The sequence below is a fragment of the Manis pentadactyla genome, chromosome 7 (assembly GCF_030020395.1).
Source record: "Manis pentadactyla isolate mManPen7 chromosome 7, mManPen7.hap1, whole genome shotgun sequence".
In the NCBI taxonomy this organism is placed as follows: Eukaryota; Metazoa; Chordata; class Mammalia; order Pholidota; family Manidae; genus Manis; species Manis pentadactyla.
The window spans coordinates 91,611,227-91,672,174 of record NC_080025.1 but is presented as its reverse complement, the minus strand read 5'-3'; the positions used below and the strand labels follow the sequence as shown (position 1 = coordinate 91,672,174).

General features: G+C 34.9%; 1 long non-coding RNA gene across 1 annotated transcript; it reads left to right on the top strand.

Annotated features, from left to right (window-relative positions):
* The first annotated feature begins 1,930 nt into the window (after positions 1 to 1,930).
* On the top strand, positions 1,931 to 31,855 carry LOC118917069 (uncharacterized). Its single transcript, XR_005026656.2, has 4 exons — positions 1,931 to 2,012; positions 26,463 to 26,535; positions 29,639 to 29,727; positions 31,172 to 31,855. It is a non-coding gene; the product is annotated as an uncharacterized LOC118917069 (long non-coding RNA).
* Positions 31,856 to 60,948: the final 29,093 nt, after the last annotated feature.

Below are 60,948 nucleotides of genomic sequence, written 5' to 3'. Positions count from 1 at the left end.
CAAACACAATGACATCAGTTGGACACCACACAAACCAGTAGCTCCAGGTAGTTCAGAACATCAACATTAAATTGTACCCATTCCTTTTGAGACATTATATCTTCTTAAGACTGTTTTTATAAGCTGCTGTTATAAAATACAAGGACTGTGGAAAATGTGCAATAGGAAATGAAGGTAGTGGTTTCCAATCCAGTTCCAAGGTTTGAGAAGTTGTAAATGCCCAGCAAATGTGTACATCCCATTAAGAATGAAATAAATAAGTTTTTTAAATGTGTTATATTTTTGAGCAACTACTAAGTTGTTAGGACAAACATATGTAAGTTTGGACGTATCTCCTTAATAAATAGAATTGTTAGGTATTTCTTTTAGCCTGCAATGCCATGAAAAAGGACACTAAGAGCACTGTGACTGGGGAAGTTTGAGAATCTTTGACATCATCGTTAAACCCTTCATTTAACAGACAAGAAACCTCAGACCCAGAGAGGTAAAGTAGCATGCTCATCATAGCCTAGAATTCAGGCCTTATGTCTTCTATTAGAGCAAAAAAACCTATATATCATTTTTGACTTGGTTTGATCAATTTCTTGAAAATAATCAGTTTATACATTACTTGCTTTGACTCTAACACTAAAGAACAGGTATAAATACCCAAGTTCTATTTCTAAATGGTTAATTTTTCTTTTCCTTGTTTGGATATTCTACAATAATGTCATAGGGAAGAAACCAAAAAAGTGATTAATAGGTGTTGAAGAAATTTAGAAATAACATTTAGGCTAGTGTTTATCTTAATACTGACAAGGATTACAATAAAGTAGGAATAATTTGTCATTTGTCAAATTTATGTTTGTTTACTTAGGGATAATGCTTTGTAGTAAGATTTTTAATACAAGAAAGACCATTATTTTAAAAAATATTTATGTGCATTAGGTTTAGATTTTGATTTTTGCTTTCTGGAACTTTTACTCTTACAAATGTGAAATATGATAATAGGAAAGGTTATGAAGAAGCTTTATGTTTCACAGGCTAAGATTCATATCTGATTTTTTAAAAACATTTTATTAAATAACATGTATTATAAATATTTTTTGTTTAAAGTCATTTAGCTTCACAGATAAATATATTTGGGACTTACCTAACAATACATATTTTATGCATTCTAAATAATGATATAGAAGAAACTGAAATGAAGATCAAGTGTATTAATATTAAATAAGTTTTAAAAAAATGATGTTAATAAGAGAACTTATAGAAATGTAAATTATTGTGTCATCTGACCTGAAACCTATAATATAGATTGAAACTTTAAAAGACTTGCACATTCATATGCATATTAGAAAGCAAAAACAATTGTTCTTTCTTGAAAATGTTTAACTTGAATTTAATCAATCTGTAGACAGTTGTTCTCAACTTTGTTGTATATTTTAATGACCTGGGGGCTTTTAAAAATATTGATGGCTACGGTCCTTTCCCAGAGATTTTGATTTAGTTGATTTAGGTTATGGTCAGGACATCAGGATTTTTAGATATCAAGTTATATTGTTGTTATGTAGGAGAAGATCCTTATTTTCAGGAAATAAATGCTGCAACAATTAAGTGTGAAATATCCTAGTGTCTGCAGTTAGCAAAACACACACATATGTATATCTATATATACATAAACAATTGTGAGAGGTATACACGTATTTGTTATTTTTTTAACTTTTCCATGTTAAACATTTTTACAATAAAAAGAGAAAAAAAAAAGAGGAAAACAAACTGCCATTTACCCTCACATTTAGAATTCAGAGACAGAATGATTATTTGAAGCCTGGTAACTGTTTCAGTGAGAGGTAAGGCCAGGGCTGATACCAGCCAGCTCCTACATAAGATAAAGCTTTAGAATTTGCTCTAACCTTTGCTATTTCAGGAAACAGATGGAAGATAAGTGAAAGAAGACTCAAATGAAATTTCTCCACTTCTGCAGTTTGAGAACAAACATAGAAGCCCAAATCCCTATTTTGCAGCATCTGCAGGTAGAAGAATATATGTGTAGTTTGTTGTATATATTTAAAGAATTTAACTGGATTATGCTAACCATAAATTATTCATTTTGCTCTATTCACCATTCAGTTACATATGCTAAAATGCTAGTAGTTTCTAATACCTTACAAATGTTTTTCACTTGTTCTTATACCATAAATTTGAAATTTCTTCTTTATCCACTTTCTTGCATGTATTCCCTAACTTGTGTAAGACTTTATAATGCATTAATAGTTGCATATATATCAAAATATGTATCTGTAAGTCTTATATGCTAAAATTATAGCTTTTTTAAAAACCCTTTTGGGAAACATGTTAACTTGCATCCCAAGGTAAGTCTTTCGTATATTAATGCCATGCAAAACAAATACAATAAGCAAGGATCTTGGGTCCCTCCTCAGTCAAATTCTATATCAAGCATTGGCAAAATCTGCCATTACCTGACTGGTAAGTTGCTAATGATAAAGGAGATCTGGTTACATAATTAATCAGCTAAGGGTGGAGTGTCTTATGTAACTACAGGTTCTCCACCCTTCCCTCCTAAGGCGGGGTGGAAGAATTTCCCTTACAAAGCTTTAAACTTTTAATAAAGCTGCTTTCCTGCCTGAACATAGATTGACTTCCCATATGCCTTTACAGAGACAATTGAGTCCTGATGGAAATGGGTTGGAAGGATTCAGTTTATTCCGTTTTGGGACAGAACTCATAGTCTTTCAATCCCTGTTTTGGGTTGTATCCATTCAGGTTATTTGAGTCTAAATAATCACATGAAGTAAATGTGTTTCTGAAAAAATAAGCATAGAAATCAAATAATTACATTGGAGTATATTAGTACTTAAAGGAATAATAAGTAGGTTGGTTTATAATGTAAACAAATCCTTATCTAAATTCTTCAGAAGCCAGTTTTCAAATATTTATTAGATACTGTATTTTTCCATATATACTTATTTAAACTAAGATTTTGTGAGTGCTCAGATTTTTGAATGACAACTTTATGCATCATTCTTTGAAGCAAATCACCAGCACCAAAAAAGAAAAAGTCTGCATACACCTATGTAAATAAGAACACTAATCTGAGTCCTGCTAGAGTGCTTTGACTATATATAGAAAATATATGGAAAACATAAAATACAAAGTTGAGCTCCTTTTAGTTATTGTTGATCAGTTCAGAGTTAAATGTTTACTTCAGCAAGAACTGAATTTTTTGTATGTAGTAACGTGGATTTAATCCCTTCTTTTAATTTTAACATAGTATTGCTGGTATCTACATAAACATGTATCTATATATGTACTTATATTGTTTTAATGTTAGAAAAGGAATTTCCGCACTTAGATCATTAAATGTGCATATACAAATACGTTCTGAAAATTACTTTAAAAAGTATTTGGAATGAAAGTGATTATTTACTTGATATTAATGAGATATTACTGATGCATTAAAAAGTCTTAATTTATCCATATATTTTGTTTTCATATTCCATATTTTTTATTTTAATATTGAAGTACAAACTTAGGAAGATTTCTCTAGGAGAACTTTGGTTCTTCTATTTTTCTTTTATGTATGATTAAAATTCAAGAGACTGTGACATTCCAAACTTTCCTTTTTAATGTTTTTCTTATGTGGTTAGCAGAAAACACAGATTAAAATAAAGATAAGGTATAGATATTGCCATGTGGGCAGGTTTAAAAAAAAAACAGCAGGAAAAAAGCTGCTAGTGTAATCTCTAATAATGTCCTTTCCACCATTTTACTAAGAAGGTTTGCATTCTGACATTAAATGGATTAAGTCGCAAGCCTGCTGAGAAAAATACTCAAAGGTATTAAACCCTTGCAATGTTGGTTTAACTGTAAGTACTGTAAAATAAGATTAAGTCTGAGTTTGGAAAAAGAACTAGATTTGACATAAGACAAAAAGGTAACAATATTCACAGATGCCTGAATTAATGCTTCAGTGAAAAATATAATTAGCACAAGATTTGAAAATATGTCTCCTTTGGCAAATGTCTTCAGAGAGTAATCAGTGCTGTAGCCTGATGTAGTGGAAAGAGCACGGGGCAAGTGGTCAAAATCTTTGAATTCAAGTTTGTTGCTCTAGCACTTGCTAGTTCTGTGACCTTGGGTAAGAAATTTCTAGCATCTTTGAATTGTAATATGGTGGATATTGCCAGTTGGCAACCATTCTCCACTTCATAGCAGGCACTTTTGTCCTGTAGAGGCTGGAAGGCTACAAACTGCATTTCCCAGATTCCTGTGCAATTAAATTTGAAGATGCAAATGAGGTTCAGCCAATGAGATGCACTCATTGAGATCTGGAAGACAGATGTCAAGCAGAGGTCATCTTCCTGCTGCTTTCATTGTTTTCTGTTAATATGCAAAATTGTGAAAATATGATTTTTATGTTATAGGTCACAGCATCTACATTCTAGCTTCATGGGTTTTGAGAGACTATTGTGGGGGTGGTAGTGATGGTTTCCAATCCCTTACTTATACCTGCACTGGTGTGTTCTTCAATAAATTCTGTAGTGACTTCTGGATTCCTCCCCTTTCTGACTGAAGCAGAAGTACAGTTCCCCTAACAGGCCAGTTCTGCAGTGCTGTGGGAACATTCCTGGATGACCACCATAGAGCCTCTGTCTTTAGCCTTTCCAATTATTTTGTAACCATTTATTTCCCTGTATTAAATTTATGTCTTCTTAAAGTACCCAGAGCTTATTCTGTTTCCTGTACTGAACCCTAGTTGATAAACGCATGTGCAAATTTCCTTCGTACCTCACAGGGTCATTGAGAAGACAAAACTGCCAAGTATATTTAATATCATTTCCTCTTTTTTGAAAGATGGGTATTCATGATATGACAAGTAGCCAACAAAACTGCCTCATGGTATTTTCCCATCATTAATTTTACTCAGATAATATTGTTCTAAACATATTTTATGAAGTATTGGTTCTGTTGAGCAAAGAACACAGAAAAAGCAATTGCATATTCAATCAGCGTCTAGATAATAGAAATCTCTAGTTCTGAAGAATGTTCATCAGTTTGAATGATACCTGTCTTAAACTGAAATGAGTAGTTTTCACTTCAATTTTACATTTTCCTTTTATTGTTACATTTTTTTTTATTATGGTAATAATTAGAAGCACTCTGCTAATTCTATAAGTGGAAATGAAATGACAGACATAACTCCTGACTTTGCTTCATTGCTCTCTGGTTTCAGCCTGGGTCCTGATTCTTCATTTCTGTTTATGTCTTGTTTGTGCCCTTTAGACATGTAATGAGTCTTTTATTTTGCCTCCCCTAAAAAGATTCATTCCATAAGCTTTTTTTTCTTGAGACTTTCTTGCTGTGTACATATAAAATATATAGAGATAGATGTATGTGTGTATTTATATATATATGTATGTGTATATATACTTTTTTCTTCAGTTTTGGTCTCCCAGGGCTTAAATTCACTTAGACTTCAGTTATGATAAATATCCTCTAGTTCTCCTCAATAGGAGAATTCAAAAAATAAGAGGATTATACTGAGTACTCATTTCTTTCTTATATAATTTTAAACATTGGACAGAATAAACTACATTGAATTTTTAATGCTTTGTGGATACAAGCTTATATATCCCACATATAGAAAATTTCACCAGTTAACACTATTTTCATGATTTCATCTTTCATTTCTTTGCCAATTCTAACCTTAATTAGTTCCTAATTTTAACCTTAATTAGTCCCTAATTTTCAAATTCACCTTCAATTTCTCCATTCCACCTTAAATACTACTGCAAGCTTTGTTCAGAAAACACTTTGTTCTGAATACACATACCACTTCCATCAACTAACTTAATGTTACTTTCTTATCTAACTGTTATCTTCCCAATTCCCTATTTTAAGAAGGAGGACACAGTGAGCCTTGATGCATGCCCTCCACTTCAAACTAATTTTCTTATGTCTTTTTAAATATGTCAAATTCATTCTTCTCTTAATCATCAGGTTTAGGTGGAAAACCTATTCTGCATTTACTCAAATTGAACACATCAATCTCATAAAGTATTTGTTGTGCCACGTGTTCTTCACATTGTCTCGTGTTGTATCTTGTACTATTTATGATCTCTTTTCATTAATAAGTCATATTTCCCATATTATTGAAGAATGTGCTAGAGGAATGTTAAGCATTTAATCAGTGTGTTTGAGTTGAATTTATATACTTAACAATATAACCTGAACATAAAGTTGAAGTTAAACATCCTAAAAATGACATTTATGTTTTGCTTTTTTAATTGTTGGTTTAGTCACTTCCAAGTTTTCTCAGCTACAGTGTCACTTCTTTCAGAGGTCAATAACCAGTTTGGTATATTATTTGTAACTCAAGATGATGTGGTATGTTAGTTTATATGCTGCAGCCAGATCGTTTCATCAGTTGTACAGTATAATATTCATTTGATAGGCATGAGGGATTCATTCATTCAACAAATGAAGCGTGAACAGGAAACACTAGGGAGAGTGATGGGTTTGAGGACTGTGATAAGCACAAGGTACTCTGTCTGAAAGTACATAAAAAGATCCTCTGGCCTCAGGGGTTCTGAAGTGATAAGTTAACCCCTGAAGAGTAGGTATTACTCCAGCAAACAAGACGAAGTTAGAGAAACTGGGGCAAGGTCTGAAGGCAGTGAAAGAAAGTCTTACTTGACATATGATAAGCTTAAGATTAAATTGTATAATTTAATTTTCCTTCTGGTGTTTTTTTGTTCTGATTCTTATTTTATATGATTCTAGCTCATATCTTAAAATCTAAAAAATTACCTTAAGCCAAAAGAACATGCTGAGAATAATATATTTTTCAAGTACTATTTCATAAACAATTATTACTCCTAAAATGTTTACAAGGAGAAAATTCTTTTCCTTCCATTTTAGGTAGTTTTCCTGAGAGCTTGAACAGAAGGCAAGCTCTCAGGTGAAGAGGGTGTGAGCAGTAGGATAGAGTAATGCAAGGAGCTAAGCAGGAGTGTGTTTGCAGCTGGAGTCTAGCTTCTGCCTGGTCCTATGGGTGATTCTGAAGCATGGATTGCATCACAGAATTGGTCGCACTTTGAGACAAAAAGACTGACTGGTATTAGGGAAGCAGTAGAGAAGATAACCTCCTGGGTGTGGTATGTGGTAGCTTCAGTGGAGCAGAGGGAAATTTTAAGGGGACACAGTGAGCCTTGACAGCAACACTCCGAGCATCCACGAGATGGATGCAGCTAGCTGCAGCAACTGATAAAAGACATCTGGGTGGGAACTAACAGGACCCTCTAAACCTGATTTGTTACATTTTAGGGATTTTGAGTTACAACAACAACAAAACCTTATTTAAAATGTCTAGTATACTTTCATGTATCATGAAACTCAATTGGTTTTGTTGATTTTTAGAAAAGTAATTTAGTGACTAAACAAATTATATGCCATATATTTAGTCTAAGATGTATCTACATGACACTATGAATTCAGTCTTGGTGAGATTAGAGTCATTTCTTCTCAGGTTTATGATATACTAGAAACCTGCCAACATGGATATGAGCCATTATTGGTAAAGAATAGTTGCATTGCAACGAACCGTTCTGTAGTTGTTTTATAGACAAAGCCTCAGTTTATTTCCTTCATCTTTTCTTCCTATGATTTTTCTTTGCTTTTCATATTCTATTTTTCCCTATCATTTCTCTCTCTCTCTCTCTCTCTCCTTTTTCTCTCTCCCTTTCTTCTTTCCTTCCTTCTTTCTTTTTTTCCTGGTGTGATGGGCCTGTCACAGGATAACCAAAGCTAAACCTGGAATGGAGAAGAAACGAATTGTTGCAGGAAATTGGACGGGCTTTCATTTAATTTTTTGCTTCATTTTTCATTCATTTGATACTCTGTGAATTATTTCATGATTGTAGTCCTCTCCGAATATTCATCTTTGGCATCCACTTCCAACATACTCCCCAATAAATTAAATAACATTTATTTTTTTCTTTATCACTAAACTTTGATGAATTTATAGAATGGCCTTTGAAATGACTTTCTTGAGAAAGAGGTTCCATGGAGATTACACAGTTTAGGGAGCAGGATTTCCCAAAACTGTTGTGCTTAGCTAAGGTACTTACTGTTATTGTATGGGGTCAACTTGTCATCAAAACAAAATTAATATTGCATTCTCCTTTAGTCAACAACACATTAAACATTTAGTACAGCATGCATATCTTTCAGGAATACAGAACCATAAGCAATTGGTTGCATATACTTTTTAAGACATGCATTGACTTTTACATTGTGCTGTTACTGTTTAATATTAAATGCTCACCACTACATATTGCACCCATGAAAATATTATAGGCTGGCATAATTTAGCTCTAACAATTTTCAATTTATTTGCTATAGGTAGTGGCTCCATTGTTGATGATATGAAATGCTGATGTAATTATTATGTAATCTTTAAATACCTGTTGTGTGATATAGCAACCAAAATATTAGTTATAATGGTAATTTGGTCATTGTTTTACTCAATTGTTGGATGGGGTGCTGTGTCCTTCCCTAGGCCAATGATCTGTCTTTGTTATTGTGGTGATACTTTTAAAAAGCACAAACAGTTTGGTGCACTCACATTATACAAACTACACGAGTCAGGAAAATGTGGATAAAGAGGTCCACTGTCTTCCTTTTAATTCATTAGCTCTATAACAGGTATTTTGATTTTTAAAAATTCAACACATTTGCTTTCACTTGCTATACAGATCCTTTAAATTGCAAAAATTTTCAATTTTCAAAAGTGAATCAAAACTATCTTTTCTACTCCATTCTTTTTTTAAAAATGAAAGTTTGTGTTTATTGAATATGGACCCTGTACAATTTATGTACTTCCATTTAGTTACAAACAACCCTATGAAACAGGTGTTTAAAAAAATGAAAATTTTCTCATGCCATAAAATTTTCACCATGTTAAAGTGTACAATTGAGTGGTTTTTAATGTATTCACAAGGTTATGAAACCATCATCACTATCTAATCCAGAACATTTCATCACCCCAAAAAGAAAACCCATACTCATTAGCAGTCACTCTCCATTCTTCCTCCTGCCAGCTCAAAACTAATCTACTTTATGCGTCTAGGATTTATCTATTCTGGGCATTTCATATAAATGAAATCATACAATATATAACCTTTAGATTAGCTTCCTTCATTGAGCATAATGTTTTAAAGGTTTATCTATGCTATAACATATATCAGTATTTCACTCCTTTTTAAGGCTGAATAACATACTATTGGGTTGATATACTATGTTTTGTCTATCCATTCATCAGTCGATGAACAATTGGGTTATTTCCATTTTTTGGCTATTATGAATAATGCTCCTATGAACTTTCATATGTAAGTCTTTGTGTAGACATATGTTTTCATTACTGGGTAAAATTCCAGAAGTAAATATGGTAACTCTATGTTTAACTTTTCGAGGAACAGCCAAATTGTTTTCCAAGAAGCTGTACCACTTTACGTTCCCACCAGCAATGTATGAGTGTTCCAATTTTGCCACGTGCATCCAACACTTGTTATCGTTATTATAACCACTTAGTAGGTATGAAGTGATATTTCACTGTGGTTTTGATTTTCATTTCGCTAATGTTGAACATCTTTTTGTGTGTTTATTGGCCATTTGTATGTATTCTTTGGAGAAATGTCTATTTAAAGCCCTTGTCATTTTTTTTTTGGTTATCTTACTGTTGTGTTGTAGGAATTCTTTATATATTCTGACTACTAGACTGTTACATGATTTGCAAATATTCTCTTCCATCTTGTGGGTCATCTTGTCATTTCCTTGATAATATCCTTTGGTGCACAAAAGTTCTGAATTTTGAGGAAGTCCAATTAGTCTATTTTTCCTTTTGTTTCTTGAGCTTTTGGTATCATATCTAAGAAACCATTGCCAAACCCAATGTCATAAAGATTTTTTCCAATACGTTAAGAATTTTGTAGTTTTGATTATTACATTTAAGTATTTTATCCATTTTGAGTTAATTTTTGTGCATGATATGAGGTAAGGGTCCAACTTCATCCTTTTACATCTGGATATCCAGGTGTCCCAACTTTGTTGAAGAGATTATTTTTCTCTGATTGAATTCTGTTGACATCCTCCTTCCAATATTAATCAGTGTTATCTTCTTTTCAAACAGACTCTCACAGACTTTCTTATATAATTTCTGAGCCTTCTTTCATTTTCTATTTTGACATTTCTTAAATCTCACTTCTTTCACAAAACTATTCTTACTAAGTAAGTAAGTTAGGAAATATCACTGTACTCATATTCCCTTATAACAATCAGTTTTCCTTCAGATATGTGTCAGCTTGTCAAAGAGTAAGGCAAACTTCCAGAAAATAATGTAGCAAGTATAAATTTTAAAAAAATTTTAATCTATATATTCAGTGTAGTGTTTACATACTATTTTTAAATTACATATGTATATAGGGGAGATGGCCATATCAAAGGTATATTCTGTTGAGGTTTACTCAATATAAAGATGTTCAACCTCAAAGGCAGATCAAAATTAACTACAATTCACTATACATTTATTGAATACCTGCCATTGTTCTATCATCACTGATGCTAGAAAAACTAACGTAACTCCTGTCCTCAAGAGGTTTATCTAGGAATGGAGAAAGATCAGTAAACATACATTCAAGCCCTATGATAGTGGCGTAAGTGTTATAGGAGAACAGGGAGCAACTAATTTTGCCTCAGGAAGCTACTTAAAAGGTGATACTCATTGAATAGATCTTGAAAAATAAATTATTCTTAGAAGAGGGACGAGCAAATAATTTTCCAGTTTACTGGATGACATATACAGGTGAAGAAGTGTGAGAGGAGAACATGATATATTGAGAAAAGGATTAGTAGTTTGTTATAACTAGATGCTAGACTGTAGCTGGGGAATATGCTGGCAACTGAGGACTAAGAGGTAGGTTGAGGTCAAGTTATAAAGTAGCTGAAGAGTATGGGCTTGATCTTTCAGGCCACTGGAAATCACAGAGTATTTTTTAGTAGGAGATAATCCAGTGCATATCACAGTTATTGCAGTGGCCTACTTCCAAACCAAAGTTCTGTTATAGTCTAAGAGAGACAGTATAACACAACAGTTAAAAAAAAAAAATTGGGCCCTAGAGACATAAATGCCGGTTCAAACTGAGTCTTCCCAACTATATAGTAATGTGATTTTCAGTAGGTTATATAATCCCTCTGAGGTTCCATTACTTATCTGTAAACCTGTCAGATTTGTTATAATTAAATGAGATAATACAGGTAAAATCTTTAGCATATTTCCTGGAACATATTACGTATTCAGTAAATGACAGTCACATGAAAATTCCTTTGAAGGCTGTCTTGTCTTTCCAGTAACAAATGCAGTGAGTAGGTCCTCAATCAATATTTTATAATGACATAATGAGTTTAAGGGGCCAGTCCAGTAGCATTTGGAACCATAGATCTAGAGCTTAAGAGTGAGTTTGAATATGGTAGCTATTGGCTACAAATAAGGATACCAAACAAATATGAATAGGAATTAAGCTCTGACCATTCATTGTAGAGCTTCAACAGAGAGGACAGAAAATAAAAAGAGAATGTTACTCGGGAAGGAATATTGAGAGGAAAGCAACTTTTAATGTGGATTTCCATGGTTTAGGAACATTTGTAAAAACTATGAAAACCCTGCACCCTTTTCCAAGGAGAATATTCATGAATATAGAATATTTTATATGCAGTTTTAGGGGTTCATGGACACCACAAATTCATCCCAAGAATCCTTGATTTAAGAAGTGAGGAAATAATAAAGAATGAAAATGAAAATGAGACTTTGAAGGAGGAAATAAGGGAAAAAATCAATACTGAAATATATACAAACTGAGACTGTGTCTGTGGTGAATATTTAAGAACCTAGGATCTTTGCTGGTGATGTGGAACAGGAAATCAAGAACTATGATTATTCAGTGTTTGGATGGAGATCCTATTTATCCATAACCAAGTTCAAACCAAATGTCTGGCAACCTTAAACCGGGGAAGGAAAAGCCTCTTACCCTGTTGACAACTTTATAGTCAAATATTTTATGGATTTCCTTCAAGAACATTAGTCAAACTACTGAGAGTAGATATGAGGCAAAGTATATTGTATCCATATTGTTTTTCAAATGTATGTTTTTCATCACCATAAAAATGGCAAGCCCATAGAATACCCAGAGAACATTGTTTTCCAATTCTTAAGTTTATGTGAAAATCATATTTAGACATAGTGATTTATATCACTATGGTTGTAGAAAAATCTTCCTAAATGCATATATATCTTTCTTTCTAATTTAAAAGTGTTTTCCGTGTTTTATAGCCTCAATCTCTTTCTCTCTTTTTAAAAGAAATGGAAAGCAAGGATAAAGGGTCCTTAGAGTTATATTTCTAACTAGTTCTTATTGTGGAGTGAGGTTGATTCTTATTGATTGAATTCTGTCATGTCTTTGAGCCAGAATGCTTTAGTAAGTAACCAGTTTAACCCATTGTGGGAATTATTCATCTTAACTGGTAGTGAAGTCATTGTGGGTCTAAGATTAGACCTGATTTTTGTTCTTTTATGCACAACTAAAAGTAACTAGGCTAGGAATCTGGGTTGGAGGCAAAGGGATAGGCTAGAGGCAGGTATATGTTTTCTGTGTATTTCAATAATCATTCAATCATTTATTAAGAATGTACTGTATCCTAGGAAATATGTTAGGTGTTAAGAAAACAACTGTGAACATGACAGTTTCTCTTTCTTTAAAAGCTCACTCTTAATCTAGTTGAGGAGTCAACAAATAAATAATCCTAATTCACACAGGAGAATGACTTTAGCATCCCTGGGACTGGGGGGATGAGATAGCATCATGGAAATCACAAAGAAAAGGTGACACCTGAGAAAAAATTTGGAAGATGCAACATGAATTTACCTGAAAGGTAGGAAAGGGGAAGAGAATTCCAAGTAAATGGAACAGCATGTTCAAGGCAGGGTGAACATAAAAAGCATGGTGTGTTCCTTGAAATACAAGCAGTTCAGTGTTGTTTTCGTGCAAAAACTAGGAAAGAGAATGGGTCCTGCATCTTATGGACAAATTCCCATTAATTTGCAGCTTGGCACTTGATAGCCAGGGTTAGTTAATGAAATTTCTGAAGCTATATCCTTGTCTACGTGAAAGTCTACTGTGATGAATTTGTAGTATTTGTCTTGGGCTTGTGGTATAGAAGGGGCAGTCTTGGTTTTTAAAAAAATCTACTTATCCTGGGGAAATCATTGCCAAGTGAAAGGAAAAATAGGCTGGGAGCAAAGCATAAAGGGCCTTACACAAAGGGCAAAACTTTGTGTCTGTGTGGTCCATAGGTTTTCTTTTTAAATAAGATTATTTTTTTAGAGAAGTTTTAATTTCACAGTTCCATAGATTTTCACTAAGTACTCATTAATGAATGTGATGTTGCACAAACTATATTTGAAAAAATAACTAGTAGCAGTTTGGAAATGAACAGGTCAAGGTAAGACTAGGTAAGAGGTTATTATAATACAAAAATGAAAGCCTGAACTAAAGGCATAAGAAAGGAGAGATCAGAATTTATTTTAAAAGTATTTAGTACATAATATAAATAGTATTTGACACGACTGATATGGAGGGAGAAGTTTTCTAGGATCACTACCATGATTCCTTTTTGGTGAGTGAGTGGATAGTGATGCCATTACTAAGATAGGGAATTAGGAGTGTATGGGGGCAGGGGTGGTAGGGGGTGAATTTGGTATTGGATATACTAAGTATAAATTCCAGACTGGACATGAAAATAAAGACGTCTGATAGGCAACTGAAAAACGATTCTGAAAGCTAAGAAAAGAGGGATATGCCAGAGATATATAGTAGGTGCCATTAGCGTATAGCTGATAGCTAATTGCATTTTGGATAATGGATGTACTGAAGAAGCCAAGGTCACCCAGACAAGGACTGTAGAATGGCTTTACCTTGCATTGATAACAACAGATTACTGCTTTGTTTCCAACTTTGTAGAACCAGAAAATTTGTTATTGCTTGACAGTTTTTCAAATCCTCAGTAATAAATAATCCATAGAAATAGTATAATTGTATCTTCAAGGAGTATTTTTCCCTGTTTAAAGTCTCCACTATAAATATATTTTTTTAATTGCACAGTGAGCACTAAATTCTAGGAAAGGGCTTAAAACATAAAACAATAACGAAAACCGGTGGTTTTCAGAACTTCTTTAGACAAAGTATAACAGGAAAATGGAGCTGTTGTGGCTGAATTAAGGTTGTGACTGCCCACTGTGGCTACCAATTGTTCTTCTTGGAATATCTGGGTCTCAACAGAACATATTTTGGAAACAGTGGCCAATATTTTTTTCTCCCTTCAGATCAGTGCCCTACTGTCAAGAACACCATTTGCATTACTGAAGTGCTTACATCTTCACACATCCGTGTTTCCTCTTCTGGAGGTGCTCTGGAATTGGTTTGGACCAACTTGTAAGAAAAGATAGTGCATCTCTTTCCAACTCCATGTTAGTTAAGTCATGTTGATAACTTGAAATTAGCCAAGGTGGATGTATTTATACCACAGAAATCAGCAAGCACTACAAACTAGAAAGCCCCTCCCCCCAAGATCTTTTAAATAATTATAAACACATTTCTCTCTTTCTCTTCTCCCCACTCCACAATTCTAGAAAATATAGGACAAACTGGCAAATTAGTATCTCTGTACCCCCGATTGACCTCATGAAGCCTGTGCCTTATCCCAGTGCAAACTGGTCTTACTGACACAAGGCAATAAGTTCTGGCTAACTTTAACTTGTCTTTAACATCCCTTTGGAAGTACTAATTTGAGAGTCATTGCTCCCAACAATGAAAGTAAGGTAATACTCATATTTCTTTTTTTCCTTTGTGAAGTGGAAAGCTCAGAGCTAAGGTTTACATCTTGTTTTACACACTTCATTGTGTGGAATCTCCTGATATAACATCTTTCCTCTCCCCTGTGTTTTCCATAAATACTTCAAGTTAGCATATCTGTTTAGAAGAAAAACTATCTCATATCTATGAAACTGATTGTATATGCATTAATCAGTCAATCATTTGTTTTCTCAATTTGATGGAAATACACTCCCAAAGTTTCCCCAACAGTTAGAGGCTTTCCATAAAGCACACATTCAGAGGCAACTAGTAACAATATACAGGGCAAACAGAATTCTATACATCTCTATTAGTATCATTTGGACTCTCAGATCCAAAATGAGAATATAAGAAAGTGAAAGATTACACAGTTAAAATACAAAATTGTGAATTCTGAATTTGTAGAAAATGAATTGGTTACTGTGTGTCTTCTAAAAAAATACATTTTAAGAAACCATTTGCCAGTGCTAGTTACTATACCCCAAACCAACAGATGACTCACATAACCTGAACAAATAAAACTGATGACAGATATATCTATTTAAGACTATGGATTGTGACTCCCTGACAGCTAGAGAATGATTTACTGCAACAGTTACTAAATACAGTAGCTCCCTTTTCCATATCAACATTATTAGAATTGGCAATAACTGTGCCCATTGTGAAGCATGAACTCAGGAAACTAGCAATGTCATGTCTCAAAGCTAGATTTGTAAAGGGTGCCCCAATGATGTTAGACAGAATAAATGTCAACCTGAAAATTCACCTGTGTGACAATTAACTCTGAAACTTTCCAAGCCTTTTTAAATAGATCTGTAAATTTGCAGTAGATACTGATCTGAAGGGAGGAAAAAAATAGAATACAAGAAAATTAAATCTCTTCAGCCTTAATGAATATTCAATTCAACAATTTTGAGGGGAGTGCCTAACATTTGCTAGACAGCATGTTAAAAGGTTCAGGGTTTACAAGATGAGCAGGACATTCAGATAATAGGTAGACCTTCCATGGGAGGAATAAGAAAAAATAATAAGGAAAAAAATAAGCAAAAACACTGCAATGCTGGCATTTTATCATGGTTTCTCACTCTACATCTGTCATGATGTTGCTGCCCTTCACGCAGACCTAAGGCTCATACCAGTGGGTCTTCTCTCGCCTTCAACTCTCCTCTCTTAAAGCTATTGTTACGTAAGCACCTGTTAAAGCACAGGTGCTAAATCATGGTATGTTTTCCTATTTTTGGAAGTAGAATTAGAAGGCTACATACTTAACAAGACTTAAAAGGCGGATCTCCATGGTAACTAGTTCAGGTGTGCTTTAGGAAACCATTAATTATTCTCTGGCTTTCTGCTGTGGGATATTGGTCAACACTAATGTACTGTTGACCAATCAAAATTCAAGAACTGAAATTCAAGAACGCTAGGTACCCAAGTTAGATTTATCATGCTCCTTGATTTATCACCACTTACAGCACTGTCCATGTGATTTAGCTAGTAGAAAGCAGTAGTAGTCATTCCTATGACAGATTAATGGTGTCATATAAATGGCACAATCCCAGTAGGTCTGTACACTGTCTTCTACATATATGAATTCTTCTACTCTCTTCTACACTTCTACAGAGTGTAACCAACTGTTCCTTTTGCCTGGGACTGTCCTGTCAGCACTGAAAGTCCTGTGTCAGGTAAACTCCGTCTCTGGCAAAACAGGAAAACTGGTAACTCTAAATCATACCCTAAATGGCCTCAAATTGTTCAGTTTTTTAAACTTAGCCAGAGCCCGTAGCTAATATTTAGTCACTAGTATTATTGGGTTCTCAATATGTTCCAAATTCTGTTCTAACCATGTGAGCAAGATACTATTATCTCCACTTTTCTAATAAAGAAATTAGGCGAGGATTTAAGTAACCAGCCCAGGTCTCACAACCAAGATAGATTCCAATGCCCACATCCTTAAGTACTTTGCACTAAGGTCTAGACACAAATAGTGCATCAGTGTATTCTTTAATGTGCCTACTTTTCTTCACCAAAAAACAAATAAACACATATGCAGTGAATTATGTTGTTAGACTGAAATAGAATAGTGCATTCCTAATGCTAACAGAGAATTTAGCATAAGTAACATTCTAAAGAATCTGACCATATTTTGGCTATTATTGGCATAATACAGCCCATTTTTAAATTGCAATAAATAGAGATTTTGTCAGTTACCTCATAAAGCAAGGAAGGAGGTTTTTAGAAATGCAAGATCCTTTTTTAAGATTTAAGATTAATTTTTGCTCTGCCCATTTTAGGATCTGGGGCTATAGGAGGAAGAATAATATTCCCATGATATTGGGACTATTTTAACTTTATAGCTTGAATTTTGTTTGCCTTTACTCTGATTATCTGAGACAGTTTGTCATCCTGTACTGCTTCACGGGATGATTCGTTCAATGCACATCTCTCTTGATGAGACTGTAAGCTCCCTCAGGGCAAGGATCCTATTTGTTGTGTTCAGTCTTTTTTATAATCAATAACACAGGTCCTAGTTTAAAGTGGGCACCCAATAAATGTTGGTTAAACAAAAGAATGCTTGAGGAATTTAACAAGTGGACAAACATTTAGAAGTTTTATAAGCATTGAGTCAGAAGTGAAAAATATCATTGCTGAAAATTAAGAAAAAAAAGAATTTTAAGTTGTAGAAATGAAAATGAACAGAGTAAAATGGTAATGTAACCTCAAATTAATATTATTTTGTTATTGCCATTAACATTTATTGGGTGCTATGCAGCAAACCATTGTATGGAGTGCTTTTTAAGAAATTTAATCCTCTTAACAAATCTACAGAGCAGCTATTATTATTGGCCACAATGTTACATATGAGGAAATTGGCCCATGAAAGGTTAAGCAACTTTATTATGCTCTCACTGCCAACAGGTAGTAGAACTGAGATGGTAATATTATTACCACATGCTTGCACAAACTCTGCACTTCCCTTATCATGATACTCCCCAAACTTATTTGTGATTGCTTATTTAGTATCTGCTTTCTCCACCCTGTGAAAGCAGTCTGTGTCTGTCATATTTAACATTTTATTCTCAGAGCGAAAGTACCTTGCATCCAGTAGCAGTAGTTCAATAATGTTTGTCAAGTAAATGAGTCCAGAAGTTGAAGAACTAATAAACTTATGAAACAGCAGGTCTTAAAAGTTATAGAGAAAAATAATAGATTACTAACATTCTTCAGGGTTCACCATATAGACTCCTATTCCCTGAGATGGTTACCCACACTTGGCTTTTAAAAGAGATTACTGCTATGAAGTCCACGAAATGACACATAACATTTGGCACGGAAGCTAAGCTCTCTAAGCAGAGCAGCCAAGTGCTATGTTGTTGGAAATTGTACTGTGTGAAGGGAAGTAACGCTTTGGCAGAATCTAGAAATGACAACCAGAGATTATGAATTAATAGTTCTTACAAGGGAAGATGATCTCGGCATCAGGACATTATCAAATAAATTATCATTGTCATAGATGTTTTTCTCCATTCTTTATTCCTCATGGAGTTGCTCCCTACCCAAATAAGAACTAAGGATAGGTTGGTTTCTGCTGTACTGATCCCATCCCTTTGTAAAAGAGAAGTTGGGTGTATGGTGCTTAGAGTGAAGCCAGGTTAAAGGCAGGTGAGAACTAGCAGTTCTACTAAGTGCAACTGCTTAATATATTCAGGAATACTTAATATACTTAACAGGGAACACTGATACTGGGGCTTTCTTGTACAGTCCATATATATGTAGATTATTCTGGAAGAGGAATAACCAGAGGATAATGGCAGATGGATGAGTGGATTTGGATCATGACAGAAGGCATGAAAATTAAGGCATTCACTAAGAAAACAGAACATATAATCAAAGAATTTCATAATTCTGCAAATGTTTTAAAAGGAGGAGCCAAAATAACTATATGCTTGAAGTATAAAAAATAAGAAATTTGTAGTTTTATTTTTTAAAAGTAATATATTAGAAAGGGGCACAATTTAGTGAGAGGGATGGTAAGTTTAGTTTTAGATATGTTACTAGAGATTTCAGAAAAGAACAGCTGGAATCAGAAGATTACAATGTTCATTAGCAACTAGGGCTGGAGACTAAGTTTCGGGGATGAGCAATATGGACATGATCACTGAGGCCATCAACATGGCAAATTTGTCAAGAGAGAAGAGCTGGCAAACCAGTGAGCCTCAGGAATACCCACAAAAAATGGACAGAAGGATGAAATGTAATTGGAGGGGTGGTCAGGAAGTTCGCTCTTCAGGATTACAGATTTCAAAGTGATGAAAGTTTCAAGAAGAGCAGCAGTCTAATTTGTTTAACGTGACAAAGAATCAAGACTTTATTTAAGACATTTGAATTCATCTAGAAGGAAAGTCCCTAATATTCAGAATACTGGTTTATGGAAAGTGGCCAAAAAGTAAATTAAGGGGTGGGAGGTAAAGGGAGGTGGTAAGTATATACTACTCGTTTGAGAACTTTGGTCTAAAAGGAAGGAAAGAAGTATAATGGTGGGAAATGTTAGGGGCATTAGGTTAACAAAATAAAAGAGCACTGATATAATAAAGAAGAATCTAATCTTCCTGAATTCTAAGCTACTCCCTCACAGTAAATTATGAGCTTTGGGAGGCTCATTAACTCTACCAGGGCAGGAGGGTATTCTTCATGCACTGCAGTTGCAGTGCCTGACAAAGCATGGCGGTTATTATTCATAGCTTTAGGAAAAGCACTTCCTGTCACATGGGAGAGACTCCCTAGGAAATAGAGACACCATTTTAGAAACAGAAACAGCAGTGTCTGCTTTTCTAGAAGAAAGATATATTTAAAGATAACTGTCAAATCCTTTAGCAAAAAGTTAATCCACAATAGATTTTAAACCACCACACCATTCCTATGTCATCTTTATGTCTCAGTTTCTTCATCTAAAATAAGGTGTTTGGAGTTAATCTATAAGGAAACTTAGTTTTCAAAATCTTTTTTCTCTAATTCATTTCCTTCTCAGACACCATCACCTGTAAAGCAAGTGAATCCATAATGAAAAATGCAGTGATGTACTTAAGAATAAACAGAGGAAGCTTATTTCTTTTTCTCCTTGCCATTTCTCTTCATTTTGCCCCTTTGGTTTTTAAAAATCCATCTTAAAAACCTCATGCATCATGGATCTCATGAATGCTAAAAGGCATGCAAATTTCTACAAAGCAGTCATTCACCTTTATATATTCTACCTATCATGTAGCTCCTACATTCTTATAAATATTATCAGCCATAATATCAGAAAAGTAATAATAATAAAGCTTAACCATCACAATGTTAATTTCTTTAACCTAATTAAACTTTGACAACAGAATGTATATTAATAAAATAGATTTTCTCATCTGTAGGCTTTTGAGTTTCTGAGTTACTTGGAAGAGTGCAAGAATTCTACTATGCTATATTGGGCAAACTTTTAAGGATGCATATTGTACATGTTGGAGCCTACAATATAGAGTTGTTACTCTGGGGAGGAGAAATCACAGGGCAAAATACCTTTGAAACTGAAATCAGTCAGAGAGAGAAATTAAGATTAAAACCCATTTATTGCCTACAAGCATTTGTCCCACTTCTCTCTCTCTCTCTTCTGCTCCAGCAAAAGAGAGTGAATACTCCCCCAGCCTCGCTGGTCCTGATAAATCCTAGCTCGCCCATGTAATTACCCTCTGATATGGAGATGGACTACTTCTCTCCACCCCTTGGAAACACCTGTTGATATGGAGATGCACTAAAGCCAGGTAAAAGATTCTGGAAATATTGCAGTTTTACCCACAGGAGTTTTTCAATTCAATTCAGCACATATTTGTGGAAGGCCTATTATTGTGAAATTTTGGAGATATCAAAATGGAGTCAAGGTAATTACCTACAGTAGATCTATATCTAATGACAGAGGGGAATGGCCATATTAGTAATGACTTTCACCCAGATCCTAATTTACAACTTAAAATGTGCTTTCACCATCATTCTCATTTGACCTTGGAAGCTGCCTTGTGAGGTAAGCATGCATCTTAGTTTCTTATTTTACAGAAGACAAAATCAAGGAAAAGAGAGGGAAAGTGACTTGCGCCAAGTCAAAATCAGTGAATAAAGAACTAAAAGTTGAACCTTCCCATTCAAAATATCAAACTCTTTCTACTGTATACAGAAGCAGCAGGATGCAAGAAATGCTTGGATTCTTCAGTTGGATTAGATGTATTGAGGGTGAAGATGAGGGAAGGTGTTTACTTGGAGGAGATAATACTAGAAAGCAAGGTAGAAGCCATTCATTAGAGGAGTTTAAACCTCAACCATAAGAGGTTAAGTGTTATTATTTATGGATTAGGAGCTAATTGACAGATTCTGAGTAGAGGAAAGACAAGGTCGGATCTGTGTTTTAGGAAAAGAGACCGAGGGGAGTACATAATCTGCCGAGGAGGAGAGAATGGGAGTGAGGGTTAGCACTCTCCCGACCTCACCCAGGAGCGAGACAAAGACAGATGTGACCAGCCCAAGGCCACAGGCATGGGGAGGAAGGGAATGATTTCTAGATGTGGTTTCTCTAACAGGAAGCATGCCAGCTTTGGGCTTTCAGGGATGTTATCAGGTCTAGATTCTTAGTACCCTCTGCCCAGTCTCTAAAGGAATATTTAATCTTTCAAAAAATTTACTGTACAAGGTAGGGGACTTATAGATTTATTTGTGTTAACTAGAATCTACCTGATGGTTTTAAGTAATTTGGTCAGCAAGTTTTAGTAATACTGCCCTAATTTTTTTCTTCCTTACAATCTTCCTAAGCTCTCTCTATACCAGATGAGGGTATGAAATCAGCTTGTTGGTTTGCTCTCTTTAATTTCAGTCTCATCACCACTCACTGGTTCCTTCAGAACAGAAGTAATATTTGAGAATCCACATCCATTTGATGATCTCTATCCGTATCAGTACCACATCCCAGATATAATTTAGTCCCATTCTAGGCTTTGTAATAAGGATGCACACTGCACTAGGCATATTAATCCTAGTGTGTCTCCAACACTATAACCAATATCTATCTATACCTTGCTAGATTGTAGACATTGAAATAAATTTAGATTTTCCTAAAGTACTGAATTAGAATTGCTTAATCCTCCATTGATTGAATGTAGGAAACTAGCCTTCCAACCCTGATACCCCACTTCCAAATATTCCTCTAACTCCTAAGGATGAATTTATATATGCTAAAAACAGATTCTTTATCTTCTCCCATTCTGGCCTCTTTGACAGTGAAATTGTCCATCAGTGGTCAGAGCTGTTCTCAGCTGAGGACCATCACAGCTACAATGGGTTTTGGATGCTCTTCTTCCTTTGGCTTTCTGTCCAGATGGCCAGATAGGCCCTTTTCTGATTCTCTACAGCTGAGACTAGACTGGAATGTTAAACAAGAAAGACCAGGGAGATCAGAAAGAAAAATGCGTAATTTACAACTGTTGTTTCTAAACAAAGTCATGCTGAGATATCTGTCAGGGACAGACTCCCCCAGACACAGCTCACCCTGGCTTCTGGGCAGGCCTCAGTTGAGTGTTACCAGTAAGGGGGCAAATCTGAACTGATAGATGTTGAGAACAGGAACTGGGCCAGAGAGGGTAAACTCTTTCAAGAAGATTGTCTTTCCCCATATGACTTATAGAGAATCAAAGGGTCTCCTACTTTTCTCTCGTATGCCAAAGTATGCCTCACCCTAACAGTTTTCTCAGTAACTTTAGAAAACTTTGTCAGTGAAAGCCCAGACCGAGACCAACAACTAAGCAGAAGTGTTTCAAAATGAAAGGGAATTGAGGGGGAGTTTTCTCCTTTCTTGGTTCCAGAGAATGTGGCCCATGGGAATTGTATCATTCATAAACTTCTATTGTTCAGCTTTGATTTGGCGGGAGAGTGGTGGTGTACTAGTTTTCTATTGCTGCTGTATCAAATTACCATAACCTCAATGGCTTAAACAATACAAATTTATCTTACAGTTTCACTGGGCTGAAAATCAAGGGGTCAACAGGGCTGCATTGCCTTTGGAGGCTCTAGTGAAGGATCTTTCTCCTTGTCTTCCTTGCCTTCAAGAGGCTGCACACAATACCTTTTGGCCCCCATCCTCCATCATTAAAGACCACAGCCAGGAAAGATTATCTAAGGACTGTAATTAGATTGGGCCCACATAAATAATCCAAAATAATCTCCCTCTTCAAAGTCAGCTGAGATGTGACTCTAATTACATCTGCAACCTTACTTTCCTTCTGCCATGTAACATAACCGAACCACAGGTTCCAGGAAGTAGGACATGAACATCTCAGGGGAGCCATTGTTCCATCTGCTTAGGTTGATTTAAAGACAAGTGCTTGTCAAAATATTTCATGAGAAGTATATGGGATTCATAATGTATTTGCCATCTGATTTTAAAACCTTTTAAAGATTGGGGCCTAAAGGAATGGCATGGGAAATACTAACATGCAGTTTTTGAAACTTTAATCTTGTTATGGTCATCACTAGCAGATTTATTCAAGCTAAACTGATATTCCCAAATATACTGCTCCAAAGTTAAATAATGTCTTGCAATTAATCTTGATTTCACTATAAAACAAAAAAGTCTGATAGAAGTCACATTTGTATGATAACTCATAGCTATGGTCATATCTGCTGGCTGATACAATAGGAGAATATTGTAAAAATCAGTGACAAATTCCTAGAAGCCATTAAGAAATATTTAAGAAAAAGAAAGAGGAAAAGAGCTGGATAGAAGTATGAGAGGTGCATATTTTACAATGACTTTCCTGTAAGTCCCTTGAGGTCAGTAATCACTCAGCATATTTTTACTGAAGCTACTTAGGCAGGCATCTGAGTACATGCTGGAAATACAAATAGGACAGGCAGAAAGTAAAGACATGAAGTTTCCTGATGAACAGTAGTTGATGTAAGTGATAATAAAAAATTGCATTAGTGGGAAGGTTTAGCAGAGGAAATGACTAGTCAAGATTTTGTGGGTTTAAGTATATATTTGTATTTCTACAGAACAATATTATACCTACATCCTCTTTCTAATGATATATAACTTTATGCCAAGGCTGGTTTATCAATCATTAGGATTGAAATGTCTAGACTAGACTGATTTCTCAAGGTTCTTGGCAGAATGACTCACTTGGGTATGAAACCACATGCATACAAAACAATCACACTTGGGAGCCCAAAGTGATAGTCTGGCATTTCTCAACCTTTACAATATTAGAAGTGAGTAGCCACAGAATGGCAAGTTGCTATACATGGTAATCTGATAAAACAGTCACAAAAGATGTGCAGAAATTAAAATGAGTTTATGTCTGTACCTTCTAATTCAAACATCCTTTCCCACTGATATGACTGGTACTTGTGGTCAAAACAGTGTCTGCCACTTTTTAACTGATTAAATCACACAGTTGCATTCTCGGTTCACTTACTCTGAAGCTTGCAGTGTGCAACCTCAAATTTAAATTTTTTCCTTTGCAAAAAATGTTTCTATAGTTCAAGTGTTTAAGAACAACTAGAACTACCAGCTCTACTAAAAGGAATTCAGAAGATATGAAACATACCTTACTATAAACATTCATGGAGGCTGTCTCACACTCAAAAACTCAATAGGTAAATATAATCAAGCACCATCAGGAAAATAAAAGGCATCCTCTTTTAAGTTTGCAGGTAACACCAAGAAGTATTCTCTGAAGAGGTAGGGTATGAATTGTAAATGGTGGAACCAGCCTTTTGAAAGGTAAATATTTGGATTAAAATCACCATTGTGAACTGAAGGGTCATAAAGAACATAAACACAACGGAGCTCAAAGGGGCATTTCAATGCTAGCACATTGGGTTTGAAACTTTCACAAACTAAATTAGGTTTTACCTTTAAGATGCAGAAATTAATATGAACAACTTAAATAAAAGTAAACAGTGTTTCTGGAACATCAGAAAACTAGGGACTATAACATTTATCTAGAAAGGAAAAATAGAAACATGGCAAAAATAAAAAGAGGGCATTTTAGGGCAGCTAAAATACTGTGATATTGTAATGATAATGTGTGTCATTGGACACTTGTCCAAAAGCAGAGAATGAACTTTGCCAAGAGTGAACCCTAAGGTAAGCTATAGACTTTGGGTGATTATGATGTGTCAATGTAGGCTTATCCTTGGTAAAAAAATGTATGATTCTGGTGAGTGATATTGATAATGGGGGGCTACACATGTGAAGGGACATGAGGTATATGGGAAATCTCTGGACCTCTTAATTTTTTTATAAACCTAAGACTGCTCTACAAATATAAAGTCTTAAGGAAAAAAATAAAGGGCAGAAATAAATGTTCAGAAATTAAACAAACCAATCTTTCTCTTAAGGAAAATTTCATGGAGCCCGAAAGTATAATCTAGATATTTTGCTGTTAGAGAAAGAATAATGTTACATAAGATTAATATAATGGATGTGATATTTGGAGAATTGTAATCTGCCTATGTGTTAGTATTTTCTTGTGAATAGCTGTTCCCTTAGACAGGCTGGGGAACAGGACATCAGGAGAGTTGCAGTACGAGGCAAAGAAAAAGAAGGCTATTTCCAAGGCAACGTGCAGACAGAAAATAGTCTTGAAAGCCTGACTTTGAGAGGATGAGAGGATTTTCAAAATGCCTTCATTTCTCCCTTTAAAATTTCTAAAAGCCAGTCTAGCAAGACTGATCACAGTTTCGTGAAAAAAACTTTTTAGTCAGAAGAAAAGAGGAAGAAGGAAAATCTTATGCTTTGGGACCCAAAGTGTTAATGGGAAGAGAAAAGAAGCCAGAGACACAGTTATGTCTAGATCTCACCTTTCCAGGCTGAAGTTCTAATGGGGAAAGGTGTGTGACATGGGATGAGATGTCTCAAAAGGCTCTCATATCAATCTGAGCCCAGCACAGCAGACAAACATGGTGACAGAGAGTGATTAAGCAGAAAGACCTGAGTTTGGCTTCCTCCAACATCTGCTTCCTGTGTGTGGTGGACAGGATAGACAAGCGCCCGTGGGCCCTCAGGACAGGAGGAAGTTAGCTGTGAGTTAGGCTGGGGCTGCACCAGGAAGCTCAGAAGTCAAGTCTCTGTAACTGTGTAGTCAAGTGCCTCAGGAAGGTACGGTGGGTCTGAGGCATCAGGAAGATGGTGGTGTCCTGACCAAGTCTGAGGTGTGCAGACCCTGAGTTCCAGCAGCTCACACTTCCACAGCGGATACCTGGATACCTGCTCAAATGCTCCAGGAATTCTTCCATTGCCACCAAGGCACAGATCAGGCCAGCCACTTCACAGCAGGGGCCAGAGAGGTTCCAGAGGCAAACCCTTCCCACAGCGTCTCACAATGTCAAATACACTGCACACTCCAAAACTGCAAAAAGCATTTAGGAAAAAGGCAATTTAGTTTTTTCTATGGGACTAAATTTTTTGTTTTTCTTCCTACCTTGTAGGTGTGTATCATGAAAATGATCTGATTGTTGCAGAGGAATGAAGAGGCTATATTTTCTTTTCGAACCTGAGGATGTGAGAAAATTTGCAACTCCATTGTATACATCTTGTCATTTATTTATTCTTCAGGGTTTTGTAAACTTTTTCTGGACACCCAGATTATCTTTGCCCATTTTCCAAAAAAGAGTCTCCTTCCTTGGCTCCCATGGCCCTGACTTCCTCTGTCTTTTCCTATTTCCAGCATACCTTGTTTTGCATCTCTTTATCCATAGATCTTTAAACCTAGCCACTTCCCAAGGCTCAATTTTTGGCACCATATATTGAGTCATTCTACTTGATGTTTTGTTTCACGGCAAATAGTGTGATAAACAGCATGGAAGAAACTATTTTGTAGATTATGACCAATTTATTCTATTGTCTATAATTTTGCATGGGTAGGTTCACCATTGTCCTTGAATGAGGTCATGTGTGTATGGTTGGTCTATATTGACCATATCAATCTTTCAAGGACAGTGACTCTTGTCAACAGGATATTGCACATACTTTATATACCTTAGGTATTTGTTAGAAAATTGAATTGCTTTGATTATAATGAGTAGACCAAGGAGACAAGTGAGAGAAATCAAGAAAACATTTGTTTTAAAATGAAACAAATGGCTAGCAAATTTAATTCAAAGTAAAGCAATAAGAGATTCATACTTCTTAAAGATAATGAACAAAAACAGAAATATCTGTCCAACTTGAGAATATCTGTAAAGTTTTTTAGGACCTCTTGAAGTAGTCAGGTACAGTTTAAGGTTTTCATGTCCACTTTCTTTCTTCCAAATGGATGCAGTATTTAAGAAAAATATTACAATGAAACAATGGTTTGTAAAGCCTGTGGCCAAGAAAAATCAATTTTAATGAATTCAAATCAATGAGTTTCAACATAACCATGCTATATACTATATGACTGATGAATACAAAGAGGAAGAGAGCATGATCCTTTCCTCAAAGAACTTTCAGTTTAGCAGGAAAGACCTGAGGCTTTATAATACAAAAATGGGGAAACTTTCAGTTTAGCAGAGAATACCTGAGGCTTTATAGTACAAAAATGGGGAAACATTTTTAGGCAATGGATAGGCTTCTATAAAAAAATGGCCAGTGAGGTGCATTCTGCTGATGGGCATACTCTAGGAAATATCCTCAGCAAAAGTATTTCCACAAAGCTTGTTTTCTGCCTCTTTGCTTTTATGGACAATAATTAACTGTAATATTAAATCAATTCTTTACCTATAATACAAATGTATCAACATTGTTTACCAATAAATGTGAGATTTGTAGTAAAAATAAAATCCCAGTATGAAGTTAAAGAAAATATTATAGTATTTTTCTTCATCAAGGTAAAATTAACATGTACTTAACCAGCTAAAAGTGTACCATTTAGTGGCACTAAGTACATTCACAATGCCATGCAACTGTCACCTCTTTTTCATTTCAAAACTATTATAACATTTTAGAAGATTAAAATTATCTGAAAAGTTATATATTTATACAATTTAAGCTAATTATCATTACTTCTCAATTATAATTGGTCCATGCTAGAGAAATTACAAATTTTATTTGTCAGAAACTAACTTAGTCTGTATTTTTAAGACTCCACACCTTCAAATTGTTTTGCACAAATCAACAATTCAATTTTTAGTTTTTAATAAACTTTTTAGACAACGTCCATATAGCATAGGTTACAAGGTGCATATTAAAAACTTATCCATGGCGTATACATATAATGGAATATTATTCAGCCTTAAAAAGGAAATTTTAACACAAGCTACAAGATGGATGAATCTTGAAGACATTATGATAAGTGAAACAAGTCATTCACAGAAGGACAAATATTGTCTGATTCTACTTATAGGCAATCCTTAGAGTAGTCAAATTCATAGGGGAGTAGAGGAAGTTTTGTTTAATGGGTACAGAGTTTCAGTTTGGGAATATGAAACATTCTAGAGATGCATAATGGTGATGGTGGTACAATAATATGAATATATTTAATGTCACTGAATTATTCACTTAAACTGGTTGAAATTGCAACTGTTATGTATATTTTACAATTAAAAAAATAAAAATTAAAAAACCTTATCCACATGATCAGAGATAAATTTCCTGACTAATATGCATTGAATAAACATTCCCATTGCCATGAGAAGACACTAGAGTGATGTCTTTACTGTGCTACAGACATATCGTCTTCATGATTACATTTAGAGCTCCAGGTCATTCCAAGCACAGAAAAATCCATGAAATTGATCTAACCTGCAGGAACACGGTATCTTTGTGATGAGGATCAGCTCACATGGGGAAAGCTAGCTTCAGTTAAGAGGGGTAAGCCTTCCATTTATTGGGGCCTCCTGTTTTAAAACTGCCCTCACAAGCAAGAGATCAGCACATCATAACCTGTTGTATCTTTGCGAGTGTGAAAACACCTTTTTAATGATTGTCTTTTAAAAAAGAACATTTCTTGCAAAGCCGACTAACTATAAAAATTATTCTAAATGTATACTATTCATGAGGAAGAAAACAGCTCTTTCTCCATTAAAGAACAAAAGCCAAAATAAGTATTTATGGGGCAGGCACATTACATGTATGATCTAATTGACTTATTTTTCAGCTGGATTATGATTTTATGATTATTGGACTACAATTACTCTAAAGAACCATACTGTAATTTGGGCATTCAAAAATGCAGTGAGGTATCTGGAGAAATGGCTACATTAGAAGACATCTATCAGTAATTCAAGAAACCAAGAACTTATAATAAACTGCTGTAATATTATAATTTTGGAAACATATCTAAGCTATTCAAAAGAAAAAATATTTTTGTCAGTGATTTTTATTTACAACATATTATCAGATATGATTATAGGTAGGCAAATGACCTGTACCATGAGTATTTTTTTAAATGGGTATCTACTTTAATTTTAAGTGTCTTTTTAGGACTTTGGGAAAGATAGTATTTTGAGTTTAAGTTCATTTGAAAACTGTTTCAAAATAAAAAGAAATATAAAAATATGTGAAAGTATGTTTTTGTTGATGGTAGTAAAAACTGGTGAAAAAATAGTGCCTTGTGTCAGGAAGAAGATCTGCTGTTCATGAATTTTAACTTTGTGGAGTTTCTGCTTATTCTTGGGCTTCCCAGGGCCACCACATCAGGATGCTGCTCTACATGGACGACGAGAACCCCAGTGGAATACTTCCAAGCTGCCTTTCCTCCTTTGCCTTACTGAAGTAGGCTTCTGCCAGAACTTCGCCTTTTCCAATAAGGTCACACTGCTTTCTTAGGAAGAGGCTGTGGATGGGTCTCGTATACCTTTCTTTATTTTGACTCCTCCTGCATTATTTATAGCAGCTTCATCAAGGGAAACCCAAATTGTTTCCCTGCACAGATGTTTTGTTTGATCACAAGATAAGAACCTGGAATATCATTGCTCCCTTATCTTGCTCCCTTATCTTTGACTCTCCCTAAGGGAATGAATTTAGGGTTTTCTGTCCTTCCACCCTTCATTTTGTCTCTTGGAATTATGCCATTTCTTCTTTTTCTCTACATGTTTGGGCTAAGTGAAACACTCTCTCTGGTTGATCACTGCCTTGCTGTTGAAATCTACCAGTCCACATCAACTGTCATCTCTTAACTTCTAAGATAGAGACTTTCAGATGCTTATTTTATCTGATGTCTGGCATCATCTGATGGTGCTGTGGGCAAATCTCTCTTCTTTGAACTTTCCCCTCCTTTGGCTGGTATGATGCCATGTCCTGCATTTGTCATCTATTTACCTTCTGTTCATGGACTTCTCTTCTACCCAGTCCATAAGTATTGGTGTACTCAAGGTTTGTTTCCTCATGTCTTTACTCTTCCACATAGCAGCTTTTCTCTTCCCATTTACATAGCTGCTTCTAGCACCAATATGCTTTCGACACAGATCTGCAACTTTTGCCCAGGTTTTTCTCTTATCCATATCCACAGGTTCAAGTGCCTGCTGGGCACTTCCACTTGGAAGTCCCAAAAGTACCTCACACTCAAACTTCAAATCTGAACTACTCTTCGCTTTTCCCACATCTTCTTTCCTATCTTAGACTCAAAGTCAGGATTTAGGAGTTATTATAAATGAGCTTAAGATGAGGAAATCAATAAAAGTTACTTATTCCTAACAAAACATGAAAATTTCTGTCATGACTATGTATTAAATAATTAACCAAACAAAAATCTCCTTGATAAGCTCATATTTCTCAGCTATGAATTTCAAATACAGATAAAATAAGACTTAAAATTTCATTTGACATTCTGCCTGCAAGCTCCAGATTAGGATAACTGATTTTGTCTTTCTAAACCCTAGTATTTTGCATTTCAATAAGACTATGATAGGAAATAATTTGATAAATATGTCTATGCATGAGGTTTGCTTATCTATGTGTTAATAATAAACTGAAATCATGGTTAGGTGCTGACACATAGACAATGGTAGAAACTTTATATAAATCAGTTCCAGGAAAAATATTTTTATGCCTGAATTTTAAGTAGCAGAGCTTTATGTTGGGAAAGCATTTTGCTTAGCAGGAATAGCTAGCATCAAATACAGTCAGAAGAAATGGTGAGTGTGACTACTTATGCTGACAGTGTTGAACATTCGTCATGCTTTTCTTATGTTTTATGTATCTTTTTCTCACACATAAGGCATTGTTTATCAGGAAGTAAGCAGCACACTCATAGATGTTCTGACCAGGGGAAAGCATCACTTAATTCTGTAAGGCCTCAAGAAGAAGTTTTAAATCATGAGTTGACCTTTGGCTGTGAAGAGTGAGTAAATTATTCAGAATCTTAGTCCTAAATGTCTCATTATACAGCCTAAGCTGGCACTGGAAAAATAAAGTCAGATTTATAAACAACTCAAGACAGATCATTGGTAAATTAATATTAAGATCTCACATCATTATATTTCCATTTTATTTTGTATTTGTGTTTTGAAAGCTGTCCTTAGGCTCTGAACGTATGTCATCTGGTTATGAACAGTTCAGCATGGAATATTGAAAATATTCTCACCAAACAAGTGCCACAATTTTATTCAGAATTAGCTAAAGGGCATAACACTGTAAAAAAAAAAAAATGAACCACTCATTTGCTGTCATCAGAAATGTGGAAATGGCTCTAGGCAACAGCTGAAGAGTCCTTTTGAACTTGAGAGGTTCACTCATTTGGCAGTGTGGAGGATCTTGTTTGTCCTGCTAGTTCTAAAGAACTATTTATCCTCAAATAATTCCAGTAAGTAAGGCACAAGAAAAAAAATCATCAACCTCATTTTCTTCTAAATATCTCTCTTTATGTTATTATGGTATTTTATATCACATCCAAAACACGGCCTTGGTTTTTTTATATGTATCTTGATATGTGCTATAACTATCTTTTTAAGATAGATTATCTCTTTAAGCTAATATTGCAAATAAGATACATATTATAAAGTTAAAGTTTTGGAACATGATATATCTTGTTGTCATAAATTAAGCCAAGGAAATTTTATGATTTCAACATTATCATCTTGAATGCATTTGGGCCAGCAATATATTGCCTGTTCTACGTCCTCACCAGCATTTATATTGCCAGCATTTTTATTTCAGCCATTTTAACATGTGTACTGATAACTCATTATAGTTTTAATTTGCATTTCCCCAGTGGCTAATGATGTTGAAATTTCATGTGTTTCTTTGCCTTCTGAATATCTTCTTCGCTGAAGTGTCTGATGTTTTTTTCACCATGTTTTAATTGGGTTGTTTCCTTATTGTGGTATCTCAAGAGTTCCTTTTTTATTCTGGTGCAAGTTCCTTGTCAAATATGTGATGTCCAAATATTTTCTCATAGTTGGTAGCTTGTCATTTTCTTAGATAACTGATTTTTGACAAATAGTCAAATCAATGTAAAGAGAAAGGATAATCTTTTTAACAAACAGCCCTGGAATAAATGGACATCTCTGTGCAAAAAAATGAAGTTTGATTCATATCTCACCCCATACACAAAGTTAACTCCAAATATATCACAGACCTAAATGCTAAATTGACAAGTATAAAATGTCTTGAAGACAGCACTGAAAAAAATCTGTATGATCATGCATTAGGCAAAGATTTCTTAGATGAGACACCAAAAGCATACTTCATAAAAGAAAAAAATTGATAAAATGGACACTATCAAAAGAAAGTCTGCTCCTTTAAAGACAAACACTATTTTAAAAAATGAAAATACAAGAAGCTGAGAAGAAGAGGAAGAACCAGCAAAGGTATCTATAAACAAGTAGCTAAATGCAACAGGAAAACCCAGGAGAGTATGGTATTCTGGAAGCCACCAAAAGAAATTTTGTCGAGGAAGTCATCCACTGGGTCAAATCTGCTGATGGGGAGTAATTATTTTATTTTGAATTAAGGTGTAAACAGGGACAAATGCCCTCAGACTCCACCTCTATGGTCACAGTTGTCTTTCTACTCATGACTCAGCCATTCTACCAAGGCAGGAGGTAGAGCAGCAGCCCTGGCCATATTTACTCATTATCTGGTGTGAGGGACTTAAACTTCATGCCATAGTCTTCATATCTGGTGTACAATGTATTGAATTTAGGCTTACATATACTAAGCTAAACCTTAGTTACTTTTATATCTGCACTTAGTGAGAGCCGTCCATGTGCTCAAGATTGAGTGCATGCCGACACTAGGTATACACAGGGTGATTTAAAGAAGTCTACTACCCGGTAACAAGGAACTTACCGAAAGGAGGCGATGACAAGCAATAACCAAACAGTCACACTGGGTGAAACTATGATGTTTCTCTCCACTGCATAATAACAGTGACAAATATATTATTGATCTTCATATTATGAGGTATTATTAATCATAGTATTATGAGGACTATGTTTGGAATTACTTTGTTGCCATCAATGGCATGTTTATATCAATTAGTACCTCAAACTGTGATTGCAACTTGGCGTGTGGATGGACCCTGCATGTCTTAACTCATCTTTATGTTATTGTTCCCCAAATTGAAGTTGTCATCCACCTTAATTCCATTCTCAGTCCCCAAACATCTCTCTTTATTTGATCCTTGTTTAGAATAAATCAGCCAAATGTAAATAAAAGGACTAAAAAACATTAACTATGAAAAACTGGGATGAATGTGAAGCATATGTAGGGTTTGTGTATTACAAACATTCACAGGTTTGTCACCTCTGGTAAGTTGCCCATTGAAAAAACATTGGCAGTAGGGTGGAAAACAAAGATACAATTGAACAAAAATAACTTAAAACCATTTCTGCAAATATATCTTCATCCATCAGACTTTTATTGATAGAAATGACAGGTTATTGCTTAAAGTATCTTTCAGAGATGAAGGATAATATAAATAGTGGTTAAAAGCACAGATTCTGGAACTAAAATGCTTGCTTGGGCTCCCAGTTTGGCTACCTACCAATTGTGGTAACATCTGCTCATGTTAACCTCTCTATGCCTGTTTTCTTATCTATGGAGAACACATAATATTTGTGCTTAGATAAAAAGTTACTGTGAAAATTAAATGACTTAATACATATAGCACATTAGAATGGTTACTGGCACATAGTAAACTCATTAAAGAGGGAGAAAGAGAGAGAGAGGGAGGGGAGGAGGGAGGCACATACCCAGGCAGGAAGGGAGGAAGGGAGGGAACGTGCCTAAGCTCTAGAGTTAGACAATTTGGGTTCAAAGCCTGGTCTCACTATACCACCTATATGACCTTGGGTCATTCGATTAAACTCTCCATGCCTCTTTGCAAAACAAGATTTATAATAATGGTATTCATTCTTCACAGAGTTGTGATAAAATAGTGAATGTGGAGCAATTAGCACATGCCATTTACATTAGCACTTCTATGACTGGTGGTGTTTTGTTTCCAAAAATACAGATGGAACCATGTAGATAGAACACAATCAAATTATTTATGATCTATTCAAATTAGAATAAGAAAAAAAAAAGGGTGCAGAAAGAATAATATAAATTGACCTGGATTCTAGCGATTCTGGGTGAGTTGGCAACTCAGTGAATTTCCCATAGGCAGTACTTTAAATCCAGTAAGAACAGAACATAAATACTAACTGAAAAATGTTAAATTTACCAGAGTGTATGGCTTGTCAATAGTTGATGGTCTAGCCCTTGATTTATTTGCTGTGAATAAGACAGATCTATCATTAAGAGGATACTAAATACTTCACCACTTTCGATGTAGTTGCTGTATGCAATAAATACATACCGACAAAAGTAGGGATATCCAGATGGTTGTTCAGTGAGCTAAAGAGGAATAGCCGTTAAGTATGGAGATGGGGAAAAAAATACATAGTTTTTTGATGTTTTGGGGCAAGCTTGTAAGAGAAATGTAGACAGCTGAGAACCCATTACAACCTATGCACTAGCTGGCAGGCAGCCATGGGAAAAGAGCAAAAGCGGGGGCCTTTGAGCATTTACAGGACTAGGTTACAAGTAGCTACAGAATCCGTGAATAAAAAACATTCACAATCAAAGGACAATCTACATATGTAAAGAGCACAGAAAGGACTGTTATCACCACAGTAGCCTTTCCTGGGACACCTGTATGTAGAAATGATATCCATCAATCTACAGTACCACCTTCTCAACTGACACAGCACTACCTTCATGGAGAGAGCTAAACATTTTTCACATTCTAAATCATTGAACTACTTGCCCAATGAAAACCCAACTTCATTAAGCCAGTTAAAGAAATACATGCTTTATTTCACATTTTATTTTCTATGGTGGTTTTTTTTTATGTACTATCAAACTATCAAGTTAGGGAGAGGACAGACAGGCAGAGATTTTAATTATGAAGTTGCTTTTTGAAAAGAAAACTACTTCAACTGGTAAGCTGACATTAGAAAAATATGTGGCCGTTTTTAAATTGAGGAAGACTTTTTTTTCTTGTTTATTACTCAGCTTTATTGAGATAATGTTGACATATAACATATATAAGTTTAAGGAGTACCATGTGATGATTTAATATTCATGTATATTGTGAAATGATTACCAGAGTAAAACTAGATTAACACCTTCACCGCCTCATATAATTACCATTTTTTGTGTGTGTGGTGATAACATTTAAGATTTACTATCCTAACAGTTTTCAAGCATGTGATATAATATTATTAATTAGTCATCATCCTGCATTAGATCCCCAGAACTTACTGACCTTATGGGGGGGAGTTTGCACTCTTTGATGAACATCTTCTCTGTGTCCCCCCGCCCCCCAAGCCTGCAACCACCATGCTACTCTCATTTCTATGAGTTTAGCTTTTTAAAAGTCCACACATAAGTGAGAACATACAGTATTTGTCTTTCTCTATCTGGCTTATTTCACTTAGCATAATGCTCTCAAGGTCCCTTCAAATCATAAAAGGCAGGATATCTTTCTTTTTATGGCTGAATAATATTCCAGTGTTCCATTTTGTATCTATATGACATTGTTATCCATTCATCTGTCAGTGAATTCTTAGGTATTGTGAATAATGCTGCAGTGAACATGGGGGTACAGCTATTGAGATAGTGATCTCATTTTGTTCACATATGTATCTAAAAGTGGAACTACTGGATCACATGATAGTTATGTTTTTAATTATTTTTATTTTGATATCATTAATATAAAATCACATGAGCAACATTGTGGTTACTAGATTCTCTCCATTATCAAGTCCCCACCACATACCCCATTATAGGCACTGTCCATCAGTGTAGTAAGATGATATAGAGTCACTACTTGTCTTCTCTGTGCTATACTGCCTTCCCCGTGCCCCCCTACCTACGTTATGTGTGCTAATCCTAATGCCCCTTTTTGCTTTATTGCTCCCTTCCCACCCACCCTCCCCAATCCCTTTCCCTTTGGTAACTATTAGTCCATTCTTGGATTCTGTGAGTCTGCTGCTGTTTTGTTCCTTCAGTTTTTGCTTTGTTCTTATACTCCACAGATGAGTGAAATCATTTGGTACTTGTCTTTCTCCACCTGGCTTATTTCACTGAGCATAATACCCTCTAGCTCCATCCATGTTGTTGCAAATGGTAAGATTTGTTTTCTTCCTATGGCTGAATAATATTCCATTATGTATATGTACCACATCTTCTTTATCCATTCATCTACTGATGGACACTTAGGTTGCTTCCATTTCTTGGCTTTGTAAATAGTGCTGCAATAAACATAAGGGTGCATCTGTCTTTTTTGAAACTGGGATCCTACATTCTTAGGGTAAATTCCTAGTAGTGGAATTCTTGGATCAAATGGTATTTCTATTTTGAGTTTTTTGAAGAACCTCCATATTGCTTTCCACAATGGTTGAACTGGTTTACATTCTCACCAGCAGTGTAGGAGGTTTCCCCTTTCTCTGCATCCTCACCAGCATTTGTTGTTCCTAGTCTTTTCTGTGTTGGCCATCCTAACTGGTATGAGGTGATATCTCATTGTGGTTTTAATTTGCATTTCCCTGATAATTAGCGATGTGAAGCATCTTTTCATGTGCCTGTTGGCCATCTGAATTTCTTCTTTGGAGAAGTGTCTGTTCATGTCCTCTGTCCATTTTTTAATAGGGTTGTTTGCTTTTTGGGTGTTGAGGCATGTGAGTTCTTTATATATTTTGGATGTTAACTCCTTGTTGGATATGTCATTTACAAATATATTCTCCCATAATGTAGGATGCTTTTTTGTTCTGCTGATGGTGTCCTTTGCTGTACAGAAGCTTTTTAGCTTGATGTAGTGCCATTTGTTCATTTTCTGTTTTGTTTCCCTTGCCCATGGAGACATGTTCATGAAGAAGTTGCTCATGTTTATATTCAAGATAGTTTTGCCTATGTTGTCTTCTAAGAGTTTTATGGTTTCATAACTTACATTCAAGTCTTTGATCCATTTTGAATTTACTTTTGTGTATGGGGTTAGACAATAATCCAGTTTCACTCTCTTGCATGTAGCTGTCCCATTTTGCCAATACCAGTTGTTGAAGAGGCTGTCATTTCCCCATTGTATATCCATGGTACCTTTATCATATAGTAATTGACCATATATGCTTGAGTTTATATCTGGGCTGAGGAAGACTTTTTAATCCCCTTCGAAGTTTCCTGAGATATCATAGCAACATAATAACTTTTCACCTCAGAAAAAGGTTAATTTAACCATGATAAAAGGATATGACTGTGCCTGAGATAATTTGCTTTCATCCTGAAAAATTTACCTGAAGAAAAAAATCACATTCTCTGGCTTGAACCAAGTGATGGCAGAAACTGTATTTGGATTTTTATTTTCAGTCATTGTCCTGATTATAAGTTCAGTGAGCAAAGTGTTTTATATAAGTAGAAATTAAAAACCTCTTTAACTTAGTAAAATTCCATAATATATACTAATTAAGAATCAAAGACACGGGTTTCTGTTTCACTCATAAAATAATAAAAGTGAAAATATATGCACAATTTTTAATAAAAATCCATAGCTCTCTTTTGTTAGAATTCTTAGTATTTCACTGTCAGGGCTTTATTATTTACCAGCTGATGGCAATTGCTTCTCATCTACAATTTACTCTTACAATGAATGTTTTTTGTTCTTTTTTCATTTTTAATAACCATTTAAGGTTACACATTAAACCTCATATTTGTGCTTAATTCTTATAAGCAACACATAAGCATATGGGCAAGGGTTAAGTAGGGAGCTGAGCAGTTGTTAGTTAAAAATCAGTAAATATAGTCACAATCTACCCATACCACTCAGGACCCAAAAAAAGTTCATTATGGACGTGGTGATTTATATATAAAATAATCTCTCACATTAACTCCTGCATCACATTTACTTTATCAATTCTTTCATAATGTACAAGGGTTAATTACTTCTAAGTGGAAATAACCAGACCAATGTAGCTTTAGAGCTAAGGTTAAAAAGTGAGTGTCCAATTCAAATAAAATACGAAGTAAGCCCTCACAAACTTTTGAACTCCCTGTAGCTTGCCAAATTTAGTTAAATTTTAATTGAAGTGTAAATATTATTTATCTTAGAATGAACAGGAGAATTAACCCAAATCTTTAAAAGCAGGCAGAAAGTATTCCCTGTAATGTTATTTAATCAATAAGGAACAAATACTTTTCTGCCTGATAACTTCATATATTCCATGCATTTTAGTTCCTAGTGATATTATGCTGTGGTCTAACAGGTAGTTCTTAAAACTTGGTGGTGAAAAGGTCATGGTGCTAACAAGATTAGATTCATAGCCAATCATCTTCAAAACGTTTGAAAAGTAGGGGAAACAGAAAGTCTGTGCACTGAAAAAAATAGAGCTTTTAGCTCACTAAATTCCTGTGAGCTGAAAGGTGATAATCAAAACATCAAAAAAGAAAATGTCTGCAAAACCAGGTTTTGTGTGAAACACTTGCCTTAGTTGGTTACATTAGCTGAATTGTGTGTTAAGGTGGTGTAAGAAAGGATATGAGTGTGCACAAAAGATTTTGCTAGAAACAGCATAACCTACCAGAGATATGAATCCCACAGTTGAATTTCACACCATCTAACTGATTCTTTCTTTCCCAGGCACTGAGAAATATCTCCTATCAGTCCAATAGACTTCCTTACCAATTTACAACTTCAGATTCAACCAGGGTTGTGGGAGGGAATCATTAGTCCTAAAAAATAAAAATAAATATAAAACAAATAAGTGAAATGGATGGTACTGAACATAATTAAAATCAGCTTTTTTCTAAAGCCTAGAAATAATAATAATAATAATAATAATAATAATGTGAGTTTGCTTAGTGTCACCCTTTTGGATTCAATCCTAGTCTCAAGTATCTCTTGCTCTTCTGATTCTCAGAGGAGTGTTAAGTCTTTTGGAATAATAGAGGCTATTAAATGCATAACACTTGCTCCAGGTAACAGGTTGAGGATCCATATTCAAAGGAATGAAATATTGTGCACTACTCAATCTCTAGTCATTTTGTATGATTGCTCTAGTCTGCCAACTTTTCTATTTTCAGGGAATAAATATTCTATCTCTCCTGAGTATCTGAGGAATAAAAAGGGTAATTGATCTATAGCATATTAAATAGCCAAAAAATTAAAGTTTTAGTATTAGCAAAGACTAAAAATAGTGTGTTTAGAATTGATTCAAAAAAAGTGCATATATATATCAAAACTTGTGATATTCAGCCAAAGCTGTACTCAAATCTGTCATCTTAAGTGTGTTTTTTAGAAAATAAGAAAGATTTGAAAGAACTAAGCAATCAATCCAACAATATAAAACAAGAACAAAAAATAAAGCCAAGAAAGGACTTAAGATAAATATAATATAGTGAATTGAAATAATTGAGTAATTGACATAATTCAAAAAATAAAAACATTCTTTGAAAGGTCATATGAAATAGGTCAACTTTCAAAAATTATGATTAAAAAAAATAAGGCACATATTTAAAAACAAAACAACATAAGACTATATCTACACAAGATTAAAAACTACTAAAACTGACAAAAGAAGACCTGGTATATCTAAAAAGACAGAAAACAGTAGCAGACATTGAAATGGAAAGAAACTAAAAACTTGCCCCCACCCATCCCTCACTAAGTCTTCAGGCCCAGACTATTTTCATGAACCAATATTAACAAGAAACAGGAAATTTCTGTTTTAAATAGGCTGACTACAGAGATAATAAAATGGTAGCACAATGAATCCAGCAATTTACTGTAAAAATAATACAGCATGACCACATAGAGATTATTTTGGGAATGCAAAGATGGCTCAACAGAAATCTTTCAGTGAAATGCATTATATCAGTACACTAAAGGGAAAAAAACTATTTGATCATCTCACTTGATTTTGAAAAAACATTTGAAAGGAATCCAATATGTTCATCACAATTTTAAAAAGCTTTTCATAAAAAAATATATAGTTTCCTTAACTTTATAAATAATTGACTAAAGTCCTGCATCAAGCACTATCCTTAATGATGAGATATTAGAAGTGGGCCCAAATTGACAAGATGAGGACAACTGTCCAACTTTTAACTCAAGATCTCAGGCAGTGTAATAAAACAAGGGAAAAAAACTCAAATATTGGAAAGGAAGTTATGAAATGTCACAGTTTGCAGATAATAAAAGCATTTACCTGAAAACCCCAACAGGAAAAATTTTAAGACCAATAGGGGGATTTAACCAAGATGGCCAAATACAACCTCAACATAGAATAATAATTGTTAGCTTTCACATCAGTAAGCCTGTTAGAAAATAAAATAGATTAAGAAGTCTTATTTATAATAGTAATAATTACATCAAATACATAGGAATCATCGTAACAAGACTTCACTGGGAAGCATAAAAGAAAACGTACATAAGTGGGGAAAAACACTTTTTTCATGAATGAGAAGGTTCAGTATTTTAATGATATTATTTCTAAAACAATCTATGAAGTTTAAAACCTATTCTAAAATAAGTAAAAAGAAAAAATAACTAAGATAAATCTATAAAAGATAACCAAGAAGGGATAGTTTTACCAACTATCGAACATATTATAGAATTATTAATAAAAATAGTATAATAATAGAACAGGAATTCATAACTAAATCAATGGCAATAGGATTCCAAAATAGATGAAAGCCTATTGCTTATTTAATATATGATAGAAGTGGCATTTTTAATAAATGGGCAAAGGGTACATTTTTAAATAAAAGTTCTTGGGAGAATCATTTACTTAGAAGGTACAATTCATTCATATCTCAAATTCTTAAAGACATATATCAGATGGCTATAACCAAAGCATAAATGTAATACTATAAAAGTATATACTAAATTATAGTATAATTTCTTTTTGATGTTGAGATAATAAAGTATTTTTAGAAACAGCAAAATTGGAAATGAACTCAATATCTAAGTATAGAGTAATTCATAATCTGTGGTGTAGAATATAATTCACAGTTTAAATAAAAAAGGCAGTGATTTTCACAGATGAGGTTTTTGGTATCATGGAAGGTATATTATGATATAATTTCTATAAAAGAGAAATTATTGATTATTACAAATATATAGAACAAAGTCTAAAGTATTCATAATAGCCTGATGGCAATGTTGGCTGTGTAGAGGGGGACTAGAATTTAGGACTATTACCAAAGGTACATTGACCTTGTATGTAATCTAAATTTTAAATTAGAAGAATGTAGAATTAATATACAAATTTACTGAAGTCACAGGATACAAAATCAATATACAGAAATCTGTTGTACTTCTATATACAAATAACTAACTAAAAGAAAGAGAAATTAACAAATCACCCCCATTTACAATTGCACCAAAAAGAATATAATACCTAGGAATAAATTTAACCAAGGAGGTGAAAGACCTGTACTCTGAAAACTATAAGACACTGATGAAAGAAATTGAAGATGACACAAATAAATGGGAAGAGATTTTATGATCATTGATAGGAAGAATTAGTATTGTTAAAATGGCTATACCACCCAAATCAATCTACAGATTCAGTGCAATACCTGTCAAAATACCAGTGGCATTTTTCACAAAACTAGAGAAAATAATCCTAAAATTTGCTATGGAACCACAAGAAAGCCCAGATAGCCCAAACAATCTTGAGAAAGAACACCAATGTTGTGGGTATCAAACCCCTTGATTTCAAACTATACTACAAAGCTATAGTAATCAAAACAGTATGATACTGGGACAAGAACAGATACATAGACCAAGGAAACAGAATAGGGAGCCAAGAAATATACCCATACCTATGTGGTCAATTAATATACGAAAAAGGAGGTAAGAATATACAATGGGGGAAAGACAGTCTTTGATAAATGGTGTTAGGAATACTGGACAGCTACATGAAAAACAATGAAACTGGATCACTGTCTTAAAACATACACAAAAATTAACCCTAAATGGTTTAAAGACCCAAATATAAGATCTGAAACTATAAAACTCCTAGAAAAATACCTAGACAGTGAACTCTGAAATATAAGCATTATTAAGTTTTTTCTGTATATATCTCCCCAAGCAAGTGAAACAAAAGCAAAAATAAACAAGTTGGACTACATCATACTAAAAAGCTCCTGCATAGCAAAGAAAACCATCAACAAAATGAAAAGGTATCTACTGATAGGGAGAATATATTTTCAAATCCAAGAAGGAGCTAATATCCAAAATATATAAAGAACTCATATAACTCAACACTAAAAACCCCAAGTAATCCAATTAAAAAAATGGGTAGAGGATCTGAATGACATTTTTCAAAGAACACATACAGGTGGCCAACAGGCACATGAGAAGATGCTCAACATCACTCATCAACAGGAAAATGGAAATCAAAACCACAATAGGCTATCACTTCACACTAGTCAGAGTGGCTAGCATCAAGAAGACAAGAAATAACAAGTGCTGGCACAGATGTGGAGAAAAAGGTATCCTCGTACACTGATGGTGAGCTTGCAAATTGGCACAGCCACTGTGGAAAGCAGTATAAAGGTTTCTCAAAAAACCAAAAAAGAAATACCATAGAACTTAACAATTCCACTTCTGGGAATTTACCTGAAGAAAACAAAAATCACAAATCCAGAAATGTATGTGTGCTTCAACATTTACTGCAGCATTATTTACGGTAACCATAATATGGAAACAACCTAAATGTCCATCAATAGAGGAATGGATAAAGACATGGATATAAACAATGGATCACTACTTAGCCACGAAAAAGAATAAAATCTTGCCATTTGCTACAATGTGGATGGACATAGAGAATGTTAAGTAAAATAAATCAGACAAATACTGTATGATTTTACTTATATGTAGGATCAAAAAACAAATAAACAAACAAAACTGAAATGGATTCAAACACAGAGAACAGACTGGTGGTTACCATAGAGGAGGGGACTTGGGGGATAAGTGAAAAAAATGAAGGGAAAAAAATTAGAATATTTGATATCTTGATCTGGGCAGTGGTTACATGAGTGTTATACACATGTCAAATTCATTAAGCTGTACACTAAGATTTGTGCATTTTATTGTATGTACCTCAATATAAATTTTTAATTTCAGAAAGTAATGTACAAATAAGGATATAAAATAGACAAATTATAGGTAGACAGTGAAGTAAATAAGAATAATGGGGAAAAGCTGATCAATCTATTTTACAAATTCCACAAAGGAAATGATAAATATGAAAAAGATAAGATGTTATTAGAAATAAAACAGCTGTCTGATTTAACAACTATGGGAAAGAATTAGCCTGTTTTACTAATTCAGCTGCAAACCACAGAATCAAGCAGTTTTGTTTTGTATTTTAGCAAAATGAAATGTTTCCAAAAATATTTCAAAGGACAAATTACAACATTCAGAATAGTTAAATGAAATGCACATAATTTATATCACAAATCAAAATGTTTAAGCAGTGCTATTTCTGTATTATTGCCTGAGGCAAACTCTTTTATCCAAATGTTCTTTGTAGCTCCAGCACATAAATTTAACCCCTGATTCATATTATTTTAAGAATATTAGTGACTAAATGAGTTCTAGGGATTTATCTGCTCAAAAATAGCCAGCATTGACCACATGGAATTCAAAAGCAGTATTAACCCAAGGTCACCAAAATGACCCTTTAAAAAAATCTTCCTGAAAATAAACACTTACACCAATATGCACTTTTTTAGAAATACATGCTTTTTTTTTAACTGTGGCTGATCATATTGTGCATGTTTTAGCTCTACCAGGAATATTATTTTGATATCATCCTTAAGAAATATGCAAATAAGGAAAAATATAAAGGAAAATTAAAAGTGTCTCTGACTCAGACATTAAATTTTATTCAATTAATGCCAGCAAAGATTTTTTTTAAAGAGAGCTAAAACTAAGAAAACTACAGACCAATATCCCTGATGAACATAGATGTAAAAATACTCAACAAAATACTAGCAAACTGAATTTAAAAATACATCAAGAGGATCATACACCATGATCAAGTGGCATTCATCACAGGGAAGCAAGGATGGTACAACACTCGAAAATCCATCAACATCATCTACCACATAAACAAAAAGAAGGACAAAAATCACATGATCATCTCCATAGATGCTGAAAAAGCATTAGACAAAATGCAACATCCATTCATAATAAGAACTCTCAACAAAATGGGTATAGAGGGCAAGTACCTCAACATAATAAAGGCCATATATGACAAACCCACAGCCAACATCATACTTAACAACAAGAAGCTGAAAGCTTTTCCTCTAAGATCAAGAACAAGACAAGGATGCCCACTCTCCCAGCTTTTATTCAACACAGTACTGAAGGTCTTAGCCATGGCAATCAGACAGCACAAAGAAATAAAAAGGCACCCAGATTAGTAAGGAAGAAGTCAAACTGTCACTGTTTGCAGATGACATGATATTGTACATAAAACACCCTAAAGAATCCACTCCAAAACTACTAGAACTAATATTTGAAGTCAGCAAAGTTGAAGAATACAACATTAATATACAGAAATCTGTTGCATTCCCATACACTAATGATGAACTAGCAGAAAGAGAAATCAGGAAAATAATTCCATTCACAATTGCATCAAAAAGAATAAATTACCAAGGAATAAACCTAACCAAGGAAGTGAAAGACCTATACCCTGAAAACAACAAGACACTCTTAAGAGAAATTTAAGAGGACTCTAGTAAATGGAAATTCATCCCATGCTCTAGGGAAGGAAGAATTAATATTATCAAAATGGCCATCCTGCCTAAAGCAATCTACCGATTCAGTGCAGTCCCTATCAAAATACCTACAGCATTCTTCAACAAACTGGAACAGATAGTTCTAAAATTTAGTTGGAACCATAAAAGACCCCACATGGCCAAAGCAATACTGAGAAGGAAGAATAAAGCAGGGGGGATCTTGCTTCCCAACTTCAAGCTCTACTATGAAGCCACAGTAATCAACACAATTTTGTACTGACACAAGAACAGACCCACAGACCAGTGGAACAGAATAGAGAGTCCAGATACTAACCCAAGCATATATGGTCAATTAATATACGATAAAGGAGCCATGGATGTACAGTGGGGCAATGACAGCCTCTTCAACAGCTGGTGTTGGCAAAACTGGACAGCTACATGTAGGAGAATGAAACTGGATTACTGTCTAAATCCAAACACAAAAGTCAACTCAAAATGGATCAAAGACCTGAATGTAAGTCATGAAACCAAAAAACCCTTAGAAGACAACATACGCAAAACTCTCTTGAATATAAACAAGAGCAACTTCTTCAGGAACATATTTCCCCAGGCAAGGGAAACAAAAGCAAAAATAAACAAGTGGGACTATATCAAACAAAAAGCTTTTACAGCAAAGGACACCATCAGTAGAACAAAAAGGCATCCTACAGTATGGGAGAATATATTCATAAATGACATATCCGATAAGGGGTTGACATCCAAAATATAAAAAGAGCTCATGCTCCTCAACAAACAAAAAGCAAATAATCCAATTAAAAAATGGACAGAGGACCTGAACAGACACTTCTCCAAAGAAGAAATTCAGATGGCCAACAGGCACATGAAAAGATGCTCCACATTGCTAATCATCAGAGAAATGCAAATTAAAACCACAATGAGATACCACCTCACACCAGTTAGGATGGCCAACACCCAAAAGACAAACAACAACAACAAATGCTGGCGAGGATGTGGAGAAAGGGGAACCCTCCTACACTGCTGGTGGTGGTAAAGTAAATTAGTTCAACCATTGTGGAAAGCAGTATGGAGGTTCTTCAAAAAACTAAAAATAGAAATACCATTTGACCCAGGAATTCCACTACTAGGAATTTACCCTAAGAATGTAGGATCCCAGTTTCAAAAAGACAGATGCACCCCTATGTTTATTGCAGCACTATTTACAATAGCCAAGAAATGGAAGCAACCTAAGTGTCCATCGGTAGATGAATGGATAAAGATGTGGCACATATACATAATGGAATATTATTCGGCCATAGGAAGAAAACAAATCCTACCATTTGCAACAACATGGATGGGGCTAAAGGGTATTATACCAGTGAAATAAGCCAGGTGGAGAAAGACAAGTACCAAATGATTTCACTCATCTGTGGAGTATAAGAACAAAGCAAAAACTGAAGGAACAAAACAGCAGCAGAATCACAGAACCCAAGAATGGACTAACAGTTACCAAAGGGAAAGGGATTGGGGAGGCTGGGTGGGAAGGGAGGGATAAGGGGAATAAGGGGCATTATGATTAGCATACATAATGTTGGGGGACACGGGGAAAGCAGTATAGCCCAGAGAAGACAAGTAGTGACTCTATAGCATCTTGCTATGCTGATGGACTGTAATGGGATGTGTGGTGGGGACTTGATGGTGAGGGACTTTAGTGACCACAATGTTGCTCATGTAATTGTATATTAATGATACCAAAATAAAAATAAATGATTATAAACTCAATATAATAACAGTTCATATATTTTAGATGAACATTTTGAAACTACATTTAAAATTAGACAATACCATTTTATATGAGGTAAGATCCACAGAGGGAGAAGATCATATATTTGCATAACTTTTAAATATATTTGGTTAAAATTATGCAACCAAATATCTAGTGGGAATTATTTTAAAACTCAATTGAAATGCTGATAAATGTAGAAAACTGAGTATATAATGTATGAGCATATAATAATAAAGACAATTCAAAAAGATGAAAAAAAGCTAAAACTGATGGGGTTTAGTGAGAAGGGACTTCTTAAATGTTGCTTTAGGACAGAAATTTAACAATATGGGACAAAAACTAACAAATATTCAGATGATTGATCATAGTGGATCTATGTTGAAGGATTTGTCCTAAAAAAATAACAACTGGAAAAAGATGAATCCTAGGATGTTCATTAGAGCTTTATTTATAATATCAGAGGCAAACTAAAAGTCCAGCAATAGGGTGCTTTTGGTAAAACTCTGATATATCTGCATAATAGATTATTATTCATTCAATGTTTTTGAAGATGAATATATGACAGGGGAAACGCTATGTTTAATGAAAAATAAAAGATACAAATTGTATTTACAATAATGAATGCACACACATACACATACATACTTTTATAAATCTAATCTATCTACCTATACTTGGAAAGGAGGAAATAATTGCCAAGTGACTCCCAAGGTAAAATAACACACTCTAATTTCCACTAGCCTACATTACTGCTTCAACCCAAATTTGACTATTTACACTAGAAATTGCAAAGTGAAAAGTCTCTTTATTGTGTAAAGTAAAAAAATAAGAACACTTAACAATAGCCCAATCATTTGTCCCTCTCATTTCCCATCCCATGTTCCAAGTGGAACATTCTTTAAATCAGCATATTTTTCTTTCAGCAGATATACATGGGCTCCTCCTGGTCAAAGATATGGCTGCTGCTGGGCTTTTATTTTCCATTTCTTTGCTTATTAGGGTTGAAGCAAAGAAGGTATGTGTGCTCTGAGCGCCTGAAGCAGGAGCCTTACACTGTCCAACAGAAGGAGGTGCTGAGGTCTGTAAGTTCAGTATTGTCTCCAAAAGCAGGTTGTAATCTCTAGGTCCTTAGAGTTGGAGAGGGAGGAGGAGCAGCAGGAGAAAAAGCAAAAGAAGGAAAATGTTTTGATGTTATGAAAAACAGGATCTCAAATTATATCAATGGGCAAGATACTTGCCATCTACCGGGACTCAGCTGGGACCATGTCAGAGTCAGAGCATCACCACCAGTTCCACTGCCAACACCGTCACCACCCAACCCAGCTTCTGTATGTCAGAATAAGGCTCATTTCTTGATGGTCCCTTTCACTCAAGGTAATTACTTCCAGAGTTAGGCAGGGCTATCTCTTTTTGATGTATCTACTTAGATAAGATTTGAAAACATCTGAAAACAAACATTTCTCTGGCTATATTTTTGTGACCACTATGACATTTTTCTCCAATTATAACTTTTAAAACAAAACATGCTTATTAGCATGTGAGCTCTGAATATCAGCATGGCCTCTGCTTCTGCTTTTCTTTTTTTTTAGCTGAGTTGGCTACCTACTTTACTTAACCTCATTTCACAAAGTTAGATAACCACAAACAGAACTTAAAAAAAAAAAAACCTGCTTTAAGAATAGACCAACATATTAGTAACATTTACATTTAAGTTTTTGGATTGGGGGTAAATTTCATTTTATTTAAAATTTTTATTTCCTCTGATTTTTATGAATATTATTTTCATACTAAAAGAGAAAGATACATGAATCTTGGATAATGTTTGAACTTTGTCCAAGTTATTTTAACTACATTTGAGCTAACTCATATTTACTGACAGGGCCAAAAATAGATATATAAGAAAAAAAAATACTGTATTACTTTAACTCTCTATGGTTGATGTTTCTTTACTCTGTTTTTTTAGGTCATAGTATCACCAAATTCTATGCCTTTAGATTTCTGCTCAAACCTTCCCAAATTACCCTATCTGAAATCACCCCTCCACTTTTCCACTTATGTAGTCAGTCATATCACCTGTATATTTGTTCCATAACTCTAACCATGAAATCTGTAATTGTTTTGTTTACTTGTTTATTTCTGTCTCCTTAAGTTTCCATGTAGAGGACACAAGCTGTGTGTCCTTCTTTTAGAATATTGCCTGGCATAGAGTATTCAACTGATATTTATAGACTCAAGATTAAATAAATTATATATCATTTTTATAACTTTTCTAGGTCTTCTTTTACAACCAGACAGCAGAATAGATCCCAATATATTGCTCTGATTTTGAGGTGATTAATTCATACCCCAGTGATATGAAATAACTATCAACTTTGCTTTTATTTCACATGTGAACCAAAAACACTTTCCCTGAAAATGAAGAAAAAATCAGCTTGGATCATGTTGTTTTCACGTAACTCTAAATTTCTGCCCACAACAGTATTTTAGACTCCAGCTGGCATAGAACTGAAAATACTGAAATATTATGAGAAATGCTATTCCTGTACAATGTCCAATCTGATTTTGCAAACTAAGTATGTTTGGAAAGATTGTAGAGAATATGAAAGAGAATTTAGATACTAGTGCCATAAATATCTTAGAACTAGTCTTAAAAATTGACCCCCAAAAGCCACTGACTATTTCTGCCTTTCATACAATATAATATATTACATACTCTATTTTAAAGTAAGTGATAAAAGTAGTAACATATAACACTAGGTGCGAGGCACTGTCTTAAAGTTTTATGTATATTAACTTTATGTATTTTAACTGAATCCTATACACAGTTCTATGAGATAGGGATTATCATCATCCTTAATTTACGTATGTCAACTGAGGCACACAGTGAGGATTCAGCAAGAAGTCTCCACAGCAACCCATCTGAGTTTCCCATTAAATGCACTACTTCAATTTATAAAGCAAAGTTTTTCCTACTCCAGAGTGACTGTTAGCTGTCTCAGGCTTTATGCAGCTAAGCAGAGCCAGGGCACAGTCAGGTACCAGGGAGCTTTCCTAACTCCCTCTGCTATAATGCTTTTCTAATATGCCTGTACTCAGTAAGAAATATTTGGTGAGAGAAGCTAAGTCTCTAAGAGTTAAGTCTGTTACTTATACACAGACACCTGTGGTGTAGGTAGGAAGGACACTAGTTGAATTCAGAAGTCTTGGGGTAAATTCCTGGCACTGTTCCTGAGCCTGCTACAAATATAGCTTTACTTTTCCTTAACTCTAAAATGGAGACACAAATCCTCCTCTGTTTTGTTTTTGTGAGCATTAACTTAAATGGGTGACATATGCTACATAATTCTGGAAACTTCTTAAAGAACTATGTGAGTACTTACCCTGTGAATTGTGGCTGCCTATTTATAGAGCTCTTTATCCCCTCTGTAAATAATGGTGCTCATGAAATTATTTAAGCAAATAATGGGTATCAAATATTCTGTACTGCTGATCTCAAGTAAGAAACCAAGACTCTTTGGATGTCTTTGCACTCAGTTATTCAAATCAACACATTTTTCAAGTGTGCTTAGGAATTAAACCTTCAGCAGCCTCTGTAGATATCAGCAGGAGGAAAAGTTACGGTCATTGACATGTCTTAAATAGCAGAGGAGGGAGGAAACCAAAACAAAAGCAGATCATGGTAAGTGCTATGAATTGGGGAAAAAAGGGTTCCGTTAATTCAAAGGAAGAGGGAGCACTTTTGGGTCAGGAAGATTAGGAAAGAAAACTTTCAGTATATGGATATCAGCAGAGAAAAGGAGCAACATATACAAAGAAATTAGATTCCATCTAATTCAATTTCAGTTTTAATTGAACATCTACTCTTTTCAAGGCACTTTGCTCATTAGGAAATTAAGGTGAGCCAGACAATCCCTGAACTCAGAGATCAGAGTTTCGGGGAGATGGTCTAAGGCAGTTCCGTCTCTGTGGTAGCACACTGCCGGAACACACATCAAAGTAATAACTACACTCTGCATAGATGGAGTAAAAAAGGAAGCAGGTACAATGTCCTAAACGAATTTTGATAAAGAAGCATTTAATTCTGCCTGTGGGAGACAGAGAGCGAGTCCAGGGAATTCTATGAAAAGAAAGGGATGGCTGAGCAGAGTCTTCAAATGAAGTTTAAGCAGATGGTTTCTAAGTAGATAAGAGGGGAAATGAAAGACAGTTCAAGCAAATGATACTACATGACTATAGATCTTAGATATTTCTTTTGTCATGTTAGAGAATCACAAAATTAGGGACATGATGAGGTGGATTCTATTTTTTAGAATATAGCTAGTCTCTCCTTTTGCTTTCAGAAGTTTTTTTTTTAATTGCTTGGCTTGACACCAAGGTCTTCTACTTGGACATTGATCTCACGAGCAGCTAAATTGGCTCAGCTTCACATGTCAATCTCTGCTCCCTTCTAGAGAATGTCCCAGAAGGTTGGGGCAAGGGTGAGGGGAAATGATGGCATTTAAGCAAAGGGAGGGGCAGGTTTAAAGTGGTTGAAGGTAAGAAGAAAAGGATGAATTAAAATTTTAAGAAGTTTGTATTATAAAAATTTTCAAATGCATAGTACATAAAATAGTGCCACTTCTTTCTTTTACCCTTCCTATATTATTTATAAACAAATCTGAGACATATTTTATCTATAAATATTTTAATATGTGTCTCTAAGGACTCATATATATATAAAGAACTCATTATAACAAAAAAATACCTAGTAAATTTAAGAATATAACTAATTTTTTAACATTTCTGAAGCTGAGCAATTTATAAATCATCAAATTTTAATGTTCTGAGGAGACATCAGGGCTACAGATGAAGAAGTTTGATGTCTTCAACATGTAGAAGATGCCAAGGATTAGGGCACATGTGACGTCACCAAAGAGTCAAAAAGGAGACAAATAATAATGCATTAGAGACAAAATTTGAATAAAAGCCATAGATGTGATGAGTTTGAAGAGTATGAAGACCTGTGAGGGCTGGAGGAGCCAAGATAGTTCCATTTGTGCAAGAATGAGACTTAGGCTGGGCCTTGAAGGAAGATAGAACTGAAGTAGGGGGTGGGAACAGAGGTGGTCATTTATCTGAGGGAAGTTGTATGAGTGATTACGTGGAGTTTGAATGGTACAAAGGCTCACCTCACAGGAAGGCAGGCAGCGGTTGGAAATGAGGTCATCTAGACAGGAGAGACTACAATGCATGCAAGAATCCAGGATTTGAATTTCATTCACTGTTTAAATAAATGTTGGTTGAATGTATACAATATATGGAGACCAGGCCAGAAGCTAGGGATACAAAGGCTCATGAAATTAGACTTGTGCTCACAACTAGATTTAAGTCTAACACAGGAGTCATATAAGCAAAAATACCACAATTATTAAGTCATTTAATACACACTGATGGAACAGATTTCATGGGTCAGGCACTATTATGCATGCTGCAAGGACAATGACGAGTCATGGTCCCCAAGAAGCCATGGAACCATTAATGAGTTTTGAATGGGATGCTGATATGAGAGAAAGCATTTTAAGGGGGAGTTATTTTTCTCTCTGCACAAAGAATAGAGTAAAGGAAAATCTGAATAAAGAACACAAATTAGTAAACCTTGAAATAAGGTAGTAAGAACAAGAATGGAGATGAAAGGATTATTATATAAGAGATGTATTAATGGAAAAAATTAGGAGAAACTGAGTAAGTGATATCCAGAAGCCTTAAATGAGGGTGGAGCCAGTGTGTATATGTGTGTGTATATATCTCAGGTATGAACCACATCAGTTCTCTTTTTTGGATGTTGAAAATTTTCTCTGTGACTAACATTGAGCTGTACAGAGATGACCTTTCCTTGATTGTAGGAAAATTTAGTTTAAATGCTGCAATGTCCTGAAACATCACACTAGGGACGTCACATTTCTTTGTAGAAAGGGAACTTCCCCATTGCAGGGGCCTTGATCCAACCTGTTCCCCTCAAATGCAAGTGTTGTCTTAAGTAAAGAAAGCAGCGGGTGTTTTCGGATATCAACATTAAGGTCCACTTGGAGCATACAAAATATTTCTTAAATGACTGACCAAAGTAAATTCTTATGCTTTTTGTGGTGTCCACTTGGAGTCAACAAACATCACAGAGATAACAAAACAATCGGTAAATTGTTTCTAAGGATAGGAAACAGAAATCCTCAGATGATTCACTGATGATTCAGATTTCTGTGTATCACTTCTACTCCATTTGTTGCCAAGGGAACTTGGGGCCTACTTCCTACCACACCATGACTATAAAAATACCATCAAAAGCCACAGGAGAGTAAGTTCTCTACTCTTTCATTAAAAATGGCTAATGGACTAAATGTCAGTCACACAGGAGAGATTTAGGTTTGATCTGTGAAGGTTATACCCATGAGATGCTGAGATGCCACATTATTACTCTGCTTTTCAACTGCTTTTGTTCTGAGGCTCTCCTCCAGCAGGGCATTTTCATAAAGAACCTAAGATACCAACAGAACCTGTATTTTTCTCCATGAAATCCAGATCAACGTGCTTTGCAGTAATAGCCATGGTCTGTGAAATCTGTGTCAACCTCAACCAGGGTTAGAACCCACAGTGACAAGGCCAGCCTGCTTGCTTCCCTGGGTCGTTATGGCAAGAGAAGGACATTAGAGAGGGAAAGGAAGTAGTGACTGTCACAAATGGGTCCCACACACCTTCACTCTTGGAGCCATAGTCTGTTGATCTTTCTCCTACAACCATCTTTATCAAACGACATAAAAATATCACTACAGTTAAATATTCCTAAGAGAAAATCAGTCATGGATGGATACTTTCTATTGTATATACAGGCTATTTCCTTTCATATGTTTTTAAGTCAAGGATTCTGCCTTTAAGGATAGCTGTCAGGCAGATATATTCAGGACATAAGTTTTCAGTACAGACAAGGCTTTGCTTACAGAGGGCAGGATCTCCCATCCACTAAGAAGGCCTTTTAAAACAACTGAAAGCTTTCCAGGAGTGATTTTTTTTTTTCATTTGGCTTTGACACTTACTAGAAAATATGTAAAGAAAGAAAGTTTCCTATTCTCAGATGGACACAGTTTCTACATTTCCATAAGGCTAGAGAGAAACTACCAACTATTTTTACATGAGCCCCACCTAAGAGGTATAGAATGCTTAAGATTTTTTATACTAAAATTTAAATAACATTAGAGCCCTTCTACTTCAAAGGGGCAATATGATGGAGTAAGAAATGGGTGTTAAGTATTGTGATAAACAGTGATTTTTCCAAAATGCAAACCTGATCATGTCATCTCTACCTACTTTAAAATCAATCATAAGCTTCCTATTTCGTGGAGAATGAAATCCAAGCACTTTTTCATGGGATGCAAAGCCTTTTACGGCCTCATCCAAAACCTTTGGTAGTTGAGCAGTACAGAGCTATTTACAACTCCTAAGTTCTATTGTTGCTCCACACCTCTGCAACTTGGCATTTGGACTTTACTAAGCCTACAACGTATTCACTCTCTTCCTATGTAACTGGTTCCTATTTATTCTCAACACAATTCATGTATCACCTGCTCTACCAAGTCTTTCCTGATTCAACCACCTGTCAAAAGCAATTCTTATGAAACTTTGTCCATATTTATAATATTGCATTTATAACACTTTCTATTAACTATTTGCTCATAGATGTGTATAATTTCTACACTATTACATTGCAAAATTCTTGGGAGCCAGATCCACATTATTTTTTAATCTTCATTTCTAACACTTTGTACAGTCTCAGCATACATTAAATTTTTGTAACATTTTATTGAAATATTTTCTATTCAGCTGACCTTATGAATATTTTTAGAGGAAATTTGTTTAAAATAAAATGTGTCACTAGAAAATGTCAATGATACATTAAATAAACATTGCATATTTGTACCTTAGAATGCCTCATAGAAGAGAACTGTGTCCAGAATTCCTCACTGGATAAGGAAAGTGTTAAAGTGTCAGAAGTCAGATGGACATAAATGAAAGGAGTATTTGTTTAACAAAGAAGACCAACAATGAGGTGTTCCCAATCTCTGATGATGGGACTAGCTAGTGGAAAAATTAAGATGTGATTTTTCTAATTGTCCCAAGGACTGTCAATGGGACCAATAAACATTCGTTCTAATATCAGATTCAAAGCTGTAGAAGCTTTGCAACAGGCCCATCCACCAAGAACTGTGAGAGAAGAGCTCATTCCACCAAATCCACTGGGGTTTTTTTTTTGGAATGAAAAGCCCTAGGAATGAAGGATGCAGGTGAACTGACAAGGATAGATATAGGAGAGGATTCTTATTTTGAAATAAGACTTAACCTATGTACTTCTCCTGTGAGACCCGAGCTTTTAGCCGTGGATGGCTTGCTGTAAAGGAAACCAGAACTAGTGATGGGCCCTCTCATCTTTCATGGGCAACTTGGCCCTTGCCTGGCAAAATCATTTCCAGCACTGTATTGAGGTTCCTGAAGTTAAAGCAGGAGTCATAACCACTAAATGAGGGATGTCAGGACATGCTGAGAAACCTACAGTAGAAATAGCATAATTAAGTCAAAAGCTAGAGCAGGGTCAGGAAATGAAGAGAAAGCAGACCACGATATCAGTGAGCAGAGGGATCTATGAACCAGCATCTGGATACCAACTAGCCTTTGAGTGGTCTATGGACAGGTAATCTTGGTGTAAAGCTCTCTATAAATAATGAACATACTTTCCACTTACCCTCCAAGGTTAAAAATATTCTTCAAAAAGAAGGAAGAGTAGAGAATTTATCTGTATCAGGATTTCTTAAGCCTCAGTGGCATTATCGTTTGGAATTACTGCCCACTTCCCTGATAGCAGGACTCCTGGCTCAACTCCACGGAGTCTTGAGTTTTCATAAAGCTAGAGTCTCACTGAAAATCCAAGGTGAGTATAGGACATGGAAGGTAGATTTCAAGAAATATATCGGGAAATTTGAGTATATGAAAATGTCCAGTGCTTCCCTTATCTTCCAAACATTGATAAATGGACTTCTGTTCTCCACCAGTGTATATTCCTCTATCGGATCTTGTCATCTAGATGTTCCTCTGTCTGGATATTCACATCCTTGTGAATCTGGCAACCAAGACTTTCAAAAACCCTTAAGAGGGACAGTTAAAGACCTTGGCTGGCTTCTGGTTCTGGAACAAGGTAACATACACTCCCTTCTCCCTGCTCATCAGTGGCATCTTCCCCCAGAAGATCATCCAGTGACAGTATGTCACCCAGAGAGGTTCCTTCCACCTCCATAGACAGAACCAGAAGGCATAGAGCAATAACCCTGATAACCCTGATAACAATGAAGCCATCAAAATAACACTACAAGGGCTCAGAAAATGAAACTGTTATTGGAACTAAAACCAACAAAAGAGGCCAGAACCTATAAGTTCAACCTAAACTGGGCAACTGCCTGCTAAAACAGGAGATATAGATAGGATCAAGGTCTCCTTACACAATAACCAAAATGTCCAGAATACAACAGAAAAATCACTCATCATGCCAAGAACTAGCAAAACTATGATCTGAATGACAAAAGACAATCAGTTGATAACAATTACAAGATAAATAGGATGTTGGAATGTCTGAGAGATAGTGCTTCAAAAATCAATTACAAATCATCTTGAAACAAGTAAAAAAAATAGAAAATCTTAGCAAAGAAACAGAAGTGATGACAACTCTTGGAATGAGAAAACAATATATCTGATAAGGTGTTAATAACAAAATATGTAAAGAACTCACACAACTCAATAGCAAACAAAAAAATAAAATCCTATCAGAGATTAGACAAAGGACTTGAATAGATATTTTTCCAAATACATATGAAAGGCCAACAGGCACATGAAAAGGAGTTCAAGCTTACTAATCATCAAGGAATCACATATCAAAACCACAGTGAGATGTCACTTCTCACCTATTAGAATGGCTATGATCAAAAAGATAAGAGCAAATGCTGACAGTGATGTGGAGAAAACAGAACTAACTCTTGTGCATTTCTAATGGGATTGTAAATTGGTGCAGCTACAGTGGAAAACAGTATGGAGAGTCCTCAAAAAATTAAAAATAGAACTACCATATGATCCAGCAATTCCACTTCTAGAACTGTATCCAAAGAAATGAAACTGTTATGTCAAAAAGATATCTGCACCCCCATGTTCATAGCAACATTGTTTACAATAACCAAGACATGTAAATACACTAAATATCCACAGATGGATGAATGGATAAAGTTGTGGTGTGTATATGTGTATATACATACATACAGTGAAATATTATTCATGCATAAAGAAGAAAACCCTGCCATTTCTGACAACATGGATGGATTTGAAGGCATTCCACTAAGTGAAATAAGCCACAGAAAGAGAAATACCATATAATCTCACTTACAAGTGGAATCCAAAGAAAAAGGAAAAGAAAAAGTCATATTCACAGAAAAAGAGATCAGTCTACTTATGATTACCAGAGATGGGACATGCGGGGAGGCAGAACTAGATAATGATGGTCAAAAGATACGAAACATTTAAAAAATAAAAGAAAAAGAAGTAAAAGTTATAGCAAAGACCTAGGCCAGCTTGTATAACACCATTTCCAGGCCAACTTCCATGACTGGTTGTGTTTCAACTCATATTTATTAGGCATGGTATTAACAATTGTGGATTGGAATAGCACCTGAGACAAACAACGATATGTAGTGACTCTTAAGTTTCTTTAGCTGTAATCAGTATTTCATCCTTCTCTTCTATTTTCCCAACTTGTCTCAGTAAACTAAACTGGCAGGAGAGGTCAGATTATAGCATACTAAGAAATAAGAACATTTCTTCATGCCCTATTCTGGGATTACCCAACCCAATCTGACTTGTTATTGTCAAAATTAGCATCTACGATACTGAGAAAGAAGCCATCCTTTTGTAATAAGTTCCTGGTTTAACTGTCTCCAAGCCTACATCTAGTTTCAAGTAGATGGTCTTACTGAGATCCTCCATACTGAATGGAAACTGAAGCCACAGCTGATGATTAAAATTGCCTTTAGGACTCAGAAACACTGCTGTGAAGGGACTCACCCCACAACCCCAGTTCAGCTTACATTAGTTGAAGTGTATTTTATTCCTAGTGCATTCATGTCTGTTACACAGCAAGCAGTCAAAACTGACAGGCAGACACCCAAGGAAAATCTCCAAGCTCTGGCAAAGGCATCTTGCCCAGAAAGATCCTTGGGATAAAAAATTTTTAGCCAAATGTAGTTGTAACTGGACCAAAGCAAAATGGGAAAATACTACCTGTGTGCTAGTATGACATTCCAGGGAAGCTCAGCCAGAGGGCTAACGCACCTTAAGGTCAAACTGAGTGGTGCATGAGAGGTCTGAAACAATGATCTTAAATGTTGATTCTATGTGAAGCTGATTTGTGGCCTGGCTTAAAGGGTGAAAACAGGAAGATAACTAAGAGGGCAACACAACAAATAATTATTCAAAACAAGATTTTCAGTCATATCTTTGGTGGTGGAAAGCTAAAATGCTTACCTATGAATAGCTGAGTTTTAACTCTTATGTCATTTCATATCACTGGAAGAAATACTTCTATTGTATTTTCAGTGTGTTATGAAATAATGTGTTTTGACATAAAATTCAAACTCACATGTACCGATGGACAGACTTGCTCAATATGCCCAAAGGAAAGATCATAATGAAAATTCCTAGAGAGATTTAATATGTCAAATATAATTAAATCTCAGTCAGTTGTTCAACATTTTTGAGCACATCCTTTGTACAAAGTTCAGTGTAAAGTGCTTTAAATCTATTTTCCATTAGACTGTTTTATTGGTGTAAGTTTTATCTTCAAATGGAAAGGAAAGCACAATTCTCAAAGATCACAATAGTTCTCATATAAATCACTTTATGGTCCCTGGATTTCTATGTCTAGTCATAAAATGTCTCTTCATTACAATCTTATATTTCTATTTTCCTTTTCTCATCATATATATTTTAATATAATGACCAAAGATAAATATGATTCACCATATAATCAAGGATAAAGAAGCATAAGCCAAGCTATGATTAAATAATTTTGAAAAGGAAACATAAATCTAAAGATAAATGAATAAATCTCCAAATTAGTAAAGATAACATAACATACAGTTATGAAAAACTATTTTTTCACACATTATAAAGAAAATATCCTACTATCAACATTGTGATATTATTCCAAAATCAACTAATTTAAAAATATTTAATGTCTGCAGTATTTAGATGAATTAAAACACTCTTTCATGATATTATTTAGCCAAAACACTTAAGGAAACATCCAATATTTGAAATGTATGAGAAGATACTTGCCTTATTTTATGCTTATTTTTCAATAAGACATTTTTCTTTGAAATAGTATATGCCTAAAATGGCCAGAGACTCTGTTTGAATTCATGTTCCTAATCAAACTCTTTAAGCTTGCGTTTCAGTTGGAACTCTACATTTAAGCTGCTTTTTTTGATGCCATTCAATGTGAGGAAACCTCTTATTTGTTCTTTCTCTATAACTGGACTAGTCTTTGATAAACAATTTGGTCTGTTAAACCGGCCTGTAATCATATGTGTTTACTGGGAAAGATAAAGACTGAGGTTTTCATCTAGAGATGACTTTTAAAGAGTGCAAATTGTACTCTGCCTAGAACATTGCATAGAATCAGCAAAAATGAGAACAATTTACTTTGATGGTTTCATTTATAAGCCTTTTCCCCCTTTTCTCTTTCATGTTTTTACTATCTTTATTACCCCATTATGCAACCTACTAGTAGTTGAAGAATAACAATAATCAAGTGTTACTTCATTTGTGGATTTTCCAGTTTCAAAGGAAGCTTACATTTTTTTTTTGAGAGGGCATCTCTCATATTTATTGATCAAATGGTTGTTAACAAGAATAAAATTCTGTATAGGGGACTCAATGCACAATCATTAATCAACCCCAAGCCTAATTCTCAACAGTCTCCAATCTTGTGAAGCATAACGAACAAGTTCTTACATGGTGAACAAGTTCTTACATAGTGAGTAAGTTCTTACATGGTGAACAGTGCAAGGGCAGTCATATCACAGAAGCTTTCAGTTTTGATCACACATCATGAACTATAAACAATCAAGTCAGATATGATTATTCATTTGATTTTTATACTTGATTTATATGTGAATCCCACATTTCTCCCTTATTTTTTTTTAATAAAATGCTGAAGTGGTAGGTAGTAGAAAATATAATTTAGTGCTGTAAGAGGGCAAATGTAGATGATCAGGTCTATGCCTATAGACTAAGTATTAATCTAACTTAGACAAGGGCAACAAAACATCCACGGATGCAGAAGATTACTCTCAAAACAGGGGGGGTGAGGTTCTAAGCCTCACCTCTGTTGATCTCCAATTTCTCACCTGATGGCCCCCCTGTGACTGTGCCTGTCTTAGGTTGTTCCTCCCTTGAGGAATCTTACCCGTCTCTGGCTAACCAGCCATCTTCCAGGGCCATACTGGGAAATGTAAAGTTGGTAAGTGAGAGAGAAGCAATATTCTTTGAAAAGGTTAGCTTTTTACTTCTTTGCAGATTTATGCCCTGTGGCTCAAAGGAAGCTTACATTTTATCATGATTTCAAAATGACTCCTGAGGAGATTAATTTCTGATATTTGAAGACAGTTGTTTGTGAAATTTGAAATCTCAAATATTCCAAATTTTATCATTAATATTCTCTAATGATGTTTTACAAATGGTAAACATTCAATAAAAAATGATTTAATGTTTAATGAATTAATTATGTAGTGCTACAATGCACAAACAGTCTGAATTCCTTAAAATTATTTTTAACCATACATGCATAATTCTTTAGACAACATTATCTTCTCCTTGGAATTAATACTATCTGTAGTGGAAAGAAAGTGAGCCTTGTGACC